This window comes from Colius striatus, unplaced genomic scaffold (assembly GCF_028858725.1).
Source record: "Colius striatus isolate bColStr4 unplaced genomic scaffold, bColStr4.1.hap1 scaffold_43, whole genome shotgun sequence".
In the NCBI taxonomy this organism is placed as follows: Eukaryota; Metazoa; Chordata; class Aves; order Coliiformes; family Coliidae; genus Colius; species Colius striatus.
The window spans coordinates 102,008-170,207 of NW_026908524.1; the positions used below are offsets into that span (position 1 = coordinate 102,008).

At 51.9% G+C, this 68,200-nt stretch overlaps 1 pseudogene; it reads left to right on the forward strand.

Moving 5' to 3' along the window:
* The first annotated feature begins 31,290 nt into the window (after positions 1–31,290).
* On the forward strand, positions 31,291–41,079 carry LOC133629399 (E3 ubiquitin-protein ligase RBBP6-like; annotated as a pseudogene).
* Positions 41,080–68,200: the final 27,121 nt, after the last annotated feature.

Here is a 68,200-nt window from a genome sequence, read left to right on the forward strand (position 1 = left end):
CAGTAATCTTCAGAAGGTGCTGACATTCACTAATTCAGGAGATGAGGCAGAAATGGTTCATCGGGTGAGCATCATTTTACACAGGTAAGTGGGGTTTTAATTATTAAGATATAACAAACTAAAATATCTTGACTTGTAAGAATAAAGGAGGTTTGTGAATTTGTAATTTAACTACTTCTGCTAAAAATAGCCCAAACCCTGCCCTTCTGCCAGCTAGAAGAAAGGCTGACAGGAATGTCTGACACAGAATGCATTCATGATGACATTTTTAACTATGTTCTGTCTCATTTTGATAAATCCCACTATGGTTCCTCCCCACAGTTACAGCTGTGGATGTTGGGTCCCTCCTTCGGGACACGGCCTGCTCTGGCCATAGTGATAAAGAAGGAAATCACTGCCCCTGGCTCGGGGCCATTAATGAAGTGAATCGCTGCCCCTGGACTGGGGCCAGCTTTAGCAAAATGAGTCTCTACTGCTGCTGTAGGGTCTTTAAAGAAATGCAAACAAACCTCAGCTTCCCCAGTTCTCTCCATAGAATGCAGGGAGGTCTCTGTTCCAGCACACCTCCTCCTCTCTTTCATCGCTGACCTTGAAGTCTGCATGGTTGTTTCTCTCACTGTTCCTACTCCTTGCACCGCCACCAGCCAGAAGAAGAAAGGGCAGAAGAAAGAAGAATGGAGGAAGAAACGTCCTCTTCAGGCTTCTTTTAAAAAGTGATGATGGAGGCTCATTGGCTCAGCCCAAGCAGTGGGTCTGGCTCAGAGCTGGGGAGAGCTGCGAGCAGCTTCTTCCAGGAGCCATCTTTACAGCCCCTTCCCCCTCACCAGAAAAGGCTGTCATGGCAAACCATGACAAAGTGGTTTGGGAAGGACCTTTTTTCTTAATGTTTAAATCAGTGGATGGAGAGATGGAAACAGCCACTGTTAAAGTGATGTCACACTTCACATGCTTCGAGTAGTACACTTACAAGTGTGTATAAACCGTGTGCTTAGCTTTAACAGATGAATGCATGCAGTCTTTGGAAGCTACAGATGCCACTTGTGTGACACATTTCAGTTTTCCTCTCCAAGAATCTTTGCTCATGGTGTACACAGCATGCCTGACAACTTCTGTAGTGCGATAAAGGTTTGACAAATCCTTACCAGGTTAATAGTGCATTTGATCACAAAGTAGTGGATACACAGAAGCTGTTAAAAATACGTGTGTATTTGTTTTAGGATTCTTCTGTAGACCAAGAGATCACAAAGGCACAGTCAGTCGTTCTGTTAACAGAAAACAACGAGTGTGATGCCCTTGGGATCCTCCGCTATTTGCAGCAGGCAGAAGCTGAAGTTCCCCCAGAACTGCCTGGTTTGACTGCCAAGGTGCTAAAAGATGAAGAATACCAGAAATTGTCAAGGCCACTGTGTACCCATCTTAAAACATTTGGGACTTGCAGGTAAGGAATTGCCAAGCTTTCTTACCACCCATACTGGTGTAGGAAGGTGGTATATGCCTCAATCAGGGCTGCTGCTGTTTTGTTGCTCAATTTTCCTGTTGGATACTTTCATGAAACCATTTTTTGCTCATGACTCTTTTTCTTGTGGTTACTTTTGCATCAGTTTCACTCTTCTTAGATACTGCTATGAAAATCAAAATACCAACATTTTCTGGAGACCAATCTCATGTAGCCTGACAGGATGTCATAATTCATTGTCATTCCTGCCCAAGTGTTCTTGAGGGAACTTCAGGCTCTTTTTTGATTAGTATTCTAGCCCATAATTGCCCAAGGCTTATGCTTTGCTCTCTCCTCTGTTGTCTTCTGTCCCTCCAGATTAGGTAAGTAGATGACTTCTCTGAGCTGTGTCTAACTGGATTCTAACAGGGCCTTGGATGAAGCCCTCAGATATTCCTTCTAGTGTGGATGACCCTTGTTGCAAGTAACACAAAATTCAGTGTTAGTCTTTGTTTTATTCTGAAACTAGTTTCCTGGTGGTTTTTGGTTTTGTTGTATAAACTTGTCCAACAAGAGCTTTTTGGCCACTTCTGTCTAATCTCCAGTCATTGGTGCTACTTGAAACAGAAATTGAATACTGAGGGCTGATGAAATGTTAGTGTGAAAAGATGTTGTAAGCCACATCAAAAATAGTTTACAAGTAAAAGGGCTTTGTTCTAAAACCAGTTTTTAAATATGTAGAAATAGAACAGTGTGTCTGGATCGTCATCAAGTTAATTTACAAATAGACGTGCCCCAGCATATCCCAGATACAGTGACACAAACACCTGGATATCTGATGGTAAGTTACAGTTATTGCTTTTTCCCTTGCTTTGGTGTACCAGGAACACATCTTAAATACCTCCTTAGCATATTACCTTCATGTTAATGTAGTACATATCCCACATCTCTTGGGTATTTGGGAGATTTTTAGCTTTTTTAGTTTCTCCGTTGCTTAGGTGTGTGTCAGATTTTCCCTTAATCTTTAGCTTGACCTAAAATTGTTTTGTAGGTGGTTCTGAGTTTACCTTAGGTTTTCTCCTGCATTGGAGCCTCATGTTCTATGGGAAGAGGGCATTTGTTGTGTTTATTCCTTTCCTCTATCAATTTAGAACATAAACCAAAATAGGCAAAGATTAAAGGTCCTGTAAATGTCATTATTTCTGTAGTAGAGCAAACACAATCCTCTGGAGTGAAGAAACGTTACAGTGGAAGATCATGCCTGTTTAACAAGAGTTGAAGGGAGGATTTTTCCTTCTCTGCCACGTTGATGCAGACTTCCTGAAAAATGAGTATATTCTGGCCTTGTCAATTGAACCAAATATTTTCTCTATTTGCACTGTCCATAGACATGGGATATAAATTCTCTCTTCTAGATGGAGCAGTTGCTTCCTGCTAAGGTGTCATTGTGGTTTTGAAAACAGTTTTGATAGAATCCTGTTACATTCAGACTGGCATTTTTAGTAGTTAAATAGTCATGAAACCTTCCTGGTTACTGGTTTGACTTTGCTATAGTGGCTCTTCACATCTCAGTAACAGTTTGTATGTCAAAACTCCCTTCACTTGGCTTTTCAGTCCCGACTTTACTAGAGAGTCTTCCTGTACAGCAGTACTGTAGAGTCTGTCTCGTCTCCACCTTGGATAATGATTGCTGAGGGCAGGTGTGTAGACACTGGTGCTTCCTTTCAAGGTTAGTACTTGGATCTGAGAACTGCTGGGTGCTTTCCTTTTTGGATGAGCTGCTTACACTTTCTTCCTGTCCTGTCTTTTGCTAGAATTCAGGTGCACTCAAGTCATGCAATCAATGGGTGTTCCCCATTCCCAAAAATCATAGGTTGTGAGAATAGACAATAAAAACTGGGTGGATTCCTTGGTGTCTCTCCATTTCTGCCTAATAAATAAGCTTTTGTTGGCAGCTGGTAGTTCAAACTCGTTGATAACCTATAGATACAGTCTGAGTGCTTGAAACCTGGACAGATTTCGTAATACTCCTGTTATAAACTTGTACTTCCCTTTTGTGCACTCAAGACAGCAGTTGTGGCCTCTTTCCTCATCTAGTTCTGCTTCTGCTGACTGCAGAGCCTGGATATATGTCTTACAAATCAGTTGTGAATTGGATAAGTGTTCACTGTCTCTTTTGTTTAGAACACGGTATCATGTTGCTTTCCTTTAAGAATCTCTAGTTGCACTGTGAGAGTTTTAGGGTTTTTAGTAAGTGGAAATTACCTTTCTGGTCTTCTTTTCTGTCTGGCCTCATACACTCAGCTGTATCTCAGTACTTGTGCCTAGCATGAGCCTTTGGATGAAGTGCATCCAGCATTTTGTGAATTGGTGTTCTTGATAGCTTATGTCAAGCATTTTCCGTGCAAAAAGAGGGAAGGCGTCACGCTTCCCCAGTCAGTTCTTGTAAATCTCATTGTAAGGTTGGAGACCACTTAAAATTAAGCTTGGATGATGTGAAATGCCTTAGTGGTTAGTAGCTTGACAGGTAATACTGTAATTCACTAGTGTTCATTTAAGTGGAATACCACCAAGACCTAATAGATCTTGCTCTATAAACTTGTGTCCAGTCTGGACTGGGCTATGGACAGTTACCATTCATAAGGATTCATTCATTCAGGATTATTCCTAATCTTTGGAGTAATAAGAGGTCATCATCTTCTGAAATGCATGTGTACAGCAGTATTTGTCATCTCTTTAGGCTGGAAAGAGGAAGGTCATCTTCAATATGAAAGCATCTCATTAGCTTAAGAAACCATCAGTTGTCTTTTTTATAACGTATTTTATGCTTTCAGATTCTGCCTCTCCACGTTGTAAGTGCAACAAACTACTTTGGTCAAATAGTAGATCAGCAGAAGAACCAATATACAATTCTTGCTGAAGGAATTAATGGGTATTTTAAGGAACCTGGTAAAAAGATTTCTGTTAAAAATGTGGAGAAGCTGGCATTTCATGGTTTATGTCAGAAAACAGTTGTTCACAGGTAAAAATGTGGATTTGTTTTGGTTTAAATTATTCATGTGCACTTTTTAATACAAAGTAGTTTAGAACTTTTACTGCTAAGTTAAAGTTAACCCACCATGAAAACTAGCAAAAAGATCTCTGCTGTACAAATTGTTCTTTAAAAAGCTCTCCCATGCTCCCTGTACTGAAGGGAAGCCAGAATGGCTGCACATACACACCACTGAACATTGTGCTGTGAAAGTTTAATCTTTTTTAGACACAAGTAGGTGAAGAAACTTTACAACTATAATAATTCTTTGTTTCCTCTCCAACTCTGAAGGGCTCAGGTGCTAGATATTTCCCCAAAAGAGAAGGGAAATATGTTCTGTAGTGTCAAAATTAACTATATAGATGAAGGCAGAACATGTCAAGTCCAAAGTTACCAGCTGCTTCACTCACCTGCCAAGTTTCAGTGCCTGCCACCTCAGGCTGGGGACTTTGTAGAGTGACACCCATTGGTAATGAACTTGAGTGGAACCCAAAGGTAATATTTATCAGATTTTCAATGGTATGTTCTTTTATTTCTCTTTGTGTGTTATTTTCTGTAAGAAAGCAGTAATGAACTGCAAACTTAGTTTTCAAATTTAACTCCTCATTAGTATTGACAAGAAATATCTACTATTGGCCAGATTCTGAGAAGTCAGCTTTCTTGGTTTGTTTTCCTGCAAAATCAAGTGAGATTTGTGCGATTTTTTTTCTTCAATTCTTCTGAATTCAGTATCTTCTTCCAGAAAACGTTACTGCTGCTTTTGCATCTGTGGGGATTCAACAGGGGAAGGGTAGCCTCTGTAAATGAAACTGTGTTTGAGTACTGTCCCATTCAGGAAGCTCCTTCCTTAATGAGTAACAAAATCTGGTTTTATTTGTTTAATACTCGTGTCATGTTTAAGCTTGGAAGATTTGTTTCATTGCAGTTATTGTAAAGTTATGTTGGAATTCATCTCAAGTGCAGTGACTTTTTTTCCTTAGGTAACTAATTCTATTCATCAAACAGTTAAAGGAGAACTACACAAAGCGAAAGTAGTACTGACCTTGGGAAACACAACTGGGATTGACCCAATGGGAGGTATAGAATTGCAGCATTACAAAATATTTGTATCTAAACTCCTTTACCAAGAGCACCTGTTCTTTTCTTTGCTTCTGTCCGTTCCAAGTTCAATTTGATTCCACACGGTATTCAGGTAACACTGTTGGATAATTTACTGTGGTGGCGTCTGACCCCTGGAACAGGTTTCTCAGAGACTGTAGAGTCTCTGTCCTTGGAAATAATCAGAAGCAACCAGGATGTGGTCCTGGGCACATGATTCTAGGTGTCCCTGCTTGAGCAGGGAGTTTGGATGAAATTATCTCCAGAGGGCCATTCCAGCCACAGCCATTCTGTGGTAAACAGAGATAACTTCTCATGGCAATAATCTCAGGCATGGGATGAAATTGTTTTAATTATTGGTTTTCTCAGAGTCAACTCTTCAGGTTTTCCTGAAATGAAAATATTACAGTCAGTGCCATGTTTGTATTGTTCTGTCAGTTCCCTGGCCTGTAATAAAGGCACTGGCAAATATTCTTCTGGGTAAGACTGACTAGAAGGTAACAGCCCTCCATGCAGTGAGTGTTTCCTCTCAGCATTCTCCTATTCTCCCAAAACTTTGTTGGTAGGAGATTCACTTAGAGGTGAGTTTTGCTTAAAGAGTTGGTTATTTTTTAATTGTCTGGACAAGTTCATCAGAAGGCCACCCCTCCATCTCAGGATCGTGACGTGCCTCTTGTGGCTGCTTGGTCCTGTCCAAGAGTGCAGTAAGTTAGTGTTTTGGAATGTGTGATGCTGTTTTCCATCTGACCATTCAGTCAATTTCAGATGAAAAATAAAGTGGAAATGGGGAATTACTGGAAGTAATTCTCTTTAGCAGCTTCCTCTTCTATATGGCACATCTCAGCCTTTTTCTGATTGCCATGCTTTTGTTTAGAGTTTTTCTAACTGTGTCCCCCCAGCAATTTTCTTCTATGTTTTGGTCTAGGAAGTTATTCTGTGTGGTGTGTATTTCAGATGTAACTTGTGTAATCAGGGCTCGGATTGTTTACTTGGTTGCTCTCTTGGTTGTGTTACATGGAGTTAACTACGAGTTCCTTACGACACTATTATGATGAAAGAGATGGCAATATCTGGAGAAGAATTAAACATGGGAACGTGCCTGTTGGGACATTGGGAGAAAACCAGTTACTTACAGGTATCAATAAATGGGTACATGTTTAAAGTTTCACTTAGAGTAGCTTAGAGTTAGAGAGAGACTACTGATGAGTTGTGGTTTCAACTTGGTGTGTTTTGTCATCCAAGGTCCGGGTTACCAGGCTTCCAGACTTGAAGATGTCAGTTAACGAATACGACGTTCAATCTGAGGTTTTGCCTACAGGTCTGGGAACTGACAATGCAGAACATAGAACACAACTTCAGAAGCTGTGCAGCCACATGAACATATTGGACATGCAGCAAACTTGGAGCCCTTGTAAGAGTTTACAAGGTTTTTTGAGCATACACTTTATGAAAAAAGAATGCTACAATTAAGGAGATGTTTTCATGATTGATATTACTGACTGTGTGTTTCGTTTGAACACGTTTGAACACGTTTGAAAATAGTGTTTGTAATCTGTCTGCATTCCTGTGACCGTCACAGAAAGAAAAATACCAACTCTAGAAGATGTTAAACTCGTATTAGATGCAGGTAGCAGAGTTTATGGTAAAAATATGGTAGCCCAAATTCAAACTGTGCTAACTTGTATTGTGATCTTTGTCTTTTTTCAATGCTTACCACTAGGTGCATCGCACCAGTCAGTACAGCAGAGCATACTCGTAGAATCGTAGAATGATGGAGGTTGGAAGGGACCTTTAGAGATCATCCAGTCCAACCCTTCTGCAGAAGCAGATCCACCTAGATCAGGTCACACAGGAACATGTCCAGGAGGGTCTTGAAGACCTCCAAGGAAGGAGCCTCCACAACCCCTCTGGGCAGCCTGTGCCAGGGCTCCCTCACCTGAACAGGGAAATAGCTTTTTCGTATGTTTAAGTGGAACTTTTCGTGTTCCAGCTTCATCCCATCACCCCTTGTCCTGCTGCTGGCTACTATAGAAAAAAGGGATGTCCCAGCCTCCTGACACCCACCCCTGAGATATTTGTAAATATTTATAAGATCGCCCTCAGTCTCCTCTTTTCTAGACTAATCTGTAACCAGACTAAATTCATATTGTAATGGAAAAGAATATAACAAAAGAATACAACAAAAAGAAAGGAAACTCAAGAAAGACGAGTGCAGGTGCTCAAAGCAGTTGCAATTGGGAGCCAAAAGCTTCTGTAAAGTTTCCCTTGTTTCCAGAGTTTGACTTGTCCGATGTTGGGCTTTAGTTTGCAGCACATGGACAGAGTTGTAGGATACGGCCAAGAGAAACTACAGTTGGGCTTGGCAAGACTTTCTCCTCTTGCTTTTCTCTGCAGAGAGTGATCGAGGCAGCTGGGACTTTGCAGCCCGAAGGACAGAAGGACGTGTCACTGGTGCAGGGGGAGGGACAGAGTAGATGTCCTGGTTTTGCTCAGCCAGGGACAAAGAGCCAGGAGGGTGCTGGCTCACTGCTGGAACCAGATACAAGGGCAAACACCCAAAAGCTCCCAGAGGTTGCAAACAGAACAGTTTAATGGAACAAAAGAAGTGAAGATGACAACAGGTATAACCATAAACGAGAGGATAGACAAAAGGAATAAACAACAACAAGAGACAAGTGAAGGAGAAACAGTTCTAGAACTCTGTTGGAAGTGAAGCCCGTCCCAGCCCAGAGCAGGTCAGTAGATGTTGTCCAGACACAGGTGCTGGAACCTGCTGCCAATCAGGCTCAGCGCTCTGTCAACTTGCTGTGGGAGGCCTGGAAGACAAAAACCACACTCAAAGTCAGCAGCACAGGGAGGCTGAGGACACCTCCAGCCCTGCCATGGGAAGCAACCCAGCTGCCAGAAGCCTCCTGAGCTGCATCAACAAGTTCATTTGGAACAGACTGGCCACAGAAGCCGATATGGAACCAATATGAGCAGCTCACACCCCCAGGCCCCAGCTTCAACAGCTTTGGCCTCCAGCGTGAACCCATCTCGCTGGCAGACACTTTTCAGCCACAATTCCTCCAACACCCTTCCCAGCCCAGACTGCTGGGCTTTTCTTCTTGGGTGAGACTTCCTGCCAGGCCCTGTCTTCCTCACGGGACGGGCAGATTCCTCTTCAAGAAGGCCTGCTCTCGGAACCGGAGCTTGGAAATCCGCTTTCCCGTTAACGGCCCAGGGCAACCTTGACGCCGACCAGGAGTCCACGCAACGACGGCTCCGGAGCTGTAAGAGGGTAAAAGGCATTTCCTTTTCATTTTCCTCTTTGGACTGCTTATCCTTGTTGACTATTCCATCCTTCCTTTAAACATATTGTAGTTAAAAGTTGAATTGTTACTGCTTTCATGTTAAATTATACAAAGTTTTGTAAACTGGAATGTTTGTGGGAGTGAACTTTTTTCTGTCCTTTTTCTCTCTTTTCCCTTCTATCCTTTCTCTCTCCTGATCTCTGCATCCACCATCAATTGCTGGCAGCACAGTTAAACACCAAAACCACATTGCTGCAGCCACCAAGGATTCGGCCTGTTGAAGGCGCTGTTGCCTTGCACTGCATGTCCCGCTGTCTCAGGACACAGCGCCTCTGTGCATGGGCCCAAGCCTAGGGTCAGGGGGCTGCTACCCTCACGGACTTTTAGAGACTTTCCAAGATCCTCCAGAACCCTCAAGAGCTTTTCAGGACGCTCCAGAGACGGTACTGGGCATGTGCCAGCAAGAGCAGTGTCTATAAGCACGGGACGAGGGGGGGCGCGCTCTCTTTCTTCATCTTCCCCGCACTGGACTGGGCGGAACCACAGAGCTCTCGGACAAGGGGACTGCTGGGGGCTCCACAGGGACTCGCCGTGAGGACTGTTGTGCCCTTCTCTCTCTCTTTCTCTCTCTCCTTTCTTTTTCCTTCTTCCCTTTCTCCTTTCATTGTGGATTGTTGTGGGTAAAATAAAATAGTTTAGCTCTTGACCCCGTTTGACTCTTAGTTCTGTTCCCGAGAATACATGAAACCTGACCGCGACACCGTTTGATTGGACATCCCTCAGGGGTGAAGCCCAGCCGCCCCCAGCCGCCCAGAATTGTCTGAGGTCAGTATTAAAGCACTGGGGTTTAATTCTGCCAAATTAAACCCAACAGGGGATCGTGACACAGCTGCGGGCGCATCCCCCGGCTTCCCTCTCGTTCCTGCGCTGCCAGGCACATTCCTTTGGGTGAGCTGGGGCCTCCTGAGCCCCTCCCAGAAGCACTTGGCCACCGACTGGGGCACAGCTGGGAGCAAGTGGCCCCTCATCACCTGACAAAGGGGTCTGGCTCTCAAACCCCGTTTTTATTTTGCCATTTCCCATTCTTCCTGTTGCATTTTTTGCTTCAATTTCTACTCATGAGACTCTCAGTAGCTCCTCCTCTAGTTTGGAATCACTGTGGTGTGGGTAGACCTGGCGGCTTTGCTCGTTTTTGCTGGTGTAGACCTGTCAGCCCTGCCATGTCCAAAGAGTGAGCTGTTTGCCCTGCCCCTGTCTCAGCTGGGAGAGACCCGTCTGCCCTTCAGTTTCTACTGGGTAGACCTGACGGCCCTGCTCTGGTTTCTGCTGGGTGACACCTGGCAGTTTGTTTCCTGGTGCTGTCAGGCAGGGGAGTGTGTGAGAGATCCTCATCAATGATCTCTTCATCACCCTCTGAACTCATATCAATTCTCATTCATACTCCAATGCTTAATCAGATCTGTTGTAATTGCTAACTCAAGAAAGATTCCCAAGACAAGGAATCAATAATTAAGAAATGCTTAGGAACTCCTGGTCATTTCATCATTCACATGTGACCCGTTATTAAATATTGGAAATAGCAAAGAACAAATGGAAGGCTGAGGGAGCCCTGGCACAGGCTGCCCCAGGAGGCTCTGGAGGCTCCTGCTCTGCAGGTTTTCAGGCCCGGCCTGGACACGTTCCTGTGTGACCTGATCTACTTGGGTGCTTTGGCAACTACTTTGGGTTGCCCAGATGATCTCTAGAGGTCCCTTCCAACCCCTACCACTCTGTGATTCTGTCATAGCTCCCACATCACAAGAGCTGGGAAGGTAGAACTTTGCTGGCTGACAGGCTCCCCTGGGACCTCTCTAAAGGGTAGGAAACTTGGAGCTGGGCCTTTCTTCTGTCCCTCAGTGCTCACTGTTCCCTGCATCTCTTGGGGCTGCAGCCTGTTGGCTGGGAAGGCTGCCTGCAAAAATGTCAAGGAACTCCCACACCAAAAGATGGAGGATGGCAGAACTTTGCTGGCTGGCAGGGTCCATGGGGCCCCACTCTCAAGTGGCAGGAAACCTGAGGCTGTGGGCTTTCTTGTTTTTCTCCGTGTCCAGCGTTGGCTGAATCTCTCTCTGCTACACCCTGGCTTTTTGCAGTCTGGGCTGAGCAGACTCACTGCACGTGACTGAGGAGAGCTCCCAGAGCAAAGGGGCCAGGAAGGGAGCACTTTGCTGGCTGACAGGCTCCCCCAGGACCTCTCTAGAGGAGTAGGAGAGCTGTGGCTGGGGGCTTTCTTCTGACCTGGGGCTGTTTAGTCTGGAGAAGACTGAGGGGGGATCTCATTAATAGTTACAAATATCTAAATGGTGCGTGTCAGGAGGCTGGGGTGCCCCTTTTTTCTGTTGTATGCGGTGACAGGACAAGAGGTCATGGAAAGAAGCTGGAGCAACAAAAGTGCCATTGAAACATAAGGAAAAGCTTTTTCCCTGTGAGCTGAGGGAGCCCTGGCCCAGGCTGCCCAGGGAGGATGTGGAGGCTCCTTCCTTGGAGCTCTTCAAGACCCACCTGGACACGTTCCTGTGTGACCTGATCTAGGTGGGAACTGTTTCTGCAGGGAGGTTGGACTGGATGATCTCTAAAGCTCCCTTCCAACCCCACCACTCTGTGATTCCGTGATTCCCTGACCATGGCCAGCTTTGAAGAATGACTTGTTCACGTCAAAGCTGGCATCACAAACCCAGTCACAAGGTGTCCATCCTACTCCTGTAGAGGGGTCCCAGGGCAGCCATTATTTGAGTCTGGGCTGAGCAGACTGACTGCACACGAATGAGGAGAGCTCCCACCTTCGTATTTCTTGTAGAATAAGCTTTCCTACTCTCCTCTCTCGGTCAAGCACTGGAGTCTGTTTTGCTCAGGACCGTCACTGGCAGCGAGCCCTCCCTGCCCTTGTCTCCATCCACAACGACCTTGGTGATCTTTTTACTGCCATTTCGCTGGGGCCTCTGCCATCCTAACGAGGGTGGGGGTGGATGTGGGCACCGAGCAAGAGACTGTCGTGCTGCTGCTGGGCTGCTTGGGCCAAACCACCACACACACACACACCAGTTACTTACTTACTTACACACCCCCACTGCTCTCACCAGTTGCCCCCAGCAGAGAACACTACACCTGACAACTTGTGGTTCCCACTCAGATGGGCTGGCATTCGGACCTCCATCTGTACCTAGAGCAGAGAGCTCCCTTGCCCTAGAAAGCACTTGGATGTGCAGGTATTGGGAAAGCAGGACAGGCTGTGGTGATCAGCTGCAAGGCAAGGCCACAGAAGTGGACTGACCAGCCCCCTGTTTACGTGTGACCTGCTCCTTTCAGCCCCTTTTCTGTTTTCCCACCTCTGTTCCTCCAGAAACCACCTGATCTCACCCTTTGCCTTGGTTTGGTCCTTTCCTACACATCCCATGGCAAGATCCGCGAGGCAGCAGCAGCCATCCTGAGTTGCCACGGCCATGCTGGGGAGCTCTCCCCTTGCCCTCCTCGGTGAATCTTTCACACAGACCTGTTGGAACTCTTTTTCATTCATCTTTTCAATGATTTCTCAGGAAACACAGCAATTCCCCTCCTACACCTGGCAATTCTGTCTTTGTTAAGAAAGCACTGAAAGCCATTCAGAGCTCCAGACCAGCCCCGGGACATTTCCCAGTGCACATATTCAAGCAGGAGCTATCTGAAAGGGAAGGATCCTGTTCTAACAGTCTTCACCTCTGGGGTGTCTGGCTGGGCAATGGGACATAGAAAGTCGTCTCTCATTTGAAGAGCAGACAAATCCCTCATTTGTACCACTTAGAGGAGGGTAAAGCAGGGAGTGTCAGGACTCAGCACACTTTGGCTTGCAGACAGAGTCAGGCCCCATTAGGATTGGTCTGATATTCTGATTGTTGTGATCCTGTTCCCTTTGCTTCTCTGGAGCAGGAGTTGTGTCCTGCTTTGTCCAGGACAGCTCCATCTCCAGGGTGGGACAGAGCAGAGTCTGCAGAAGTGCCCTTTGCAACAGGACTGTCCTGCTTGACTTACGGCCCAGATGCTTTTTGAGGAGTTACTTGTGTGTGAAGTCATCTTCAAGGCAGCACAAGGGAAAACACAGGGCAGAGAGGAAAAAGACTAATGGGCACTGCAGCTCTCCTGACTGCACTAAGGCACAGAGAGAGGAGCCCTTTCCACGTCGTGTGCCAAGATTCCTCCAATTTTCAGTGATAAAAGTGAGTTCTATCCCAAAAAAGAGCCCCCCTGACACAGAAAAGCTGACTCCTCAGCAGCACGGGAGCAGAGCTCCTGCCCCTCACAGCCAACACACAGCACAGCAGAGAAATGCATTTCATTGGGAGGGTAATTACCTGAAGAATGGAGTGGCTTTGCTCAGAGGAGTCTGTCTTCTATTTTCTCTGCACTTTGCTGTTTTTAAAAGGCTCTCCTTCAAAGGAACAGCAAATGCCCAACAGCAGCTGCAGCAGTCAGTTCCTGCTCCTGCCCTTTGCAGACACGGGGGAGCTGCAGCTGCTGCACTTTGGGCTGTGCCTGGGCATCTCCCTGGCTGCCCTCCTGGCCAACGGCCTCGGCATCAGCGCCGTAGCCTGTGACCACCCCCTCCACACCCCCATGGACTTCTTCCTCCTCAGCCTCTCCCTCTCGGACCTGGGCTCCATCTCCACCACGGTCCCCAAAACCATGGCCAACTCCTGCTGCGACCATTGGGACATCTCCTACTTGGGACATGCTGCCCACACATTGAGGAGTCTCCTTTTCATTTCAGGAGAGTGTTATCTTCTCACCATCATGTGCTACGGCCGCTCCCTGGCCATCTGCCCAGCCCTGCACTAGGGGCCGCCCTGGGCAGCAGAGCCTGTGTCCAGGTGGCAGCAGCTGCCTGGGGCTCTGGCTTTCCCTCAAGTTTCTGTACTTTACTTTCTGTCAAGTTTCCTTTGTTTCCCGTGATTTTCTTTGGCAATATTAGACTTTATTTTGTAAGGTATTTTCTACGATTACTACTATTTACTACCATTTCCTACTACTTCCTCTTCTTTTTCCCTCTGCAAGTGCTTGAGGTGTCTGGGACTTTGCAGTCCTAGGGACAGAAGGACGTGTCACCGGTGCAGGGGGATGCAGAGGGTAGATGTTGTCCAGACACAAGTGTTTGAACCTCCTGCCAATCAGGCTCAGCGCTCCTTCAACTTCATGGGAGAGGCCTGGAAGACAAGAATCCCACCCAAGGTCAGCAGCACAGGTAGGCTGAGGACACCTCCAGCCCTGCCATGGGAAGCAACTCAGCTGCCAGAAGCCTCCTGAGCTGCATTGACCCAACTCACTAACAGACACTTTTCAGCCCCAATTCATCCAACATCCTTCCCAGTCAAGATGCTGAGAAGCATCCCCTATCTGCTGCTTCAAGCCCAAAGGGATCCTGCAAAAGGGGCTGGTTCAGCTCCAGCAGCCAAAGCTGCTCAAATGCATTCCCAGCCCTACAACAGAGGCTGCACGTGCCTAGGCCCAGGCCACTTGCCACATCCCTCTGCTGGAACAGCCCTGAGCAGAACATTTTGGTAAAAGCCGTGGCCTAGCCAAGCCACTGAATCCATTTCTAGTCTAATTAAAGCCCCCAAGCTATGCTCTAGACTCTGAAGAAAAAGGCTCCTCTTACCTTTGATGTGACAGACTTCGTAGTCATCGACATCAGGGAGCGCTGAGAGAGAAATTTTGGCCCCAGACTCTCTCCTCAAGCTGTTAATAAATTGTCCTTGCTTGCCAATCAGATGTGTAACTATCACCTTGATGAAAGACAAGAAAGCAAGAGTCAAGGGGAGAAATGTAGATCAAACACCACTGTGCCCTGGGGCTTCTTTTGCCCATCTTCCTGGTTCCTGCAGTTGATTTGGAGGTTGGGTTTGGACAGGCAGCGGGAGCGTGACCCTCCTGCACAGGGGAAAGCACCACAACTCATTCCCTGCTCTTAGGAGCTGTGAGCCCTCAAAGCCTTCTGAGGGCTTTCAGAGCGTCACCCTGACAGATCAGGGTGGAAGGTGCTGGAGAAGGACTCCAGCAACCACCAGCCCTGGGTGTCTCCCTAACATGCCTCTTCTTTCCATCTCTGCACCTCTTCTTCCTTCCTATTGGGTCCCCACGGCAGCTGAAAGTGCCTCCGCAGGGCAGGGCAGGAGGCACGAGCAGGACAGCGGCTGCTTACCTTTGGCACCTCTATTGCCCAGACAACCACTTTGGATTTTCCTCTTTGGCCGCGCTTCTTTCGGGTCACTGTCTGCCACTCGGGACCGTCTGTGTCCTCCGAGTCCTCGTCAGACCCATTTACACCTGCAAGACAGGCACACAGGTCAGCATTCAGACAGCCCACACAGTGCAGCTGCCACACAGCAGGCCAGGCAATGAGATCCTTTCCTAGAGAGGTGACACTAAGCACTTGCTACGCATTCCATGGGGATGCTCCTCCATCAGGTTCCCCAGGATGTCACGAAGGGTCAAGTCCCATCACACACCCTTCATGCCTGGGGAGAAACCAGCCCAGCTCTGGGAATGCAACAGGAGCAGGCCCAAGTTCAGCAGCAGCCCCTCAAACACAGTGACCCTTTCCCCAGCGGCAGAGGCAAGACAGTCCTGTCCAAGTGCTGACCAAAACTGCCCCAAGTGGAGCAGCAGCCGTTTGTCGTGGCCCCAGCCCAGCCAGGTGCCCAGCAGCCCGGCACAGCCCTTACCTGCCGCGCCACGCGCATGGCTGCCCGCCGCCAGCAGCCCCGCAGCATCCCTGCTGGCAGCCGTGTGCTCAGCCGCTGCCGCCGCCTCCAACAGCCCCCGCTCAGGGGCAGCAGCGCCGGCCGCCTGCGGAGGGGCATCAGCTGGGGCGGCTGCAGCCGGGCAGAGCCCAGCGGGCACATCCCGCGCGGCACCCGGCAGCGCTGCCTCAGCCCGGGGCTCTGCCTGCGGGGATGGCGGCAGCGCAGCGGCGCTCTGGGCACTGCTGGGCTCCTGCCCGGCTCCTGGCGCTGCCGGCGCTGCTGACGGCCGCTGCTCTGCGTCGGCGCCTGAGCCTGAGCCCTGTGCGGGGCTGGCTGCAGCGCTGCCGGGACACTCTGTGCTCTGCACGGGGACAGAAACAGCAGCAGGGACGCTGCTTTCCCCTGCACATCCTGTTGTCTCTTGTCTGTCAGCGTCATCCTCCAAGGGGCTGGGCTGAAATGTCATCGCTGACACCTCTGGAAGGTCAGCCTCTGGGCATTCCTCTTCCAACGAGGAACACAGACTCTGAGGGACACAGGCTTCCGTCTGGGGCCACGAGTCCTTCTCTGGGCCTCCTTCCTCCAGCTCTTCCTCAGCAGCAGTGGCCGGTTCCTCACGGTCTGTGGCCTGCGCTTTTCGGGAGGAATAGAGCCACCAGCAGCCCAGCAGTGCCAGCGCTCCGGGCACGGCGTATGGGATCACGCTGCTGAAGCGCAGAGACATTGCACACAGCCTCAGCAGGATCTAGCAGGAGACACAGACAGCACGTTCAAATAGACACAGGGAACAAAACAGGAAGGCAAAAGTTTCAGAAAAGCCTTGAGGCTCCTGTTTGGGCCCAAACCCTCCTCTGTAGCTCCCAGTGCCTCCTTTTTGGGCCACAATCAGAACTAGCACAGAGCAACACTACTCATAGCCCTGGCCAGCCTAGGGATGTGCAAGAAGATGGATCACGAGGTACAGAGTTGGATCATCCTTACCTTTGGAAGAGGCTGGAGAAGTGGGCAGCAAATGAGAGATGGTTGGAAGCAAGCAGGAAGGCAAGTAGCCAAAGAAGGAGCTGAGTCCTCCCGAGGGCAGCTCAGCCCAACTGGCTCTGGCTGTCCCGCTCTGAGGCTCTACAGCCCCTGGCCAGGTGAGGTCACAACGCCGGGTGGGGTCTGGAACAGCCCCTGTGTGACATCAGCAGCGCCCTAAGGTCTCCCTCTCCCTTGGTGACGGCCACAGCGCTCCCCCTCCCCTGGGATGGCCTCTGGAATCACTACTAGCCATAGTTTAGAACTACTGCTAGAGGCACAGTATCGTTCACACTGACAGGAAAAGTCTAACACTGAGCAGGGCTGCAGGGAGGAGGCAGCTGGGGTGCAAGAAATCCGCTCCACAGTGGCTCCCTGGGACACCAGCACGGAGGCCGGGACAGAGCGGAGACTCTGTGGGCAGGTCCTGTCAGCTCTTGCAGAAGAAGGGAGCTGCATGGTACTACAGAACTCTCCTGACAACACAATATACAGCTTGTGAGTTCCAAGTGCCAATCAGGACTCAATAACCAGTGTGACTTTCAAGCAGGGATTCTTTTTGGCAGCGCTGGGCACACAGGGGATGGCTCCACCAAGTGTGTGCCCTGCTTAGAGCAAAACTTTCTACATGTGCCCAGACTAGATCTGCATGTTCATTGCACTTCTTCATGAGTTTCCCCCATTGTCCTGCCTCAGTCTGCCCAGGTCACTGACGACTTATTTCATAGAGACTGATGTCACTCACCCACGTCAATGACAGCAGGTGGTTCTCCTTCACTCAGCTCCAGAGGGTAACCTCCAGGGGCATCTCCACTCAGGGAATTACCAGACATACCGCAATTGCCCTGGGCCCATGGCTCCAGCCTGGCCAGGGCCCTCTGAAGAGCCTTCCTGCCCTCAAGCACATCTATACACCTGCCCAGCTTGGTGGGATCATCATACTCCCTGAGGGTGGTGGTTTAGCCCTGACTGAGTGCCAGGTGCCCACCAAGTTCTAACATCACTCTCCCTCCTAACCTGGACAGGGGAGAGAGAAATATAACGAGTGGGTTTGTGTATTGAGACAGGGACAGGGAGATGGCTCGGCAATCACCGTCATGGGCAAAACAGACTCAACCTGTGGAGAAAAAGGTTGGATTTATGAAGAAACGATAAGAACAAGGAAATGAGAAACAAAATAATCTTAAAACACCTCCCCCCACCCCTCCATCTTCCCCTGCACCCCCTGCCCCCCCCCCGCCTCAGCTACCTAAAACCTGGCCCAGGCAGAACCACTACAGGGGTGACCTTCACCTCGACCGGTGACAGCCAGGAGACCGAGACCTTGCACGACGATGGCCGTGTGGCCTTGATCTCGGCCGACTGTCACGGCTGCTGCCTTTGCCTCTCCATGGGGGTGGCGGCGAAGGGTTTTCTTAGCTTTTAAGGAACTTTCACATGATTCCACACACGTTCTTCAGCATCATTCCCCCTCTGAAGGTCTTTCATCAGTTTCAGATTTCCTTAAAAACAACCTTGATCTTGTAATTCCGGAGACAAAAACTGACCAATACTCACAAAAGCCACCAGTCTGCAGTCTGGGTGAAAGTCTCTCTGTGCTTTTACACGAGACAGACCAAAGAGGAGATGAAGACCATTTCTCTCACTGAAATGCTCCAAAGTGCTTTGGGGTAATGGTTACCCCAAATCAGAACAGGGAGATGCAGAAAACCCAGCACCTACACCTTTTCACTTTCTCTCCTCCTCACGCCTGCCAGGTGGTGAACGGGGTCTTCACAGAGCAGATTTAGTCAAGAGACACCTGCTCCTGAGCAACTGCTGCCCCATTACAACTCTCAGCCAGCTGTCACCTCTGCCACACTGGAGCTACTCACCTACACAAGATTCCCCTATCACTGCCAATCACCTTGGATCATCCCTCATGATCCAGGTGTGGAGTGGAACTCCTCCCGAGTTCCCCACACAACCTGCTTCTCCACCACAGACGTGTCAGGCAGTTGGATAGCTTCTTTTCAGCCCTTCTGTATTCTGTCAGTTCCTTTGCCAAATCCCTGCCAAAGCAGGCGACAGGTTCCCTGGCAGCCCGGCTGCCACAGATGCTGCACCAGGGCCCAACAATGGCAAAGCAGCAGCAGGCCAAGAAGCTGGAGAAGCTGGTGGGATGATGGGTGGATCCTGCTGGCTGGAAATGGTTGGCTGGAGAAGAGGTTGCAGGTTGTGTGTTCTCACTTGTCTGAGGAGTGTGGCTGGAGGTGGAGGCGGCGGCAGCTGCTGCTGAGGCTGCTGCTGGATCTGCTGACTGCAGCCAGTGTCATTCCTCAAGTTGTTCACAATCTGGAGGCAGAAACACCGTTAGAAAAAGGCACCATGAAACTTGAGGTGAGTCGGGAACAAAAGCCTCCACAGAGGCTATCCCTGTAAGGGCTGTCAATCCTAAAATCAACCCAGAGACAGATACATGAGCACATCCCACTAAAGGCTGATAAGAATGACTGGTCACCCAGAGCAGCTGCATTCAAAGCACTTGAGCATTAACAGCCCATCGGAAAGGAAGGCAGCTGTGTGGAACAAGCGTGACCTGAACTGGCCACATTGTCTGTAAGGAGCTGTCAGCTCCTCTAACCACAGATCATGGCCTGGAGAAGCCAGTTGGGCCTCAGCCCATTGAGCCTTGCCTAAGGAGACCTCAGTGAACATTTCCTTCCCTTCCAATTGGTTGCAAACAGACTTTCCTCACAAACCCTCTCCACCCAAGCCATGGGGCTACCTTGCGCAGGACTTGTTGGCCTCCTAAGAGTCAGGAGAAATGTCTGTCTGATGACACGTTGGGCACTGATGTTCCTCAGGTTCCAGCAGTGCTGTTCTAATACCTGTGATGAATTAGAACCATCAGAATAGCTCTGAGCCAAACTAAGGAAACGTTTAGGGTTCAAGTCAATGACAATCAATTACAAAAGCATGTGGGTTAAATGCCTGCCTGTCTGTCTGTGGCAGACCCCAGTAAGTCACCAGAGCTGGCTGTACAGTTTTGTGGGAGACAAAAGGGCTGTGGGCAGCCTAAATGCCTTCCATATCCAATCTGGAATTCACCTGCACCATTACGCTCTCTTCTCATACTTCACCTTCTGCCTGTAGAGATCATTGAAGCAGAGACGTTCCGAGGGAAAAAAAGAGCTGGCTGCCTTTTGTTTCTGTCTTTAGCACGAGAAGAGCCCTTTGCTGTTCTGAGGGTACTTCAGTTTTCAGTAGAACAGGTAACAGAGTCGCTGTGTCATCTATTTCGGCTTTCACAAGATCAGATGTGATGTTTGGAGTTAACAAACATGGCAGTAACACTTACAGTCGTCACAGTCACCATTTTGACAGCAGGGAATAACAGCTGCGTCCATCATTAACTCTTTACACAGGGGACATAACAGCTCCTCAGGAACAGGAACATCTGAAGAGGAGGAGGAGGATGGCTCCTGTGGCAAGAAGGGAGGCTTTTCCTTCTTCTTCCAAGCCTAAGCTGCCCTGGGGGGAGGGAGGGTGGGGAAAGAGAAACATTCAAGACTGGGAAAGGAAAAGTCATCCTCTCAGACTAGTCAAATCCCTTTCTGACAGCTGGAAATGCATGGAATGAATCCCACCTCTGCTCTGAAAGAGGGTCAGTGCAAAATGCAGGCTCACAAGGAGTTTAGTCTCCGAGTCATCACATTTCAGAGAAGGAGGAAGTCTTTGTAACAGCTTCTGCAAAAGGAGCCCTATGACAGAAAACCACAAGTGCTCCCAATCCCTTTCTCAAACAGCCACTCTTGTCAGCACACAGCAGCACCTGCTCAGTTCAGAGCAACAGCACAACTTCAGCCTGTTTCACACATGCCATCTGATCAAAGGCAGAGGAAATCTCCAGCCAGCAGCCAGTGGTGAAAGTTGACAAGAAGCCTTTGAAACTTAAACCAGAGGCAAAAGGAGCTTTCCAAGAGAAAGACTCCCCAGGAACAGCACTGAACTCTTGGTCAGAAATGCAGGTTCTTGCCACTCTACAAGATGAAACAACTTCCAGGGGCACCAACAGCAGCACTGCACTGTCTTCATATTGGAACACACGACAGATGGGAAGGTTGAGATACATTGACACTGCTGCCTCCCTCACAAGGACAGATGCTGGCCCGTCTCTCTCTCACACACACACATGGTTCCTCTCGCTCACTCTCTGGCCAGTCCAATTAGCTCCCCACTTACGCATTACTGGCTGGGATGGCGTATTTCCCGTCGCTCGTCAGCATCGCGCCCTTCGTGTCGGGATCATCCACCTCCACCATGAAACTCCTGGGAATTCCAGTGCTCCTTTTCATTCTGGGAACAGCATCACAAGGGATCAGAACTTCAAATGAAGCATTTGCAGCTAGACTCTAAAGCCTGAACATCAAAATGCTGTGTTCTCAGAGTCCAGTGACTGTGGAAATCTCCCTGTGCACAGACACTGCTCTCTCGTGGTACATCCAGTGCAGCTGAAAGGCTTTCAGCCCAAAGTCCTGTGACTCAGGAGCCCTGTAAAGAAAAACCAGAACAACTCATCAGGCTGCTGTCTTGAAAACCAGCAAGAACAAGCCCCACCGCGCCCACTGCCCCCAAAGCACTCACTAGAATAGAAAGAGAACAAAACTGCAACAGACCCAAAAGCCTCACACACCCACGTGTGGCAAGAGTAACTGACTGCAAGCCCACTTAGAGGGGTGCACCCTAAACCACACCTGCAATAGAACAGGTTGTTGTCATACAAACAGGTACTGAGGAGAATTGAACTGGACTAGAACTATGAGCTCATTTCACAGATACTAAAGCACTGCTGTTGCACAGGAAAGGTCCTTCAGAACAGGAGATTACTGTCTTGTGCATTACCAACTGAAGAAGGGAAACCAAGAGCAAGCAGGTGTCTTGCTGAGGACAGCAGACCACATTACAAGGATCACAAGTGCATCTTGAGGACAACGGCTGGTAATGCATCTGTGACACCTCTGTCTCTGAGAGGAAAATCATGTCTTTGAAATCCTTAGGAAAAGCTCTCCAGAAACTCATTTCCACCATGGGTCAAATCCCTGCTCCTGAAGCCCTGCATTTCATTCTAATGGTTTACACACACTGACTAAACACCCAGTAGCGGGAAAAGTAAAGAAAATAGCGTCCCTGTTTTAAATTCATCTTCATACAACAAGCTGACACAAGACATGCCAGGGGATTTAGATGCACTAGACAGAAAACAGCAAGGCTGCTGCTGACTTTGAGCTGAATGTCATGACGGCATTGAGCTAGATCTTTGCCAGGCCCGGAGTGCTTCACCACCGCGGCACTCTCAGCAGAAACACCCTCTTTGTAGAGAAATGGAGAGAAGAGGCAATCACAAAAGGACAGCTGGAGACTGCCAACACACAAACAGTAACCCAAAAGTACTTCAGACTGCCGCTCAGTCATGGGCTTTGGAAGGCATTTGCAGTAGTTCTCCACACAGTGCTCTGTATTACACCTTGGTAGTTTAGACTTGGCTCTGCAGATGAATTACCAGCCTGGCTAAGAGCTCCAGCTGCACTGTGCCTCACCACTACTACCTTGTCAAGTCTGGATGTTGGCTCACACACACAGGAACTGGACTGACCCAAAAACCACAACCTGGGCTCTGCAGCACCGATGATCCAAGTGAGTTCAGGTGGAAACACATTTCTGAGCCATGCTCCTTTCTCCAAGACTATACGTCCCAGTCAGAGACAAACTCAAACAGGCTGTGCAAACACCCCAGGAAGTCCATCCTATGAATACATCAAGCACTTCTGACTGTTTTAATTGTGGTAACTCACCTCTCCTTTCCTGAGCCATAGAAAAGAGCCAGAATGGCTGCTACAGTGAGTAGAAGCTACTAATTTGTTGTAGAAGTTGGAAATGTAATTATAGATGGTAATATGAAAAAAAAAATCACCTGAGATTTCCTGCACAAGGTCAATGGAAAACAAACAAAACACTCCCAACAGAGCTGGCTGAAATTCCCCAAGGTTAGGAAGGCACACAGGTCAGCATTCAGACAGAAAACACAGTGCAGCTGCCACACTGCAGGCCAGGCAATGAGATCCTTTCCTAGAGAGGTGACACTAAGCACTTGCTACGCATTCCATGGGGATGCTCCTCCATCAGGTTCCCCAGGATGTCACGAAGGGTCAAGTCCCATCACACACCAGGCTTCCGAGAGGCTGAACCACTCAACCTCTTCCAGCACCTGGTGGAGGATACGGCTGCCCATGCCAAGGCTCTGCGTGACTTTGATAAGCTGAAAGATAAGCTTGCAAGACTGCTGATCTACGGAAAGCGATAGAAGTCTCCAGGCAGAGCTCTGTTGGTGAGGCTCACAGCTGACGGCAGATGGACACCTCATGTAGGAGGAAAAATGGAGCCCATTGCCTCTGGGAGCTTGACCATGTACATAGTTAGTTGTTTGAAGACACAGTTGAATAAATGTCTGTTTGAACAAACACTGAGGCTGTGAGTGTCTGTGCATCCCTTTGTGGGGAAGGCAGACACAGGCTGCTGAATGCTGGGCTGCCCAGATGCAGGGAGCATTTGGCAGAACAGCTGAGGCAGTGGTCTCTGATTTCACTGATGTCCCTATGTTGGGGCAATTGGAATCATTTGTCATCCTCCACAGATTAATACTTTGTCAAGATAAGGACAGGGAGATAACTCAGCAATTGTCATCATAGACAAAACAGACCAAACTGCTGCAGAAATGGTTGGATTTGTTAACTGTCAAAATTGAGTAAGGAAATGAGAGATAAAACTGAATCTTAAAATGCTTCCCCCCACACCTCTTTTCTTCCTGAGTTTCTACCTCCTCCCCAAGAGCAGCAGAGTGGGATTGGGAATGAGGGCTACAGCCAGTTTATCACGGATGGTCTCTGTTGCTGTTTTCTCTCAGGGGAAGACTCCTCACACTGTCCTTAGTACAGTGTAGGGTCCCTCCCACATGAAATAGTCCTCCATGAACTTTTCCAACATACATCCTTCCCATGGGCCACAGTTTTCATGAACTGTCCCAGCGTGGGTTTCATCCAGAGGAAAACAACCCTTCAGGAACAGACCGCTCCAGCGTGGTTTCCCCATGGGGTCACAAGCCTTGACCGCAAACCCAGTCCAGCGTGGGCTCCACTCACCACAGGTTCCCATGTCCTGCCAGGAACTTCCTTCCCAGGCAGTCACAGCCTCTCTGGGACATCCACCTGCTCTGGTGTGGGATTCTCCATGGGCTACAGGTGAATCTCTGCTCCACTGTGGACTCCCAGGGGCTGCAGAGGCACAGCTGTTTCACCATGGTTTTCACCACAGGTTGCAGGGGAATCTCTCCTCTAGTGCCTGGGCACCTCCTTCCACTCCATCTCCCCTGACCTTGGTATCTGCAGAGGTGGTGTTCTGACATTCTCACCCCCTTTTTCTCCTGTGGCTTACCACCTACACAGCAACTGCTTCCCCTTCTCAAATATGTTAATCACGTATTTGAGGAGGAGTTACCTCCAGCACTCAGCCTTGGTTAGCAGCGGCTCCATCTGACAGTTGTCTGACACTGGCCCTGTCAGATGTGCAGGTATTGGGAAAGCAGGACAGGCTGTGGTGATCAGCTGCAAGGCAAGGCCACAGAAGTGGACTGATCAGCCCCCTGTTTACGTGTGACCTGCTCCTTTCAACCCCTTTTCTCTCTGTTTTCCCACCTCTGTTCCTCCAGAAACCACCTGATCTCACCCTTTGCCTTGGTTTGGTCCTTTCCTACACATCCCATGGCAAGATCCGCGAGGCAGCAGCAGCCATCCTGAGTTGCCACGGCCATGCTGGGGAGCTCTCCCCTTGCCCTCCTCGGTGAATCTTTTACACAGACCTGTTGGAACTGTTTTCCATTCCTCCTTTCAGTGATTTCTCAGGAAACACAGCAATTCCCCTCCTACACCTGGCAATTCTGTCTTTGTTAAGAAAGCACTGAAAGCCATTCAGAGCTCCAGACCAGCCCCGGGACATTTCCCAGTGCACATATTCAAGCAGGAGCTATCTGAAAGGGAAGGATCCTGTTCTAACAGTCTTCACCTCTGGGTGTCTGGCTGGGCAATGAGACATAGAAAGTCGTCTCTCATTTGAAGAGCAGACAAATCCCTCATTTGTACCACTTAGAGGAGGGTAAAGCAGGGAGTGTCAGGACTCAGCACACTTTGGCTTGCAGACAGAGTCAGGCCCCATTAGGATTGGTCTGATATTCTGATTGTGATCCTGTTCCCTTTGCTTCTCTGGAGCAGGAGTTGTGTCCTGCTTTGTCCAGGACAGCTCCATCTCCAGGGTGGGACAGAGCAGAGTCTGCAGAAGTGCCCTTTGCAACAGGACTGTCCTGCTTGACTTACGGCCCAGATGCTTGTTGAGGAGTTACTTGTGTGTGAAGTCATCTTCAAGGCAGCACAAGGGAAAACACAGGGCAGAGAGGAAAAAGACTAATGGGCACTGCAGCTCTCCTGACTGCACTAAGGCACAGAGAGAGGAGCCCTTTCCACGTCGTGTGCCAAGATTCCTCCAATTTTCAGTGATAAAAGTGAGTTCTATCCCAAAAAAGAGCCCCCCTGACACAGAAAAGCTGACTCCTCAGCAGCACGGGAGCAGAGCTCCTGCCCCTCACAGCCAACACACAGCACAGCAGAGAAATGCATTTCATTGGGAGGGTGATTACCTGAAGAATGGAGTGGCTTTGCTCAGAGGAGTCTGTCTTCTATTTTCTCTGCACTTTGCTGTTTTTAAAAGGCTCTCCTTCAAAGGAACAGCAAATGCCCAACAGCAGCTGCAGCAGCCAGTTCCTGCTCCTGTCCTTGGCAGACACGGGGCAGCTGCAGCCCCCAAGCTGCAACCCCCAAGCTACGCTCTAGACTCTGAACAAAAAGGCTCCTCTTACCTTTGATGTGACAGACTTCGTAGTCATTGACATCAGGGAGCGCTGAGAGAGAAATTTTGGCCCCAGACTCTCTCCTCAAGCGGTTAATAAATTGTCCTTGCTTGCCAATCAGATGTGTAACTATCACCTTGATGAAAGACAAGAAAGCAAGAGTCAAGGAGAGAAATGTAGATCAAACACCACTGTGCCCTGGGGCTTCTTTTGCCCATCTTCCTGGTTCCTGCAGCTGATTTGGAGGTTGGGTTTGGACAGGCAGCTGCAACGTGACCCTCCTGCACAGGGGAAAGCACCACAACTCATTCTCTACTCTCAGGGACTGTGAACCCTCAAAGCCTTCTGAAGGCTTTCAAAGCATCATCCTGACAGATCAGGGTGGGAAGCGATGGAGAAAAAGGACTCCAGCAACCATTCCAGGGTGTAGCCCTAATGCTGAAACCCTCGTTGGCTGATTCTGTATCTCCCTGGGGTGGCCCTGAGATGGAAGAAGCAGGAGATGGCTGTGTAGGGCAGGGCAGGAGGCACGAGCAGGACAGTGGCTGCTTACCTTGGGCACCTCTATTTCCCACACAAGGACATTAGACTGCCTGGATTTTTTCTTTCAGTGATGGTTCTGGCAACTCACTGTCTGGCCCTCGGCAGGATGGAGGACCGTCTGTGTCCTCCAAGTCCATGTTAGTTGCACTTAAACCTGACAGAAAGGCACCATGTCAGCATTCAGACAGCCCACGCAACGCAGCTCCCACACACCAGCCCAGGAGAAGAGATCCTTTTGTAGTGAGATGCCACTGAGCACTTGCTACGCATTCTGTTGGGATGCTCCTGCATCAGGTTCCCCAGGATGTCAGAAAGGGTCAAGTCCCATCACACAGAGCCCACTGAAAGCTTCCCTTGACGACTTGGGACCACCCAGCCCAGCTCTGGGAATGCCACCACAGGAGGCCCGAGTTCAGCAGCAGCCCTTCACACACAGTGAGCCCTTCCCCAGCACACACCATCTAGGATCTTGAAGCCAAAAGCCAGAGACCAATGGGGCCGAGCGGCCCACACCTGCCGTGTCATCCACTTGGCTGCCCGCCGGCACCCAGCCGCCAGCATCCCTCCTGGCAGCCGTGTGCTGAGCGGCGGGGAAGGGGCTGCGTGTGCCACAGCCGGCAACGGCCCCGCTCGCAGCCCGGGGCTCTGCCTGCGGGGATGGCGGCAGCGCAGCAGCGCTCTGGGCACGGCTCGGCTCCGACGGGGTCCCGCACACGCTGCTGGCGCTGCCGGCGCTGCTGCCGGCCGCGGGGCTGGGTTGGCACCTCAGCCTCAGCCCTGCCTGGGACACTGCGCTGTCAGGAAGCAGGAGGACAGAACAGCCAGCAGGGACGGCGGCTGCTGCTTTGGGGCAGGATTCCTCCTCTATCCCTCGTTCCTCCTGCGCTTCCTCAGCGCCTGTGGCCGCTTCCCCGGGAGCGCTCTGGGCACTGCTCAGCTCCTGCCTGGCTCCCCTCCTACCTATGAGAGCTCTTGTCTTGCCTGCAATTGCTTCAGAAAGCCAGCACCAGTTTGCCTTTACCTGGTAGCAAAAGCAATAGACTTCCCAGGTATTGGCTCAGGGCCACTCACACAGTTCCTCCCCTTTGCCACCAAAGGTCAACACCAAAGGATGCAGCTCTAGGCTTGGCCACCATCAGGGTGACTGTTACACTGATGATCTACTGATGATGGCAGACTCACAGCCAGAAGCTGCCATAGCTGCTGGATCACCAAAAACATACTCACAGGGCTGAGGTTGGGCACTGAATCCAAAGAGAACACAGGGCCCTGGTATTCCTGGGGAATTCTGGGGAACAGTCTGGCATGGCCAGACTAGACCAACACCAAATAAAGTGTAGCAAACAGTTCAGTGCTTTCTTGTGCCAAGGACAGTGAAGCCAGTACAGACCTTCTGGGGACTTTTAGGGCATTGGAAGGCTTTGACCCCACACCTGGCAGTGTTAACGTGCCCTTTGCAGAAACTGATTAGGAAGAAGGTTGTTGGGCAGGGGACCAAACAGCAACAAGAAGCCTTTGAGGCCTCCCAAAACGCTCTGATTGAAGATGCACAATTGCCCCCTGCTAGGTGAGGACATCCCCTGCAATGAGAAGGAACAGTTGTAGATGATACAGTTTCCTGAGACCCCTGGCATATGACCGGGCCACAGCATCAGACAGAAGCCAGAGTTTTTGGGTCCGAGGCATTACAAGGCTCCTGCTTCAGTGGCAGAAGTGCAACACACACAGCAGCTGGACAAAGGCAATGGAGAGCAGCTGCATGGACTCTGTTACTGGAGTTCTATGATGGCAAACGGGCATCTGGTCAGTGCGCTGAGCTGACTGTAACATCTCTGTCCTCACACAGGTCTCTCTCTCTCTCTCTCTTGTGAGGAGGAGGCCTTTGCTGTCACCTCAGCATCGGGGGGACTCCCTGGGGTCGTGCTGCTGAGAAAACCCTCTTGGGGGGGGTCAGCCTGTCCCTCTGGGTTCGGGGGATGGGATCCCAGGGATGCTGCAGGACCCACTGTAGCCCACAGCCAGGGCCAAATCTGGCAAACCCAGCAGCACCGGCAAACCCCAAACGGTGTCCTGGTTCCCCTCCATCTAAGGACTTTAACAGACACCAGTGAGGATGGCTGAGGAGGCTGAGAGCAGCCATGAGACCCACAGGCAGACCATTTGCTCTCACCCCTCTGTGCAAGTCCGGCATGGCCATGGAGGGGGCTGAGAGCCCCCGTGTCCTGGGGCTGGGTTTCCAGCCAGGGCTGGGCTGGTGAGATGGCCCTTAGCTGCAGGGCACAGGGAGGGGAGCCAGGCCGTGCTGCACAGACACCAGGAGGCAAAGGGGCCTTTGCTTTTGTTTTCTCTTTGGAATTGCTTGTAATTCTTTGTCACTAACTTCCCATGGCAGAGGTTCCATTGCACACGTAACACTGCAGTTGTGCAGCACCAGTACAGAGGCCCCAGAGCTGCAAAACATAACAGGAGCCTCTGGTCAATCTTACACAGTCCAACGGGGCAAAGAAACACTGCTATAACTGCAGCTGCTCCTCACTGCTGCCTGATGACTGCTGCTGAGACTCTGCAGTGAAGGAGAGGGGCAGAGCTCAGCTCTGCTGCAGAGTCCTGCTGCTCCAGGCACTTTTCCCATCAGAGCCTGCAGCAGCTGCTGGACACAACTAACGAAACCAGCAGCTTCTGGATGGGGAACTGGCAGGGCTCAAACCTGCCCACTGCTGCTGCTGCCGGGGTTGGTGCCACTGAAAGGGCCCTGAAGGTGGGATAAAAATGGCCCCATGTCAGGGCAGCGCAGCAGCGCTTGTTCCTGAGCCCATCTGTGTCAGGATGCAGTTGCAAAAGTGCTGAGACGAGGTGTAGATGCACGACAGGCCACAGCACTCAACCGTGGGCTGCCCCTGTCAGTAGCAAGTCATGAGTGTCCTGCTCGAGGAGGGGGGATTTTGGGGTCCCCTCCGTACCTTGGAGGCGGAAGGTGAAGACGTTGCTGCTGAGGAGGCGCCGGCACATTGTGTTGACACAGGCTGGCACCGCCTGAACGGCCAAACCAAACAGCCCATGGAAACGGGCGGCAGCAAAGGCGAAACCCTGCAGCTCCAGGGCCTCGGCCAACGACTGCTCCAGCACCAAGATGTTCAACTCCTGGGGGGAAATTGAGGGCAGGGGGCACCCTAAAACCCCCACAAGACACTCCAAAACACTCCCCAAGACTCATCAGGGTCTCAAAACAACTCAAAAGGCCCCAAACCCCCACTCAAAGCTGAGCGTTTGCTCTGGCACCGACATGTTTAACACCAGGGGAGGGGCTCAGGGTGAGAAGGGGACCCAAAACCCACCAAGACTCCTCAATATCCCCAAACACCCCAAAATGCCTCCTTCCCCCAGTCATTTTTTTCTGGCTTATGAAGCCCCAGAAGTCCCTCCCCACGCCACAAAATGCTTGTGGCAAAATCCTCCTCCATGTTCCTCCCCTGCTGTGCCCCCTCCCCACCATCAGCGTGTCCTGGCTGAGGAAGCCCCTCACGCTGCCGCTGCTGCAGCCGATGCTCAAGGTGCTGCCGTTGGGCTGCTGGGTGCGGGGCAGCCCCGGCCGATAGCAGGACAGCAACCCTGGGCTTGGGGGGTCCTACATTAAGGGGGGTCTTGGCCACCCAGCCGCCCCCTCCCCACGCCAGACCTGCCCCCTCCCATGCGCAAGGCGGCGTGTCCGAGTGGCAGCAGCGCTCTGAGAGCACTCAGAGCTCGGAAAGGCTGGGGAGTGCCCAGGGACATGGTCCCATAGTGCTGAGACTGGGGGGGCAGAGAGTGTGTGTGGGGGTCACACAGGGGACCCCTCCCCACAGAAACCAGCCCGGGAGCTCCCAGTGCCTCCCAGAAGATCCTAGTTGACCCCTCAGGAGTCGCTTGTGCCTCTCAGGAGTCCCCACAAGGCTCTAATAGTTCCCCAGTAGCTCCCAGTTTTCCCCCAGAAACTCCCAGTGCTCCCCAGTATTTACCAGCTCACTTCCAGTAGCCGCCAGTTTCCCCCAGTTCACCTCTCAGTAGCCCCTTGTCCCTCCCAGTAGCCTCCGGAAGCCCCAGATAGGCCCCAGTAACACCCAGGACTTCCCAGTGCCTCCCAGTAGCCTCCAGTTCATCCCTTAGTAGCCCCAAATAGCTCCCCAGTAAATCTGTTCACCTCCAGTAACACCCAGTACTTCCCAGTAGCCTCCAGCACAGCCCAGTGACTCCCAGTTCACCCATTAGTAGCCCCTTGTGCCTCCCAAAGAGCCCCCCCAGTAACTCCCAGTCACCCCCACCAACACCCAGTTCCTCCCAGTAGCCCACAGAGCCTCCCGATAGCCCCAAACCGCTCGAGGGAGGGTCTCTGGGGGTCTCTGGTGCTGGCTGAGGCGCAGTCCTTAGCTCAGTGTGCCCATCCACAGCTCAGGGCCTTGTGTCACAGTCACGAAGCTTCTCCTGCTGTTCCAGCGGCGCTTCCCCTGTGTCAGCGTGTGCCCGGCACCCCGTGTCCCGTCCCTGCCCACCACGCAGCACACGCCGGCCCCAGCCTCTCGCCCCCTGCCCTGCAGGGAGCCCTCTGCACTGAGAAGGGCGCCTGAGCTCAGCCTTCTCCTCTGCAGGGCCGCAGCCTTCGCTGCCCACAGCCATGTGCCGGCCCCTCAGCACTCACCCCTGGGGGCCTGTGTCCAGCAGCTCCCGTCTCTCTCGCTCTGCCTCTGCCTGTGGCTCAGGGGCTTTGCAGAGCCCGCCCTGAGGCTCCGCCGCCTCTGATTGGCTGCAGGCCTGTCACCGCCTTGCGCTGGGCCCGCCCTCCCTGAGGCGCCGCGGCCTCTGATTGGCTGCGCTCACACGTCCATCAGGGCTGTGCCCGCCTGCTGCGCTGCCATTGGCTGTGCGGGGCTCTGGCTCCCCTCTGGGCAGCCGTTGTCGGGCTCTGAGGGCTCCTGTGGCCGCAGCACGCGGGTGGGACCCTCAGCATGGGGCTGCTGGGCCTCAAGCGCAGGCTGTGTGCAGGGGCACGAGGGGCTGGGTGCTGCCCGTGACGCTTTGGGCCCTGAGAATGGCAGCAGGAAGGCCGCTCTCCCATCATCCCCGGCAGGTGCCCCGTGCCGGTCCTGCCATCCCTGACACGGCTCTGGAGCTGAGGCCAGGGGCTCCCAGTGTGACCTGGGCGCGGGTTTGCGATGCGGACCCTGAGGAAGCTGCTGTACTACCTGGGTTACGAGGCCGAGGTGCGTGAATTCGAGCGCAAGCACGGCTGGGAAGCACTGCTCCACCCTGAGACCCGGCACAGCGCCATGGGGCTGCTGGCCAGGTGAGAGCCCCCTTCTCTCTGCTCCCTCCAACATTTGTCCTCTGCAAACAGGACACCCCCGCAAATGCCCTTGGTGCTGGGTGAGAGGGGCTTGTCACCAAGGGCTCGCCCGGCAGATTGGAGAAGCCTGGCAGAGGTGGGTGCCCGGGAGCAGACACCCCCCAAAGCACCAGCGTCCCCTCCCGTGGGCCTGGGCTGAGGGCTCAGGATGGGGCGTCCGTCCCAGGGCCAGGCAGGATGCAGCGAGGGCCAGAGACAGAGCCGGGGAGACGACTGGCCCGTGGGCAGCAAAAGAGTGTCGTCAGGAGGCTTTGGGGCAGGAAGGGTGCTTTTTGCTGGTCTTGGGCACTACCTTTCTCCTGAGAAGTCCAGCCCTCAGCTAGTCAGTCCAGGGCCTGGCCCACCTTGCTTGGGGTTATCGGTGCCCTTTTTCCCCCCACCCCCTGCCAGAGAGATGTGTGGTGCCGCGAGGGGCTCATGTTAGAAACTGATTCACTGCCTGGTGAATCTGCTGAGCAGGGAGCAGCCTTGCTGGGAGGTCCCTGCCACGGCGTTCCAGGTCGAGGTGAGCCTGGTTGCTGGGAGGAGATAGGGGGGGAGAGCAGTCACTGGGGCAGAGGGTGAGTACTCGGTGTGTTTCAGCTCCTGGCCTGCCCTGACATGAGCCCTGTGGTGAACGCGCCCTGCAGCTGGAACCGAGGTACCTGGGGAGCGAGAGCAGCGTGATGCGGTGCCTGGTGCTCAGAGCCGTCATCGCCCTCTGCCACGAACCCGCGATGGTGAGCAGGGGGCAGCCGGCCGGAGCCGTGCTGGGGGCCTGGAGCTGGGTGAGGGGAGCTGGGGGACACACAGCTGGGGCTTGGCTGTGCCTTGGGAGCTCTGGCAGCTGCTCCAGGCCTGTTGTAACGGTGCAAGCAATATTCATCCCAAGATGTAGAGAAGCTAGGTAATGCACGTGCAGAGACATACACGGGCAATGTAATGCCACCAACAGTGTTGACTCAAACCCACCCTTCCTTTGCTAGCTACTTCCTTAGATGCTGCTTTCACCCCTGTGATCACCCAGGGCCCAATTGATTACCTTGCAGCAGCTGTTTCTGATAATTGGAAGTAGCTTGCCAGCTGCATTAACTTGTCCCTACCATCTTTATTCAAGCTGGCTGGTCCATGTCACATTTGTGCCTACAAACCCGCTGCTGAGCTGCTGTTCCCACCACGCTAAAGAAAGAGAACGTGATTTCTATTTGCTGGTGAAAGCAACACAGGGAATGGGTTTGTCTGTGTTGGGTTCCCTTGGTCAAATCCCTTCCTTCGGACGCCTTCGTTTCCCTCAGTCATGTGTGTGACTGATCCCAGCAGCCCAGTGACTCTCCTGTGTGGGGTGTGGAATCCAGCTGTGCATTTGCGGAAGGGAGATGGGGGACACATGCCCTTGTAAACACGGTCATAAGAGGCATCAGGAGTTGATTTTCAGAAGTGATCTTTACAACTTTCCTGTTGTTCCTTTTTGGATCTTTTTCTCATCATCACTGTTCACGTGTATTCGACATGGCATTTGCAGTGCTGCGTCTCTTCCTAACCTTGGGGAATTTCAGCCAGCTCTGTTGGGAGTGTTTTGTTTGTTTTCCATTGACCTTGTGCAGGAAATCTCAGGTGATTTTTTTTTTTCATATTACCATCTATAATTACATTTCCAACTTCTACAACAAATTAGTAGCTTCTACTCACTGTAGCAGCCATTCTAGCTCTTTTCTATGGCTCAGGAAAGGAGAGGTGAGTTACCACAATTAAAACAGTCAGAAGTGCTTGATGTATTCATAGGATGGACTTCCTGGGGTGTTTGCACAGCCTGTTTGAGTTTCTCTCTGACTGGGATGTATAGTCTTGGAGAAAGGAGCATGGCTCAGAAATGTGTTTCCACCTGAACTCACTTGGATCATCGGTGCTGCAGAGCCCAGGTTGTGGTTTTTGGGTCAGTCCAGTTCCTGTGTGTGTGAGCCAACATCCAGACTTGACAAGGTAGTAGTGGTGAGGCACAGTGCAGCTGGAGCTCTTAGCCAGGCTGGTAATCCATCTGCAGAGCCAAGTCTAAACTACCAAGGTGTAATACAGAGCACTGTGTGGAGAACTACTGCAAATGCCTTCCAAAGCCCATGACTGAGCGGCAGTCTGAAGTACTTTTGGGTTACTGTTTGTGTGTTGGCAGTCTCCAGCTGTCGTTTTGTGATTGCCTCTTCTCTCCATTTCTCTACAAAGAGGGTGTTTCTGCTGAGAGTGCCGCGGTGGTGAAGCACTCCGGGCCTGGCAAAGATCTAGCTCAATGCCGTCATGACATTCAGCTCAAAGTCAGCAGCAGCCTTGCTGTTTTCTGTCTAGTGCATCTAAATCCCCTGGCATGTCTTGTGTCAGCTTGTTGTATGAAGGTGAATTTAAAACAGGGACGCTATTTTCTTTACTTTTCCCGCTACTGGGTGTTTAGTCAGTGTGTGTAAACCATTAGAATGAAATGCAGGGCTTCAGGAGCAGGGATTTGACCCATGGTGGAAATGAGTTTCTGGAGAGCTTTTCCTAAGGATTTCAAAGACATGATTTTCCTCTCAGAGACAGAGGTGTCACAGATGCATTACCAGCCGTTGTCCTCAAGATGCACTTGTGATCCTTGTAATGTGGTCTGCTGTCCTCAGCAAGACACCTGCTTGCTCTTGGTTTCCCTTCTTCAGTTGGTAATGCACAAGACAGTAATCTCCTGTTCTGAGGGACCTTTCCTGTGCAACAGCAGTGCTTTAGTATCTGTGAAATGAGCTCATAGTTCTAGTCCAGTTCAATTCTCCTCAGTACCTGTTTGTATGACAACAACCTGTTCTATTGCAGGTGTGGTTTAGGGTGCACCCCTCTAAGTGGGCTTGCAGTCAGTTACTCTTGCCACACGTGGGTGTGTGAGGCTTTTGGGTCTGTTGCAGTTTTGTTCTCTTTCTATTCTAGTGAGTGCTTTGGGGGCGGCGGGCGCGGGGCCTCAGGGCCCTGCTCTTTGGGGCTCATCTCTTGGGACAAATGAAGGTTTTGCTGCTTGTGTTTGATTCCCAGACCTGAAGATGTCTTGCAGCCTGCAGCTCGTGTGTTGAGATGAGGAGTGCACGATGTTAGATGTAACATGGGGCTGTCCTGTCTGTAGCGGGGTTCTCTGAAGGGCTCTGACACTCCACATTCAGACACTTGCTCACAAACTGACTGATAGTTTTTTCTGTGCTGACTTTGCTTTCAGAATACACCAATGAGAATGCCTTGATCCCTAAGAACTCATCGGTTATAGACAGAAGAATCCCACCTGCAGGAGTTAAAGCCACCAGCCAAACGTCTGCTCTGTGAATATCCAAGAAACATCACGTTCTTTGGGAGGGGTTTCAGTATGTTCACCTTTCTTCCTGGCTGTTGGTTTGCAGAGGCATTCAGATTCTGTCTGTCTCCTTCCAGCTGCTGTTAGCTTTTCTTACCATGGAGTAGATGTGAATAGATCTCACCCACAGCAGAGTTACACTTTTAGGCCTGCCGGGACGTAGGGTGCAAACCACGGCAATGGGAAGATTTCAGATGATGCGCTTGGGCTTGTTCTTGCTGGTTTTCAAGACAGCAGCCTGATGAGTTCTTCTGGTTTTTCTTTACAGGGCTCCTGAGTCACAGGACTTTGGGCTGAAAGCCTTTCAGCTACACTCATTGTACCACGAGAGAGCAGTGTCTGTGCACAGAGAGATTTCCACAGTCACTGGACTCTGAGAACACAGCATTTTGATGTTCAGGCTTTAGAGTCTAGCTGCAAGTGCTTCATTTGAAGTTCTGATCCCTTGTGATGCTGTTCCCAGAATGAAAAGGAGCACTGGAATTCCCAGGAGTTTCATGGTGGAGGTGGATGATCCCAACACGAAGGGCGCGATGCTGACGAGCGACGGGAAATACGCCATCGCAGCCAGTAACGCGTAAGTGGGGAGCTAATTGGACTGGCCAGAGAGTGAGCGAGAGGAACCGTGTGTGTGTGTGAGAGAGAGACGGGCCAGCATCTGTCCTTGTGAGGGAGGCAGCAGTGTCAATGTATCTCAACCTTCCCATCTGTCGTCCGTTCCAATATGAAGACAGTGCAGTGCTGCTGTTGGTGCCCCTGGAAGTTGCTTCATCTTGTGGTGTGCCAAGAACCTGCATTTCTGACCAAGAGTTCAGTGCTGTTCCTGGGGAGTCTTTCTCTTGGAAAGCTCCTTTTGCCTCTGGTTGAAGTTTCAAAGGCTTCTTGTCAACTTTCACCACTGGCTGCTGGCTGGAGATTTCCTCTGCCTTTGATCAGATGGCACGTGTGAAACAGGCTGAAGTTGTGCTGTTGCTCTGAACTGAGCAGGTGCTGCTGTGTGCTGACAAGAGTGGCTGTTTGAGAAAGGGATTGGGAGCACTTGTGGTTTTCTGTCATAGGGCTCCTTTTGCAGAAGCTGTTACAAAGACTTCCTCCTTCTCTGAAATGTGATGACTCGGAGACTAAACTCCTTGTGAGCCTGCATTTTGCACTGACCCTCTTCCAGAGCAGAGGTGGGATTCATTCCATGCATTTCCAGCTGTCAGAAAGGGATTTGACTAGTCTGAGAGGATGACTTTTCCTTTCCCAGTCTTTAATGTTTCTCTTTCCCCACCCTCCCTCCCCCCAGGGCAGCTTAGGCTCGGAAGAAGAAGGAAAAGCCTCCCTTCTTGCCACAGGAGCCATCCTCCTCCTCCTCCTCCTCCTCTTCAGATGTTCCTGTTCTTGAGGAGCTGTTATGTCCCCTGTGTAAAGAGTTAATGATGGACGCAGCTGTTATTCCCTGCTGTCAAAACGGTGACTGTGACGACTGTAAGTGTTACTGCCACGTTTGTTAACTCCAAACATCACATCTGATCTTGTGAAAGCTGAAATAGATGACACAGCGACTCTGTTACCTGTTCTACTGAAAACTGAAGTACCCTCAGAACAGCAAAGGGCTCTTCTCGTGCTAAAGACAGAAACAAAAGGCAGCCAGCTCTTTTTTCCCTTGGAACGTCTCTGCTTCAATGATCTCTACAGGCAGAAGGTGGAGTATGAGAAGAGAGCATAATGGTGCAGGTGAATTCCAGATTGGATATGGAAGGCATTTAGGCTGCCCACAGCCCTTTTGTCTCCCACAAAACTGTACAGCCAGCTCTGGTGACTTACTGGGGTCTGCCACAGACAGACAGGCAGGCATTTAAGCCACATGCTTTTGTAATTGATTGTCATTGACTTGAACCCTAAACGTTTCCTTAGTTTGGCTCAGAGCTATTCTGATGGTTCTAATTCATCACAGGTATTAGAACAGCACTGCTGGAATCTGAGGAACATCAGTGCCCAACGTGTCATCAGACAGACATTTCTCCTGACTCTTAGGAGGCCAACAAGTCCTGTGCAAGGTAGCCCCATGGCTTGGGTGGAGAGGGTTTGTGAGGAATGTCTGTTTGCAACCAGTTGGAAGGGAAGGAAATGTTCACTGAGGTCTCCTTAGGCAAGGCTCAATGGGCTGAGGCCCAACTGGCTTCTCCAGGCCATGATCTGTTGTTAGAGAAGCTGACAGCTCCTTACAGACAATGTGGCCAGTTCAGGTCACGCTTGTTCCACACAACTGCCTCCCTTTCCGATGGGCTGTTAACACTCAAGTGCTTTGAATGCAGCTGCTCTGGGTGACCAGTCATTCTTATCAGCCTTTAGTGGGATGTGCTCATGTATCTGTCTCTGGGTTGATTTTAGGATTGACAGCCAGTACAGGGATAGCCTCTGTGGAGGCTTTTGTTCTCCTAAAGTTTCATGGTGCCTTTTTCTAACAGTGTTTCTGCCTCCAGATTGTGAACAACTTGAGGAATGACACTGGCTGCAGTCAGCAGATTCAGCAGCAGCCTCAGCAGCAGCTGCCGCCGCCTCCACCTCCAGCCACACTCCTCAGACAAGTGAGAACACACAACCTGCAACCTCTTCTCCAGCCAACCATTTCCAGCCAGCAGGATCCACCCATCATCCCACCAGCTTCTCCAGCTTCTTGGCCTGCTGCTGCTTTGCCATTGTTGGGCCCTGGTGCAGCATCTGTGGCAGCCGGGCTGCCAGGGAACCTGTCGCCTGCTTTGGCAGGGATTTGGCAAAGGAACTGACAGAATACAGAAGGGCTGAAAAGAAGCTATCCAACTGCCTGACACGTCTGTGGTGGAGAAGCAGGTTGTGTGGGGAACTCGGGAGGAGTTCCACTCCACACCTGGATCATGAGGGATGATCCAAGGTGATTGGCAGTGATAGGGGAATCTTGTGTAGGTGAGTAGCTCCAGTGTGGCAGAGGTGACAGCTGGCTGAGAGTTGTAATGGGGCAGCAGTTGCTCAGGAGCAGGTGTCTCTTGACTAAATCTGCTCTGTGAAGACCCCGTTCACCACCTGGCAGGCGTGAGGAGGAGAGAAAGTGAAAAGGTGTAGGTGCTGGGTTTTCTGCATCTCCCTGTTCTGATTTGGGGTAACCATTACCCCAAAGCACTTTGGAGCATTTCAGTGAGAGAAATGGTCTTCATCTCCTCTTTGGTCTGTCTCGTGTAAAAGCACAGAGAGACTTTCACCCAGACTGCAGACTGGTGGCTTTTGTGAGTATTGGTCAGTTTTTGTCTCCGGAATTACAAGATCAAGGTCGTTTTTAAGGAAATCTGAAACTGATGAAAGACCTTCAGAGGGGGAATGATGCTGAAGAACGTGTGTGGAATCATGTCAAAGTTCCTTAAAAGCTAAGAAAACCCTTCGCCGCCACCCCCATGGAGAGGCAAAGGCAGCAGCCGTGACAGTCGGCCAAGATCGAGGCCACACGGCCATCGTCGTGCAAGGTCTCGGTCTCCTGGCTGTCACCGGTCGAGGTGAAGGTCACCCCTGTAGTGGTTCTGCCTGGGCCAGGTTTTAGGTAGCTGAGGCGGGGGGGGGCAGGGGGTGCAGGGGAAGATGGAGGGGTGGGGGGAGGTGTTTTAAGATTATTTTGTTTCTCATTTCCTTGTTCTTATCGTTTCTTCATAAATCCAACCTTTTTCTCCACAGGTTGAGTCTGTTTTGCCCATGACGGTGATTGCCGAGCCATCTCCCTGTCCCTGTCTCAATACACAAACCCACTCGTTATATTTCTCTCTCCCCTGTCCAGGTTAGGAGGGAGAGTGATGTTATAACTTGGTGGGCACCTGGCACTCAGTCAGGGCTAAACCACCACCCTCAGGGAGTATGATGATCCCACCAAGCTGGGCAGGTGTGTAGATGTGCTTGAGGGCAGGACGGCTCTTCAGAGGGCCCTGGCCAGGCTGGAGCCATGGGCCCAGGGCAATTGCGGTATGTCTGGTAATTCCCTGAGTGGAGATGCCCCTGGAGGTTACCCTCTGGAGCTGAGTGAAGGAGAACCACCTGCTGTCATTGACGTGGGTGAGTGACATCAGTCTCTATGAAATAAGTCGTCAGTGGCCTGGGCAGACTGAGGCAGGACAATGGGGGAAACTCATGAAGAAGTGCAATGAACATGCAGATCTAGTCTGGGCACATGTAGAAAGTTTTGCTCTAAGCAGGGCACACACCTGGTGGAGCCATCCCCTGTGTGCCCAGCGCTGCCAAAAAGAATCCCTGCTTGAAAGTCACACTGGTTATTGAGTCCTGATTGGCACTTGGAACTCACAAGCTGTATGTTGTGTTGTCAGGAGAGTTCTGTAGTACCATGCAGCTCCCTTCTTCTGCAAGAGCTGACAGGACCTGCCCACAGAGTCTCCGCTCTGTCCCGGCCTCCGTGCTGGTGTCCCAGGGAGCCACTGTGGAGCGGATTTCTTGCACCCCAGCTGCCTCCTCCCTGCAGCCCTGCTCAGTGTTAGACTTTTCCTGTCAGTGTGAACAATGCTGTGCCTCTAGCAGTAGTTCTAAACTATGGCTAGTAGTGATGCCAGAGGCCATCCCAGGGGAGGGGGAGCGCTGTGGGCGTCACCAAGGGAGAGGGAGACCTTAGGGCGCTGCTGATGTCACACAGGGGCTGTTCCAGACCCCACCCGGCGTTGTGACCTCACCTGGCCAGGGGCTGTAGAGCCTCAGAGCGGGACAGCCAGAGCCAGTTGGGCTGAGCTGCCCTCAGGAGGACTCAGCTCCTTCTTTGGCTACTTGCCTTCCTGCTTGCTTCCAACCATCTCTCATTTGCTGCCCACTTCTCCAGCCTCTTCCAAAGGTAAGGATGATCCAACTCTGTACCTCGTGATCCATCTCTAGGCTGAACTCTTGCACATCCCTAGGCTGGCCAGGGCTATGAGTAGTGTTGCTCTGTGCTAGTTCTGATTGTGGCCCAAAAAGGAGGCACTGGGAGCTACAGAGGAGGGTTTGGGCCCAAACAGGAGCCTCAAGGCTTTTCTGAAACTTTTGCCTTCCTGTTTCTTTCCCTGTGTCTATTTGAACGTGCTGTCTGTGTCTCCTGCTAGATCCTGCTGAGGCTGTGTGCAATGTCTCTGCGCTTCTGCAGCGTGATCCCATACGCCGTGCCCGGAGCGCTGGCACTGCTGGGCTGCTGGTGGCTCTATTCCTCCCGAAAAGCGCAGGCCAGAGACCGTGAGGAACCGGCCACTGCTGCTGAGGAAGCGCTGGAGGAAGGAGACACAGAGAAGGAATCGTGGCCCCAGACGGAAGCCTGTGTCCCTCAGAGTCTGTGTTCCTCGTTGGAAGAGGAATGCCCAGAGGCTGACCTTCCAGAGGTGTCAGCGATGACATTTCAGCCCAGCCCCTTGGAGGATGACGCTGACAGACAAGAGACAACAGGATGTGCAGGGGAAAGCAGCGTCCCTGCTGCTGTTTCTGTCCCCGTGCAGAGCACAGAGTGTCCCGGCAGCGCTGCAGCCAGCCCCGCACAGGGCTCAGGCTCAGGCGCCGACGCAGAGCAGCGGCCGGCAGCAGCGCCGGCAGCGCCAGGAGCCGGGCAGAAGCCGAGCTATGCCCAGAGCGCCGCTGCGCTGCCGCCATCCCCGCAGGCAGAGCCCCGGGCTGAGGCAGCGCTGCCGGGTGCCGCGCGGGATGTGCCCGCTGGGCTCTGCCCGGCTGCAGCCGCCCCAGCTGATGCCCCTCCGCAGGCGGCCGGCGCTGCTGCCCCTGAGCGGGGGCTGTTGGAGGCGGCGGCAGCGGCTGAGCACACGGCTGCCAGCAGGGATGCTGCGGGGCTGCTGGCGGCGGGCAGCCATGCGCGTGGCGCGGCAGGTAAGGGCTGTGCCGGGCTGCTGGGCACCTGGCTGGGCTGGGGCCACGACAAACGGCTGCTGCTCCACTTGGGGCAGTTTTGGTCAGCACTTGGACAGGACTGTCTTGCCTCTGCTGCTGGGGAAAGGATCACTGTGTTTGAGGGGCTGCTGCTGAACTTGGGCCTGCTCCTGTTGCATTCCCAGAGGTGGGCTGGTTTCTCCCCAGGCATGAAGGGTGTGTGACGGGACTTGACCCTTCGTGACATCCTGGGGAACCTGATGGAGGAGCATCCCCATGGAATGCGTAGCAAGTGCTTAGTGTCACCTCTCTAGGAAAGGATCTCATTGCCTGGCCTGCTGTGTGGCAGCTGCACTGTGTGGGCTGTCTGAATGCTGACCTGTGTGCCTGTCTTGCAGGTGTAAATGGGTCTGACGAGGACTCGGAGGACACAGACGGTCCCGAGTGGCAGACAGTGACCCGAAAGAAGCGCGGCCAAAGGGGAAAATCCAAAGTGGTTGTCTGGGCAATAGAGGTGCCAAAGGTAAGCAGCCGCTGTCCTGCTCGTGCCTCCTGCCCTGCCCTGCAGAGACACTTTCAGCTGCCGTGGGGACCCAATAGGAAGGAAGAAGAGGTGCAGAGATGGAAAGAAGAGGCATGTTAGGGAGACACCCAGGGCTGGTGGTTGGAGTCCTTCTCCAGCACCTTCCACCCTGATCTGTCAAGGTGATGCTCTGAAAGCCCTCAGAAGGCTTTGAGGGCTCACAGCTCCTAAGAGTAGGGAATGAGTTGTGGTGCTTTCCCCTGTGCAGGAGGGTCACGTTGCAGCTGCCTGTCCAAACCCAACCTCCAAATCAGCTGCAGGAACCAGGAAGATGGGCAAAAGAAGCCCCAGGGCACAGTGGTGTTTGATCTACATTTCTCCCCTTGACTCTTACTTTCTTGTCTTTCATCAAGGTGATAGTTACACATCTGATTGGCAAGCAAGGACAATTTATTAACAGCTTGAGGAGAGAGTCTGGGGCCAAAATTTCTCTCTCAGCGCTCCCTGATGTCGATGACTACGAAGTCTGTCACATCAAAGGTAAGAGGAGCCTTTTTGTACAGAGTCTAGAGCATAGCTTGGGGGCTTTAATTAGACTAGAAATGGATTCAGTGGCTTGGCTAGGCCACGGCTTTTACCAAAATGTTCTGCTCAGGGCTGTTCCAGCAGAGGGATGTGGCAAGTGGCCTGGGCCTGGGCACATGCAGCCTCTGTTGTAGGGCTGGGAATGCATTTGAGCAGCTTTGGCTGCTGGAGCTGAACCAGCCCCTTTTGCAGGATCCCTTTGGGCTTGAAGCAGCAGATAGGGGATGCTTCTCAGCATCTTGACTGGGAAGGATGTTGGAGCAATTGGGGCTGAAAAGTGTCTGTGAGTGAGTTGGGTCAATGCAGCTCAGGAGGCTTCTGGCAGCTGAGTTGCTTCCCATGGCAGGGCTGGAGGTGTCCTCAGCCTACCTGTGCTGCTGACCTTGGGTGGGATTCTTGTCTTCCAGGCCTCTCCCATGAAGTTGAAGGAGCGTTGAGCCTGATTGGCAGGAGGTTCAAACACTTGTGTCTGGACAACATCTACCCTCTGCATCCCCCTGCACTGGTGACACGTCCTTCTGTCCCTAGGACTGCAAAGTCCCAGACACCTCAAGCACTTGCAGCAGGGAAAAAGAAGAGGAAGTAGTAGGAAATGGTAGTAAATAGTAGTAATCATAGAAAATACCTTACAAAATAAAGTCTAATATTGCCAAAGAAAAACACGGGAAACAAAGGAAACTTGACAGAAAGTAAAGTACAGAAACTTGAGGGAAAGCCAGAGCCCCAGGCAGCTGCTGCCACCTGGACACAGGCTCTGCTGCCCAGGGCGGCCCCTAGTGCAGGGCTGGGCAGATGGCCAGGGAGCGACCGTAGCACATGATGGTGAGAAGATAACGCTGTCCTGAAATGAAAAGGAGACTCCTCAATGTGTGGGCAGCATGTCCCAAGTAGGAGATGTCCCAATGGTCCCAGCAGGAGTTGGCCATGGTTTTGGGGACCGTGGTGGAGATGGAGCCCAGGTCCGAGAGGGAGAGGCTGAGGAGGAAGAAGTCCATGGGGGTGTGGAGGGGGTGGTCACAGGCTACGGCGCTGATGCCGAGGCCGTTGGCCAGGAGGGCAGCCAGGGAGATGCCCAGGCACAGCCCAAAGGGCAGCAGCTGCAGCTCCCCTGTGTCTGCAAAGGGCAGGAGCAGGAACTGGCTGCTGCAGCTGCTGTTGGGCATTTGCTGTTCCTTTGAAGGAGAGCCTTTTAAAAACAGCAAAGTGCAGAGAAAATACAAGACAGACTCCTCTGAGCAAAGCCACTCCATTCTTCAGGTAATCACCCTCCCAATGAAATGCATTTCTCTGCTGTGCTGTGTGTTGGCTGTGAGGGGCAGGAGCTCTGCTCCCGTGCTGCTGAGGAGTCAGCTTTTCTGTGTCAGGGGGGCTCTTTTTTGGGATAGAACTCACTTTTATCACTGAAAATTGGAGGAATCTTGGCACACGACGTGGAAAGGGCTCCTCTCTCTGTGCCTTAGTGCAGTCAGGAGAGCTGCAGTGCCCATTAGTCTTTTTCCTCTCTGCCCTGTGTTTTCCCTTGTGCTGCCTTGAAGATGACTTCACACACAAGTAACTCCTCAAAAAGCATCTGGGCCGTAAGTCAAGCAGGACAGTCCTGTTGCAAAGGGCACTTCTGCAGGCTTTGCTCTGTCCCACCCTGGAGATGGAGCTGTCCTGGACAAAGCAGGACACAACTCCTGCTCCAGAGAAGCAAAGGGAACAGGATCACAACAATCAGAATATCAGACCAATCCTAATGGGGCCTGACTCTGTCTGCAAGCCAAAGTGTGCTGAGTCCTGACACTCCCTGCTTTACCCTCCTCTAAGTGGTACAAATGAGGGATTTGTCTGCTCTTCAAATGAGAGACGACTTTCTATGTCCCATTGCCCAGCCAGACACCCCAGAGGTGAAGACTGTTAGAACAGGATCCTTCCCTTTCAGATAGCTCCTGCTTGAATATGTGCACTGGGAAATGTCCCAGGGCTGGTCTGGAGCTCTGAATGGCTTTCAGTGCTTTCTTAAAAAAGACAGAATTGCCAGGTGTAGGAGGGGAATTGCTGTGTTTCCTGAGAAATCATTGAAAAGATGAATGAAAAAGAGTTCCAACAGGTCTGTGTGAAAGATTCACCGAGGAGGGCAAGGGGAGAGCTTCCCAGCATGGCCGTGGCAACTCAGGATGGCTGCTGCTGCCTCGCGGATCTTGCCATGGGATGTGTAGGAAAGGACCAAACCAAGGCAAAGGGTGAGATCAGGTGGTTTCTGGAGGAACAGAGGTGGGAAAACAGAGAGAAAAGGGGTTGAAAGGAGCAGGTCACACGTAAACAGGGGACTGATCAGTCCACTTCTGTGGCCTTGCCTTGCAGCTGATCACCACAGCCTGTCCTGCTTTCCCAATACCTGCACATCCAAGTGCTTTCTAGGGCAAGGGAGCTCTCTGCTCTAGGTACAGATGGAGGTCCGAATGCCAGCCCATCTGAGTGGGAACCACAAGTCATCAGGTGTAGTGTTCTCTGCTGGGGGGAACTGGTGAGAGCAGTGGGTGTGTGTAAGTAAGTAAGTAAGTAAGTAAGTAACTGGTGTGTGTGTGTGTGGTGGTTTGGCCCAAGCAGCCCAGCAGCAGCACGACAGTCTCTCACTCGGTGCCCCCATCCATCCCCACCCTCGTTAGGATGGCAGAGGCCCCAGCGAAATGGCAGTAAAAAGATCACCAAGGTCGTTGTGGATGGAGACAAGGGCAGGGAGGGCTCGCTGCCAGTGACGGTCCTGAGCAAAACAGACTCCAGTGCTTGACCGAGAGAGGAGAGTAGGAACGCTTATTCTACAAGAAATACGAAGGTGGGAGCGCTCCTCATTCGTGTGCAGTCAGTCTGCTCAGCCCAGACTCAAATAAAGGCTGCCCTGGGACCCCTCTACAGGAGTAGGATGGACACCTTGTGACTGGGTTTGTGATGCCAGCTTTGACGTGAACAAGCCATTCTTCAAAGCCGGCCATGGTCAGGGAATCACGGAATCACAGAGTGGTGGGGTTGGAAGGGACCTGCAGAGATCATCTAGTCCAACCCCTCCTGCTAAAGCAGTTCCATCTCTGTCAGGTCCCACAGGAACGTGTCCATGTAGGTTCAGAGAGCTCCAAGGAAGGAGCCTCCACACCCTCCCTGGGCAGCCTGGGCCAGGGCTCCCTCACCTCACAGGGAAACATTGTTTTCCTTACATTTCAATGGAACTTTTGTTGTTCCAGCTTCTTTCCATGACCTCTTGTCCTGTCACTGCCTACAACAGGAAAAAAAGGGAAACCCCAGCCTCCTGACACCCACCATGTAGACGTTTGTAACTGTCAGTGAGATCCCCCCTCAGTCTCCTCCAGACTAAACAGCCCCAGATCAGAAGAAAGCCCCCAGCCACAGCTCTCCTGCTCCTCTAGAGAGGTCCCAGGGGAGCCTGTCAGCCAGCAAAGTGCTCCCTTGCCAGCTCCTGTGATGTGGGAGCTATGACAGAATCACAGAGTGGTAGGAGCTGGAAGGGACCTCTAGAGATCATCTAGGCAAGCCCTCTGCTAAAGCTCCCAACTAGATCAGGTCACACGGGAAGGTGTCCAGGCCGGGCCTGAGAACCTGCAGAGCAGGAGCCTCCAGAGCCTCCTGGGGCAGCCTGTGCCAGGGCTCCCTCAGCCTTCCTCTAAAGAGGCTTTTCCTTCGGTGAGACTACTTGTGTTCAGCTCTTGTCCATCAGCCCTGGTGCTCTCCCTGGGCACTCCCATCCCGCCCCATCCCCTTGCCATGACACTGCCAAGGTGCCAAAGTGCCGAGCTGCCGGCTTCAATCTTCTTCCCTAGGGCGTGTCCCCCCCGGCCCAGCCCCAGCGCCAAGGACACCCAGCCCAGGGCTGCGTCATGGGCTCGTCTTTATTGCAGGAGCCGTGGCGGCGCTGCGGCGGCACAGCAGCGGTGCTGGCGGCGGCCGGGAGGCTCAGGCCCAGCGGCCGCGCGGCGGATCAGAGCCGGCCGGGCTCAGCCACGGCGGCGGCCGCGCGTCCCACGGCGGCGGCGGCTCCTCACGGGCCGCGGGCGCCTGGGCTGCCCGGCCCTGCGGGCTCTCTTGGCTCGGCGTGGGCCCCGGGAGCGGCGGCTCCTGCTGCGGCTCCTGCTGCGGCTCCTGCTGCGCGCTCTGCGGCTCCGGGCCCGGGCCATGCTGCCGCTGCCCGAGCGTGCTGCTCAGCCGCTGCCCGCGCTGCCGGCTCCCTGCCCCCGGCCCGCTTTTATAGGGCTGCTGGGGCCGGGCCCTTTGTGACAGCGGCACCTTCTCTGGCCCATCCACGCTCTCGGGCACCTTCTCTCAGCACTGACGTCACCAGGGCTGCACCCGCCGGGCTGCGCGTGGGCTCCAGCGCAACGATGGTGCTGACCACAGGGCATCCTACAGGGACCACAGGGAAAAGACACCGCGACACAGCCTGTTTGCTGTCAGGACTTGTGACCCTGTGATGGATCCAGGCTGGAGCAGTCTGTCCCTGAAGGACTGTTCTCCCGGTGGGTGACCCCCGCTGGGGCAGGGTGTGAGGAGCTGCCCCTGTGGCAGGCCCCAGGCTGGAGCAGTTGGTGAGGAGCTGCAGCCCACGGCGAGGAGCCACGCTGGAGCAGTTGGGGAGGGACTGTCTCCCGTGGGAGGGAGCCCACAGTGCAGCAGTGGCAAGTGTGAGGAGGCCTCCCCCTGAGAAGCAGCAGCATCAAATGCATCTGTAATGAAGTGACCCCCACTCCCCATCCCCTGCGCTGCTGGGGGGGGAAGGAAGGAGAGTCCTGGGAAGAGGAGGGGTGGGAGGAGGTTTTTTTAAGATGGTTTCATTTCTCACCTCCCTGCTCTTATTGTTCCTTTAATAAATCACACCTTTTTCTCCCCAAGTTGTTTCTGTTCTGCCTGTGATGCTCATTGCTGAGTGATCTCTCCATCCTTATCTGAACTCACAAGCCATTTGTTGTCGAGGAGTGGTTAAGGGAGAATGGACACGGATCCCAGGGTATAATGTTAGGCCTGATGGGGCAAGGCAATCTGAGTTCTAGTTATATGAATTTAATGCACAATCAAGACCAGAGTCAGAGCCATGGTTAAAGCAGTTGCTATCACGCAGACAGCAGGCCGCTTTCTCTTCCTTCAAGGTCGGGCTGTTTTCAGCTAACGAGGTAACAGCCCAAGGTGGAAAACAACTATGGGGGAAAAACAAGATGGGAAAATGTGAGGGAGCTTGCTTATGGCAGGAACCGCAAGTAGGATTAGCATAAGAATGTAATCTATTAGCTGCTGTTGCTGAGCCAGCTTTGAAGCTGCTGGATATAAGTTAGAGCCTGCTCTCAATAAAGAAGATGATTTCTGCTATCACTCACATTGAGTAGGACTGATTTCTTCCCACCCAGCTGAGAATCGGACCCTGGGTTGATCGCCACATGAAGTAGGCTTCGAGCCTGGGTTTTTCAGGCTTTGAGCCTGGGTTTTTCAGACTTAGAGTCTGATTTCAGGCTTCAGGCCTGGTTTCAGGCTTTGAGCCTGGGTTTTTCAGGCCAAGAGCCAAAAACTTCCCGGCAAATGGAGCCCGAACAGGGGCCATCACTGGGTGTTAGCAGGTAAGGAGCCTGCCTGCGGGGAGCTGAGACTTGAAAACACGGAGGCAGAGGCAGTCGTCGGAGGAAGCCTGCCGGATCCCAAGCAGAGGTTGCTGTACCCGGGGGAGTGACTACAGGTTGCGGTGAGACGAGGATCCGACAACATGGAAAAGGAGGCAGCACTCTCACTTTTACATCGCTTTTTAGAAAAGCAGGGGGTGGACTTTAAACTGACCGATTTGTCTGGTCTACTTGTACATGGTAATTGTAAAGGCTTTTTTAAGGACTCTGAGAAATATTTTGATGAGAAGGAGTGGAGAGCATGTGGGACTTGTCTTTGGGACTTGGTTATAGACGAAGATAAGACTGCTCGGAAACTGATAAAACCATGGAGAGAAGTAATTAACTGTTTGAAAAAGTATAAGTTGGAAAAGGATTTGACCGCTGCTGTAACTCAGTGGCTTGATGTGCCTGAGACTGTAGCCGAGCCAACAGCTGGACTGTTTGGTATCAGGACTAATTATATCTCACCTCCCTTTTCTGGTGAGTGGCGAGAAATTGGAAACCTTCTCTGGGAAGCCACTATTAGTGGTGATAAGGACAGTAGTAAGATCAGTAAAGATTTAGGTCTCATTTGGAGAGACGTGATAAATACTTTAAAAGAAATGCTTGCTGCCCAGGCGTTGACTGTTGCGCCGAGGCTGAAGGAGACAGACAAGGGAGCGGACAGGTTCCTGCAGGGAGTATTAAAGAAACTGGAGCGACAAGAGACCATGGAAACACAGCCTGTGGCCACTGAAAGCCAGCCCGGTGCCGCCCGGCGCTGAGCGGGGCGTGCGGAGAGAAAAAAAAAAAAAAGAGTTCTTCTTTACACAAGAGTATTTACAAAGTCAGAGAGGCGAAGGGGCTTCGGAGCAGAGCCCCCGCGGGAGAGCTGCTTCCCATTCGAGCCCAGCCCGCCGAGTTACCCCTGGGACGACTCGCAGGGCAATGCCGAGCGGGCGGAGTCGGGCCGGGGTGCAGCGCAGGATGATCAGAGGAGAGTGGGGGAGCGCGACCCCGTGTTACACTCGACACCATCGGGCATGTGAGGGGAGACAAAGAAAACACGGGAGAGAGTAACAGCGGCTGCGCCGCCGGCGCCGGGGCCGGCACGGAGTGAGCCAGACCCCCCCCGCCCCTTCCATCCGCAGCCGCCGCCGCGCAGCCGCTTCCCGCGCCCGGTCGGTGTCTCCGGAGCCCCCCCACACACACCGCGCCGACACCGCCGGCCCCGGCCCTCACGGACCGCTGGGCTCGTCCTTTCCATCCTCAGTCCCTTGCCTCAACGAGTGTAAAAACTGTTGGTCGTGATGTTATGCCTTTTGCTGTAAATGTGATGATGAATAGTGGTTTTCTTACAGTGGAAACTCTCTAAGTCGTTTTAGGTGTCAGGAACAGAACATTTTGGCATTGAGAAGCTAAAAGGTGGTTTATGTTGATGCTTGAAATGATTGTAGTAAATGGTTTTAGGCAATTTCAACAACCCAAGCAAAACATGTGGCTTACACTGGCCAAAGCAATCAATCAGTCTACAATATGTTTATCAATGGCCACTCCAGATAGTCCTTTTTCTACCTGTTTGGTGGGAGTTCCATCAGATGTGGCACAATGGCCTGTACCAAATGCATTAAAACCAAATCCCTTAGTTAAGGGTAATGGCAAAGTTGACAGCTGGGATTTGATCATTTCATGGTTGCCAATAATGACCACAGAGCCACAGGAGTCAGAATTATTGGGATCTATAAAGATGGATTTTTGTGTTATGTTTAATTTTACCAGCAATACCAAAACATTTGGGACAGAATGTGGATCCCATCCTGGGCGTGTATAAGAACGCAACATCTCAGTGCAATTATACTTCACCAAAAAGACCCAGGTCTAGTCTTGTGCCTGTACAGTTACCAAAGGGAATTCTTCTGGTCTGTGGGGACCAGGCATGGCCTGGGATACCCTCGAGATTACAAAGGGAACCACGCAGTTTGGGACAACTGACACTCTTGATGCCTAATCACACAGTGATTTAGAAACATCATTGTCCAAAACAATTTGTGCATGCATTTACTGGTGAGTGTGATGACCATGTTACCTTTGGTCTTCCTCAGCAATAATAGCAACTAGTATATTTGCTCCAGGTGTAAGAGTATCTGCTTTATTAACTCAGCTATGCAAATTAGGATGCTGGCTTAGCAAACAAAGTAACCAAACCTCAATGACATTAGAAGGCTTGATTAGTGATGTCAGTAGTATTAGACATGCACTTGTGTATCATTTTATGGATGATATCCTCATTGCTCAGGAGGAGGCATTTACTGTAGATCAAGAGAGAGATCTAGAAACCATGTTATTTAGGGAAACTAACTTTGTTTGCTCCTCGACAGCAGGACTGGTTAAAAATTACCAAGTTACAGAAAACAAGAAACACCCACAACTTAAAAGGAGATTGTGATGGTAAAGTACAATTGTGGTCCATTACGGCGAATGTATTTGCTTCAGCATTTGTACCTGGGTTGGCTGCAGCCCAGGCCTTACAACAGTTAGAAAAATTAGTGTGTTGGTCGGAGCAGCAAGCTAATGTTACTACTGATGTTATTGGAAAATTGTTAGCAGACCAGAAAAGCCTTAGACATGCCTTATTGCAAGATCGTGCAGCTATTGATTTTTTGCTATTGGCACAAGGGCACGGATGCCAAGACTTTGAAGGCATGTGTTGTTTTAATCTTTCTGATCATAGTGAATCTATTCACAAAGCTTTGGCATATTTAAAGGTTCATGCTAAGAATATTATGGTGGGTTATAACCCTTTTGATAATTGGCTTCAATCAGCTTTTGGGGGGTTGTCACCTTGGTTGACTATGTTAATCAAAGAAGGGTTAAGATGGATTTTGGTTATTTTGCTTTTGCTTGTAATGTTTAGAATAGTATATAGTTGTATTATGAAGGCAGTGCCTACATTGACTGACTGAGTCTTGATTGTGCAAAAACAAAACGGGGGATTTGTCGAGGAGTGGTTAAGGGAGAATGGACATGGATCCCAGGGTATAATGTTAGGCCTGATGGGGCAAGGCAATCTGAGTTCTAGTTATATGAATTTAATGCACAATCAAGACCAGAGTCAGAGCCATGGTTAAAGCAGTTGCTGTCACGCAGACAGCAGGCCGCTTTCTGCTCCTTCAAGGTCGGGCTGTTTTCAGCTAACGAGCTAACAGCTCAAGGTGGAAAACAACTTTGGAGAGAAACAAGATGGGAAAATGTGAGGGAGCTTGCTTATGGCAGGAACCGCAAGTAGGATGAACATAAGAATGTAATCTATTAGCTGCTGTTGCTGAGCCAGCTTTGAAGCTGCTGGATATAAGTTAGAGCCTGCTCTCAATAAAGAGAAGATTTCTGCTATCACTCACATTGAGTAGGACTGATTTCTTCCCACCCTGCTGAGAATCGGACCCTGGGTTGATCGCGGCATGAAGTAGGCTTGGAGCTGGTTTCAGACTTAGAGTTTGGTTTCAGGCTTCGGTCCTGGTTTCAGGCTTTGAGTCTGTTTTTTTCAGGCCAAGAGCTGAAAACTTCGCGGCACCCCCCCGCTAACACAGGGACCCCTCAACATCCCCCACTCACCCTGTGGCGATGGGAGGGATCCAGCTGACCCCTCCATGCACCCCCATGATGGGACCCCAAGTGCCTCACTAAGAAAGTCGCGCGTAGCCACCCACCCCCCCATCTCAGGACCCCTTTGGGGGGCGTTTTTATCCCCCCAGCACCAATCCCCCTCCCCCTCAGCACCCTGACTCCCCTCCCAGCACCCAAACCCACTCCCCAAACCCCTCCCCAGCACCCTGAGCCCACCCCCAGCACCCAAACCCCCTCCCCAACCCCCTCCATAGCACCCAGAGCCCACCCCCAGCACCCAAACCCCCTCCCCAACCCCCTCCATAGCACCCAGAGCCCTCCCCCAGTACCCAAACCCCCTCCCCAGCACCCTGTCCCCCCCCAACCCCCTCCCAGCACCCAGACCCCCTGAGCCCACTCCCAGCACCCAAACCCCCTTCCCAACCCCCTCCCCAGCACCCTGAGCCCACCCCCAACACCTAAACTCCCTCCCCAGCATCCCAAGCCCTCCTAACCCCCTCCCCAGCACCCTGATCTCTCCCAACCCCTTCCCCAGCACACAAACCCCCTCCCCAACCCCCTCCCCAGCACCCTGAGCCCACCTCCAGCACCCAAACCCCCTCCCCATCACCCAAACCCCCACCCCAACCACCTCTCCAGCATCCTAGAGCCCACCTCCAACACCTAAACCCCCTCCCCAGCACCCAAACTCCCTCCTCAACCCCCTCCACAGCACCCAGAGCCCTCCCCCAGCACCCAAACCCCCTCCCCAGCACCCAACCCCACTCCACAACCCCCTCCCCAGCACCCAAACCCCCACCCCAGCACACTGAGCCCACCCCAGCATCCCTACCCAGCACCCTGACCCCCCACAACCCCCTCCCCAGCACCGAAACGTCTTCCCAACCCCCTCCCCAGCACCGAAACTCCCTCCTCTACCCCCTCCCCAGCACCCTGACCCCCCTACAACCCCCTCCCGAGCACTCAGCCCCTCTCCCCAACCCTCTCCCCAGCACCCAAACCCCCACCCCAACCCCCTCCCCAGCCCAACCCCCTCCCATTCCCGTTTACTGTGTGTGGGGGTCCCCCATAACCCCCCTCTCTCCTCTCTCTCTCCTCCCCCCTCCCCAGACGACTTCGAGTTCCTGTGCAACGTTCTGCGCCCCCCGGGCTACGCCGCCCCCCACTTCGAGCACCCCCCCCCTTATGCCCCCCCTACAGCCCCAACTATTTCGGGGGGGCCCCACCTCGCCCCCCCCACTCTGCCCCCCCCGTTCCGAATACGACCCTTACTCCTTCGGGGCGGGGCTTGGCGGCATCGGCGCTCACAATCCTCTTTACACCCCCCCCCCGGTACGAGGGGGATGATTTTGAGGCCCCCCCTTTACCTTTCATCCCTCACCGACCTCGGGGACCCCGTTATGAACCCCCCGACCCCCACCCTGACCCCACCCCGACCCCCACGCCTGGTCCTACCAAGCCCACGGAGACTTGGTGGAGGAGGAAGAGGAGAAGGAAGAGGAGGAGGGTGAGTTTGTGGAGTGGGTGGGGTGGAGGGGGGGTGGATTTTGGGGTGCTGACCCCCAGCCTGACCCCCCCAGCCCCAGGGGAGGAGTGTGGGGTGCTCACTGGGTGCCACCACGGGCGCTGCGTCCGGCTCCCCGACGGCTTCACCTGCAGCTGTGACCCCGGCTACCGGCTGGACCCGGCGCAGCTCGACTGTGTCGGTGAGACACCCCCACACCAACCTGAGCGCCCCAAAACACAGACACCCCCACACCAGCCTGAGCCCCCCAAAACACAGACACCCTCACACCAGCCTGAGCCCCCCAAAACACACTGTCCCCCAAAACCAGCCTGAGCCCCCCAAAACACAGACACCCCCACACCAGCCTGAGCCTCCCAAAACACAGACACTCCCACACCACTCTGAGCCCCCCAAAACACACTGTCCCCCAAACCAGCCTGAGCCCCCCAAAACCAGCCTGAGCCCTCCAAAACACAGACACCCCCAAACCAGCCTGAGACCCCCAAACAAGCCTGAGCCCTCCAAAACACAGACACTGCCACACCAGCCTGAGCCCCCCAAAACACACTATCCCCCAAAACCAGTCTGAGTCCCCCAAAACACAGACACCCCCACACAGCCTGAGCCCCTCAAAACACACTGTCCCCCAAAACCAGCCTGAGCCCCCCAAAACACAGACACCCCCACACCAGCCTGAGCCCCCCAAACAAGCCTGAGCCCCCCAAAACAAAGATACCCCCACACCAGCCTGAGGCCCCCAAAACCAGTCTGAGCCCCCCAAACCAGCCTGAGCCCCCCCAAACCACAAACACCCCCACACCAGCCTGAGTCCCCCAAAACACACTGAGCCCCCCAGACCAGACTGAGCCCCCCAAAACCAACCTGAGCCCCCAAACCAGACTGAGCCCCCCAAAACACACTGACACCCCCAAATCAGACTGAGCCCTCAAACCAGCCTGAGTCTCCAAACTAGCCTGAGCCCCCCAAAACACACTGAGCCCTCAAACCAGACTGAGCCCCTCAAAACACACTGAGCCCCCAAACCAGCCTGAGCCCCCCAAAACACAGACACCCCCACACCAGATTGAGCCCCCAAAACATAGACACCCCCACACCAGCCTGAGCCCCCCAAAACTAGCCTGAGCCCTCCAAAACACAGACACCCCCAAACCAGCCTGAACCCCCCAAACCAGCCTGAGCCCCCCAAAACACAGACACCCCCACACCAGATTGAGCCCCCTAAAACAGACACCTCCACACCAGCCTGAGCCCCCAAACCAGCCTGACTCCCTCAGATCAGCCTGAGCCCCCTTTCAGTCTGACCCCCCCCAACCAGACTGACCCCTCCCCCAGCACCCTGACCACCCCCCAACACCAGGAGCCCCCTTTCAAGACTGAGCCCGCCCCAGCACCCAACCCCCTCCCAAATTTCCTCCTCCGCACCCAAATTCCCTCCCTATCCCCCTCCCCAGCACCCTGAGCCCGCCCCCAGCACCCAAATCCCTTCCCCAAGCACCCAAACCCCCTCCCTCAGCACCCAGAGCCCTCCCCAGCACCCAGCCCCTCTCCAAAACTCCTTCCCCAGTACCCAAACCCCCTCCCCAGCACCCTGAGCCCTTCCCCCAGTACCCAAAACCCCTCCCCAGCACCCAAACCCCCTCCCGAACTCCTTCCCCAGCACACAAAGCCCCTCCCTATCCCCCTCCCCAGCACCCTGAGCCCAACCCAGCACCCAAACCCCCTCATTCAGCACCCAAACCCCCTCCCCAGCACCCTGATCCCCTCCCCAGCACTCGGGTCCCCTTCCCCAGCACCCAGAGTCCTCCCCAGCACTCAAACCCCCTCCCTCAGCACCCAGGCCCCCTCCCAAATCCCCTCCCTCAGCACCCAAACCCCCTCCCTATCCCCCTCCCCAGCACCCAAATCCCCTCCCGAGCACCCAAATCCCCTCCCCAGCACCCAAATCCCCTCCCTAGCTCCCAGGGCCCTCCTCAGCACCCAAACCCCCTCCAAAACTCCTTCCCCAGCACCCAAACTCCTTCCCCAGCACCTAAACCCCCTCCCCAGCACCCAGCCCACCCCAGCACCCAGCCCCCCTCCAAAACTCCTTCCTCAGCACCCAAACCCCCTCCCCAGCACCCTGAGCCCTCCCCATCCCCCATCCCATCCCCCCCCAATACCCCATTAACCCCTTCTGTGCCGCCGCCCTCCCCAGACGTGGACGAGTGTTCGGGCTCCCCCCGCTGCCAGCCCGGCCGCTGCCTCAACACCGCGGGCTCGTTCCGCTGCCTGTGCCCCCCGGCCTGGCCCCGCCGCTGCCTCCCCCGCGCCTGAGCCGCCCCCCGCCGTATTTATTGTGTAGATCAAGAGATTTAAGGCGGGGGGGGGCGGCATTGTGGCCCTCGGGATGATGGCGGGGGGGGGGGCACCTATGTGTGTGTGTCCCCCCCCCTTGGCACCCGCTGTGCTCCCCCCTCTCAGTGTTGGGGGGTCGCGGGGGAAGGTTTGGGGGACCCCCCACCCCAACACACACTGTTACAGAATAAAGGTTTTGTATAAAATGAGGGGGGTTTGTTTCGCACCCCCCCCGTGAGAAATGGACGGGCCGAGGGGAGGGGCGGGGCGGGGCCTGGCGCTGAGGGGAAAAGGGGCGGCTTTGGGTCTAAAGGCGGGAAAAAGGGGGTTTTGAGGGGAAAAAGGGGTTTTGGGGTCTTAAGGGATAAAAGAGAGGTTTTGAAGGGAAAAAGGGGGCATTGAGGGGAAAAACGGAGATTTTGAGGGTATAAGGGGGGTTTGGGGGTCTTAAGGAATAAAAGGGGGGTTTAGAGGGGAAAAGGGGGAAGTTTTGGGGTCTTAAGGGTTAAAAGAGGAGTTTTTGAGAGGAAAAAGGGGGTTTTAGGAGGAAAAAGGGAGGTTTTGAGGAGAAAAAGGAGAGATTTGGGGATCTTAAGGGATGAAAGGGGTCCTTCGAGGGCAAAAAGGGGGTTTTGAGGAGAAAATGGGGAGTTTTTGGGGTCTTAAGGGATAAAAGAGGGGTTTTGAGGAGAAAATGGGGAGTTTGATGGGAAAAATTGCGGTTTTGAGGGGAAAATGGGAGGTTTTGGGGTCTTAAGGGTTAAAAGAGGGGTTTTTGAGGGGAAAGGGGGGGTTTGAGGGGAAAAACGGAGGTTTTGAGGGGAAAGAGGGGAGGTTTTGGGGTCTTAAGGGATAAAAGGGGGGTTTTGAGGGGAGAAGGTGGAGTTCAGTGGACCTTTGAGGGGAAAAGGTGTGTTTTGGTGGGAAAAAGTTGGGTTTTGAAGGGGTTTTGAGGGAAAAGGTGGTAGTAGAGATTTGAGGGGAAAAGGGAGTTTTTGATGGAGTTGTGGTGCAATTTTGAAGGCAAATTGAGATTCTGTCAGAGTTTGGAGGGAAAAATTGGGGGTTTGGGGGGCTTTCAGAGTAAAAAAGTGGGATTTTGATGGAGTTTTTAGGAAAAAAGGGGTTTCAGTGGAGTTTTGAGGAAAAAGTGGGGTTTTTGTGGTGTTTTGGAGGGAAAAAGTCATGTCTTGAAGGAGTTTTGAGGGAAAAAGTAGGATTTTGGTGGAGTATTGTGGGAAAAAAAAGGATTTCTTGGAATTTAGAGGAAAAAGTGTTTGTTAGAGTTTTGAGGGGAAAAGTGGGGCTTTGGGGGTTTTGTGGGGAAAAAGTGGGGTTTTTAAGAAGTTTTGAGGAGAAAGTGGGAGTTTAGTGGAGATTTGAGGGGAAAGTGGGGTTTTGAGGGGAAAAGGGGAAGTTTCAAGGACCTTAAAGGATAAAAGGGGGGTTTTGAGGGGAAAAAGGGGGTTTTGGGGGAGTTTTGAGTCCAAAAGTGAGGGTTGGCGGAGTTTTGAGGGGATAAATGGGGAATTTGGGGTTTTGATGGGAAAAAGGGGGGTTTTGGGGCAGTTTTCAGGGGAAAAGGGGTAGTCTTGGGGTCTTGAGGGGCAAAAGTGGGGTTTTGAGGGAAAAAAGGGGGGGTTTGGGGGGTGAGTCAAAAAGTGCGGGTTGGGGGAGTTTTGAGGGGATAAATGGGGAGTTTGGGGGTCTTGAAGGGGGAAAAGGGGGGGTTTGGGGGCGGGGGGTTGAGTCCAAAAGTGAGGTTTGGTGTAGTTTTGAGGCAAAAGTGGGAGCTTGGAGGAGATTTGAGGGGAAAAGTTGGGTTTTGGGGGAGTTCTGAGGGGAAAAGGGGGAGGTTTGGTGTCTTAAAGGATAAAAGGGGGGTTTTGAGAGGAAAAATGAGGTTTAGGGGGGTTTTGAGCCAAAAAGTGAGTGTTGGGGGAGTTTACCAAAAAAGAAAAAGATGGGAGTTTAGAGGACTTTTGAGGGGAAAAGGAGGAGTTTTGAGGTCTTAAGGGATAAAAGGGGGGTTTGGGGGGACTTTTGAGGGCAAAAAGTGAGGTTTGGTGAAGCTTTGAGGCAAAAGTGGGAGTTTAGAGGAGATTTGAGGGGCAAAGGGGAGTTTTGGTGGAGTTTTGAGTGAAAAAGTTGCGTTTTGGTGGAGTTGCGAGGGACAAAAGGGGGAGTTTTGGGGTGTTTTTGGGGGAGCCTTTGGAGTCCCCAAGCGCATTCTGCGGGGCCAGCGCGGATCTGGGGGTGTGTGGCGCTGTGCGGGGGGTGGTCGCGGCGCGTGACGGCAGCCCCCCGCGCAGCGGCGGCGCGGGCCGTGTGCTGGCAGGAGCTGCGGCCGGACCTGGTGTGCGGGGGGCGCGGCGGGACGGGCAGGTGCCGTACAGCGAGTGCTGCTGCCTGTACGGACACGCCTGGGGCGTGGACTGCGCCCTGTGCCCCGAGCGCCGCTCAGGTGGGAGCCTCGGGGCACCCCCCGCTAACACAGGGACCCCTCAACATCCCCCACTCACCCCGTGGCGATGGGAGGGATCCAGCTGACCCCTCCATGCGCCCCCATGATGGGACCCCAAGTGCCTCACTAAGAAAGTCGCGCGTAGCCCCCCACCCCCCCATCTCACGACCCCTGTGGGGGGCGTTTTTATCCCCCCAGCACCAATCCCCCTCCCCCTCAGCACCTTGACTCCCCTCCCAGCACCCAGAGCCCACCCCAGTGCCCAAACCCCCTCCCAGCACCCTGAGCTCACCTCCAGCACCCAAACTCCCTCCCCAGCACCCAACCCCACCCCACAACCCCCTCCCCAGGACACTGAGCCCACCCCCAGCATCCCTATCCAGCACCCTGACCCCCCACAACCCCCTCCCCAGCACCGAAACGTCTTCCCAACCCCCTCCCCAGCACCGAAACTCCCTCCTCTACCCCCTCCCCAGCACCCTGACCCCCCCACAACCCCCTCCCCAGCACTCAGCCCCTCTCCCCAACCCTCTCCCCAGCACCCAAACCCCCACCCCAACCCCCTCCCCAGCCCCCCAACCCCCTCCCATTCCCGTTTACTGTGTGTGGGGGTCCCCCATAACCCCCCTCTCTCCTCTCTCTATCCTCCCCCCTCCCCCCTTAAGCCCCCCCTACCCCCCCCTTACAGCCCCGACTATTTCGGGGGGGTCCCACCTCGCCCCCCCCACTCTGCCCCCCCCGTTCCGAATACGACCCTTACTCCTTCGGGGCGGGGCTTGGCGGCATCGGCGCTCACGATCCTCTTTACGCCCCCCCCCCCCCCCCGGTACGAGGGGGATGATTTTGAGGCCCCCCCTTTACCTTTCATCCCTCACCGACCTCGGGGACCCCGTTATGAACCCCCCGACCCCCACCCTGACCCCCACCCCGACCCCCACGCCTGGTCCTACCAAGCCCACGGAGTCTTGGTGGAGGAGGAAGAGGAGAAGGAAGAGGAGGAGGGTGAGTTTGGGAAGGGGGTGGGGTGGAGGGGGGTGGATTTTGGGGTGCTGACCCCCAGCCTGACCCCCCCAGCCCCAGGGGAGGAGTGTGGGGTGCTCAGTGGGTGCCGCCACGGGCGCTGCGTCCGGCTCCCCGACGGCTTCACCTGCAGCTGCGACCCCGGCTACCGGCTGGACCCGGCGCAGCTCGACTGTGTCGGTGAGACACCCCCACACCATCCTGAGCGCCCCAAAACACAGACACCCTCACACCAGCCTGAGCCCCCCAAAACACAGACACCCCCAGACCAGACTGAGCCCCCCAAAACACACTGTCCCCCAAAACCAGCCTGAGCCCCCCAAAACACAGACACCCCCACACCAGCCTGAGCCCCCCAAACCAGACTGAGCCCCCAAAACACAGACACCCCCAAACCAGCCTGAGCCCCCCAAAACACAGAGCCCCCAAACTTGCCTGAGCCCCCCACACCAGCCTGAGCCCCCCAAAACTAGCCTGAGCCCTCCAAAACACAGACACCCCCACACCAGCCTGAGCCCCCCAAACCAGCCTGAGCCCCCCAAAACACAGACACCCCCACACCAGATTGAGCCCCCCAAAACAGCCTGAGCCCCTCAAAACACAGACACCCCCACACCTGATTGAGCCCCCCAAAACAGACACCCCCACACCAGCCTGAGCCCCCAAACCAGCCTGACTCCCTCAAATCAGCCTGAGCCCCCTTTCAGTCTGACCCCCCCCAAACAGAGTGACCCCTCCCCCAGCACCCTGACCACCCCCCAACACCAGGAGCCCCCTTTCAAGACTGAGCCTGTTAGCATTACTGTATATGGAAAGTTAGAAGTAGTTAGGCTAAGGTCTGTATCGAGGTCTAGTGAGCAGTGTGGGATGTTGATGTAACCTAGCAGTCTAGGGAACTAGTGGGGCATGCTGAGCTTGTGCATTCTTGCTTAAACAAAGCAAAGAGATTAGTGAAGAATGCTGAACCTGAACCTTGTTTTTCTCAAAGAAATCGTTATCTCGAATGTTTACTTGTTTGTTATCTATGGAAATTTCTGGCTGTGGATTCAGATAAGCATAGTCTCAAGTAACTACATGAAAGAGCACAACATAATCCTAAAGTCTAAGAAAACTGGTAAACATCACGGGGACCTGATGAAGTAATCATTTGTGGAAAGTATATAAACTCTGTGAAATTTTCTGTTAGTGGGGGCTCTGACTTTGGACACTAGTCCTCAGGTCCCTAGGGCCCTCAATAAAGCACCGCATGAAACGACCTCGGTTGTTTTGTGTTTTCCTTCGGGAACGGGCAGCAGTTTTCTGGCGACCGCGGCAGGACTCCGAGGGTGGCTGGGGCGGTTCGCGTGCTGATTTACTCCACGCCGGCACTGAGAGTTTCTCGGGGAGTCATCGGTTCGTGCCCGACCGCCGCACCTGGCGGACGACTGCTATAAGGTAAGCCCATAGGGGCTTTATTTTCTGGTATGGGTGCCTGCTCATAAGACGAAGCACCTGCCTTAAGGTTGCCGGACTTAAATAAGGATTTTCAGCTTTATGTAAATGAAAGGCAGAATCTGGCTCTGGGAGTGTTGACCCAGAAAATAGGGTCATGGAAACGCCCAGTGGGATATTTTTCAAAACAACTGGACAATGTTAGTGCTGGTTGGCCGTCATGCTTGAGGGCAGTTATGGGCCACAGTGATCCTCATACAGGAAGCCCGAAAACTGACTTTGGGAAGGAAGATGGAGGTCTTTGTGCCCCATATGGTCTTGGCTGTCCTGGAACAAAAGGGGGGTCACTGGTTATCATCCAGCAGAATGTTACAATATCAAGCTATATTAAGAGAACAAGATGATGTGGAACTTAAGATAACTAACCATATCAACCCAGCAGAATTTCTTCGCAGCAAACAGGAAGAAGGGGAGCTGGTTCATGACTGTGTAGAAACAACTGAACAGGTGTATGCGAGCCGAGCAGACCTAAAGGACACACCGTTAGAAGATTCAGATTGGGATCTCTTTACCGATGGATCCAGCTTTGTGGAAAATGGAACCAGGTATGCGGGATATGCGGTGGTCACAGCTGCACAAGTGATTGAAGCAAAGGCTTTAGCCCCTGGGACATCTGCTCAAAAGGCAGAGATAATTGGACTTACCAGGGCATTAATTTTGAGTACTGGAAAGAAGGTAAATGTATGGACTGACTCGAAATATGCCTTTGGAGTTGTACATGTTCATGGTGCCTTATGGAAAGAACGGGGACTGTTAAACTCACAAGGGACTATGATAAAACATAGATTGGAAGTTCTCGCCCTGTTGGATGTGGTACATAAACCAGAAAAGGTAGCAGTAATGCACATCAGGGGACATTGTAAAGAAGAAGGAAAGATATATCGAGGGAATGAACTAGCAGACATCACTGCTAAAGAAGCTGCTCGACAGGTTTGGACTCAGATGGCTTTAATACCAACCAAGGTGAGCCCTGTTTCTTGTTATATGATTCGGAAACCGAGCTATTCTGCCGATGATGAGAAATTGGCGACATATCTAAAGGCCCAGAAGAATGCAATTGGATGGTATGTAACGACAATGGGACAAGTGGTGGTGCCCAAAAATGTTATGAAGTCCATATTAGAGACTGGACACAATAAATGCCATTGGGGAGCAGAGGTGTTGGTAAAATTTTTGAAAAAGGAAATAATTTCCAACCAAATGTTAACGCTGGCGAAAAGGGTGAATGCCATGTGCCCAGTTTGTTTAAAGAATAATCCTATTGTAAGGAAACAGGTGCAGTTGGGAAAATTACAAATAGGACCAGAGCCTGGAGATTGTTGGCAAGTCGACTTTTCAGAACTTCCAAGGGCTCAGGGACTTAAATACCTGTTGGTGTATGTGTGCACCTTTTCGGGGTGGCCAGAAGCTTTCCCTTGTAGAACAAACCAAGCAAAGGAAGTGGTGAAAACTTTGTTGAAAGAAATAATACCTAGATTTGGAGTACCACTGGGATTATCATCAGATAGAGGCCCACATTTTGTGGCAGGGATAGTTCAGGAGGTGGCTAGGACGTTAGACATTACCTGGAATTTACACACTCCATGGAGACCCCAGTCTAGTGGTCAAGTAGAAAGGATGAACCAAACATTGAAAAATCAGATCAAAAGGATATGTCAGGAAGCCAAACTTCAGTGGCCCCAAGCTTTGCCGTTAGCGTTACTTAGGATTAGGATAAAGCCTAGGGAAAGGATAGGAGTAAGTCCGTACGAGATACTGTACGGCAAGCCTTATCATGCCACCGTGTTAAAAGGAGACCCGCATGTATTGGGAGACCAGGTGATTTTTAACTATGTTATGTCGCTCAATAGAGTTCTCAACGCCTTACGGGGTGCCCTTCAATGGAATCGGCCGCTCCCGCTGGAAAATCCAGTGCATGATATTCAACCGGGAGATCAGGTCTATGTGACGAATTGGTTCACAGACTCACTGAGAGAGACATGGGACGGTCCCCATCAAGTGATCTTGACAACTTTCACAGCCATAAAGGTAGCGGGAATCGACGCTTGGATCCACTACACTCGAGTCAAGAAGGTTCCAACCGAATGGGAAACCCAAGTGGTATCCCCCACTCGAATGATATTTCGAGCCAAACCGCATTCTTAACTGTTGTACTGTTGATATTATTGAAAATGGTATCGGTCAATGGATTTGTATTTGTCACTGTTACAGAACCTGTGGTTACTGTCATGGAAGGGATGGATGTCAATTTAACCTGTGACAATTTAACCTGTGACATTGCTGATGACCAAGGAGCTGGAGCCGAGGAAATAATTGCGATTTGGAAACAAGGACAAACCAGATTGACTGCAAGTATTGTTACTGTTTGGAATAAGGATACCCAAAAAGGAAGTGTTACCTTGCAATTGACTAATTTAACGTTAGGAGAAGCAGGAGTATACATGTGTTTGGTGTTAATTCGGGAAAATTTTGATTATAAGCGAATAGATTTAAGAGTAGTACCTTGGTCCCCGATTTAGGAGGGAGTAGAAGTAAAGTAATACCAAAAATAGCTTTAGTGGATATGTGGGATGGCCCACCCTTGAGGATAAAACTGCACTTTTACTTCACAAAGAGAATGTGAAGCCCCGGTTCAAGTTAAATGGTGGAAAATGGGACCTCAAGGATTGTGGGATAGGATCGAGGAAGGAATCAGTTGGTGGAATGTGGGGAACAGAGGGATAGGATGGCTGAATTAGACTCAACCTCTGTTGGGTAAGGTGGATGGACAATATCTATGTGTAGTTGTATGTGGACCCTACTCTAATTATGGAAAAAGAAATGTGCAGGGCCGACCTCATTTGAATCAAGGAATTAGGGCCACACAAGGGGTGTATCAGGCCAACGAAGGGAAAATAGTTATTTTAACATGTAAAGTGAATCCCAGAATGAGTTTTTCAGATTTTGGGTGGTGGTTTGGAGATAGCAGTATACAGCCTGGAAGGAAATATCGGATAGAGAAGAGGTTAGGCGGCACCATAGTATTAATAATAAATGATGTACAGTCAGATGATGAAGGGATGTATTGGTGTTGGATAGCCAAAGATGCGTGGTAGGCCCACTCTAGGATGTTAGTATCATTAATTAGAGGCAAATATAGCCGAAGGAGAATACGGGATCTAGGAAATGGGACAATAAACTTCCATCGAGATGAAGGACGGGAAAACTTAGTGGTCGGGTTGATTAGAGATTTTGGAATGATTCAGAATGTATCTAAGATTACAGCATGTTTGCCACTACCTCAGGCTGCAGGTGAACCTATACCCTGGGGAATTATTCCATTAACAACCATGCCAGAAACCTCTGTTAATTTTACTTGGAACTGCAGGCAAGTATCAATAAAGTATGAAGAGTGGACAAATGGGTGTTTAATAAAGGGGGATTTAACGGAAAAGGAGTGTAGATCATTGCCGGGGTATTATAGATGGGTTAGAACAGGTCCTTATGGGAGAGGTGGCAATATTAAAGGTCGCTGTACAGTAGATGGTACTATTCCAATAATTGGATATTGGTTTAGTAGCACAAGTATAAAAGTTGAAAAGATCAGGAATGAAGAGATCTTCCAGAATGTTACACAACAACAAACTTGGAAGATGAATGGGACACAGTATGGGGACCTGGTTTGTTGGAATCATATAGTTACCTAGGTCCAGTACAATGGTGTATACAATGGACAGGGGAGAAAGATCAGACTCACGATAGTGTGATGGCTACATACACCTCCGTGAGACCATCCAGAGATCAGAAAGAAATATGGAACTGTACGAAAGTTTTTATTTATGACTCCCCAGAGAGTCAGATAGGTTTAGTCCCTGTTAGAGTTCTGCTGAAATGGGGGTGTGAATGTCGGGGATACAATCATACGATTAAAGACAAAATAAAGGGAGATGTACATGAGAAAGGGATGTATGGAAAAAGGGTCATTAATTGTAAATCCACCACAATCAGAAGTCCAGGAAACTTAGTTTGGGTTATGGGTCATGGGCAATGGACCACCCATTTACCATTTGATGGTCCAGTAACTCAAATAACCTTGGGAGTTCCCACATGATGCCCATTTTGGAGACAATCTAAATTAGAAACAAGGATAGCTCGGAAGAAAAGGGAAATAGGTGATGATATCAAGGTAGAAGATGAGTGGCATGAACCAAGTGATGGAGTAAACTTTGGCTGGGCTTTAGAGTCTTTGTTTGCACAGGTTGCATCCTACCGTAATAGGGAAATGTTGTATAAGCTACTGGGCCAAACTAAAAGATTAGCAGCAGCCACCAAGAAAGGGTTTAAGGATATGAATTTGCAGCTACAGGCAACTAGCAGAATGACTTTGCAGAATAGAATGGCCTTAGACATGTTGCTGCTGCGGGAACATGGGGTCTGTGGTTACCTGAGCAAAAGAATTGATCACTGCTGTATCCATATTCCAAACATGACAATCGAAGTAGAAAAAGATATTTTACAATTGGAGAAGGTTGAAATTGAAGCCAAAGAAATTGAAGAAGAAGCTCAACATAATTGGATAGGAGCAATATTTGATTCATTGGGGCTCCAGGTCTCTGGGTGGATTTCCTCAGTCATCCAATATGTAATTATGTTTGTTATACTATTGATGATAATTTATCTAGTTTACAAGTGTATTTTAGGAACCATTACCAGAGAAAAGCTCAACACCTGCAGATTAATGAATGCGATGACCAGAAATGGAACTGGAAATGGGTCTCCTCCTCCATCATATAAGGAAACCACTACTTGAGACACGGACAATAGAAACAGATGATGTTGAGCATCCTTGCAAGATAGAAGAATGCTCAAAAGGGGGGACTTGTTAGCATTACTGTATATGGAAAGTTAGAAGTAGTTAGGCTAAGGTCTGTATGGAGGCCTAGTGAGCAGTGTGGGATGTTGATGTAACCTAGCAGTCTAGGGAACTAGTGGGGCATGCTGAGCTTGTGCATTCTTGCTTAAACAAAGCAAAGAGATTAGTGAAGAATGCTGAACCTGAACCTTGTTTTTCTCAAAGAAATCGTTATCTCGAATGTTTACTTGTTTGTTATCTATGGAAATTTCTGGCTGTGGATTCAGATAAGCATAGTCTCAAGTAACTACATGAAAGAGCACAACATAATCCTAAAGTCTAAGAAAACTGGTAAACATCACGGGCACCTGATGAAGTAATCATTTGTGGAAAGTATATAAACTCTGTGAAATTTTCTGTTAGTGGGGGCTCTGACTTTGGACACTAGTCCTCAGGTCCCTAGGGCCCTCAATAAAGCACCGCATGAAACGACCTCGGTTGTTTTGTGTTTTCCTTTGGGAACGGGCAGCACAGTTCTGGGCTCCTTAGTTCCAGAAGGACAGGGAGCTCCTGGAGACAGTTCAGCACAGGGCCACAGAGATGATGGAGTGGAGCATCTCCCTTGTGATGAAAGGCTGAGGGAGCTGGGGCTCTTGAGCTTGGAGGAGACTGAGCAGTGACCTCATTCATGTTGACAAAGCCATAAAGGCTGCGTGTGAGGAGGATAGAGCCAGGCTGTGCTCTAGGACAAGGGGCAATGGGTACAAGCTGGAACGTAAGAGCTTCCAAAGAAACACACCTCTTCAGTGTTCAGGTGAGGCCGCACTGGCAGGGGCTGCCCAGATGGGCTGTGGACTCTCCTCTGGAAACATTCCAAACCCATCTGGATCAGTTCCTGTGTGACCTACTCTAGGTGGTCCTGCTCTGGCAGGGGGGTTGCACTGGATGAGCTTTCCAGGTCCCTTCCAACCCTTAAAATGACGTGACTTACCTAGATCTTGTGAAATGTATTAATAGCCTTGTAAAAACTTGAAGCAAGGTACGTACAAAGAGTGTGATGGGGTAGCCAATGAACTGAGAGTGCTTCTTCACAATCTCCTTGATTCGCCGCTCTTCCAGGTATTCAGTCTGATCTTCCTTCAGATGCAGGATGACTTTTGTTCCAGGGCCCAAAGGTTCACCTAGAACGGTGTTGACGGCTTTAATTTGTGCAGCAGAAGCCTACACTTTGACTTTGGAATGAATACTAAAGCAGATTTTCTTTGACTAAGTCCTGCAGTATCTTTACTGGGAGAAGGGAAACTTCTGGGCACAGGAACAGCCTCACAGACACTTCCTCGGGCTGACCGTACCTAGAAGGTACTTCAGGCAAGTCTAAGAGATTTGAAACTCATTCATCTACTCACATGGTCTCTTTCAAGTTTCTGTAGATAAACTGTAGGAACCTACAGAAATATTGATATCTACAAGCTTTGAAAGCTTACTGTTCATTATGAAGCATTCCCTTTGGTACCAACAGCTACTCAAACAGGAATGGTATGAGAACAACTGGGCCTGGGCTTCACCTGACACATGACTAGTCCCAATTCCTTTCATTTTCAATGAATACATTAGGTATCCCAGTACCAAAAACCTTCTAGAAAGCATACTTGAGCAGAGACATTTCATACTCACCATTATCAAGTCTGACAGTGAAAGATCCTCCAGCTGACCACTTCCAAGCGTCCTGCTCATCATCATTGTGCTTGGTGATCACTGGCACTTTTTCTGCAACCAAGTAGGCCGAGTAGAAAGCAACACCAAACCGCCCAATCATGGACATATCAGCTCCTGCCTGCAGTGCTTCCATGAAAGCCTTAGTACCACATTTGGCAATAGTACCAAGGTTGTTGACCAGGTCAGCTTTGCTCATCCCTATGCCTGTATCCACAGTGGGCGATCGTGCTTGTTTGGAACCAAGTCAATTTTCAGGTCTTTTCCAGAATCCCGCTTGCTTGGGTCTGTCAAGCTCTCGTACCTTATCTTGTCCAGAGCCTTTAAAAGAAGACGCAGGCTTTAGCATTGCCTGGTTTTTAACATTATAGCAGCTTTATTGACATGAATGAGGGCAGACCTTAAAGGACTTACCTCTGATCAGTTGGAAATCAGCTCCCTCAGAAAGATTTCCTTATTGGAATAGAAAGTGTTGATCATCAGAGACATCAACTGAGCAATCTCTGCCTGGAAGGCAAAGGTCTCCACCTCCTCCTCCATTGGCTGATCTTGAGTCTGCACAGCTTCCGCCATCTGCAACAAGAGAAGGAGTTCAAATCCCACCTCCAGCAGCTCTGGGCACATTATCTTCTTGCAGGCAGCAACAATGGCCTTACCAGATAAAGGTATTTAACTATGTGCTTGACTACACACAGGATCCTCTTTCTCCAGATGAGAGGACACAAGGATATCTTTGCTTTAGAATTAAAGCAAAACGAGGATTGATTTTTAGATACCAACCCACTCCTCTCCACCCTTCAGATGCTTCATGCAGAGCAACGTTGGAGACGTCAAGCGAGATCAGGAAGCAACAGGTTTTGCTGCCTTCCAAAGACACCTTGCAACTGTTTGCGCATGACGGGCACCTTATGCCTTGGCAATAAACGTGAAAGCCTTTGCTGGACAGAAAGACGTAGCCTTCCTTGGCAGCAGCAGCTTGCCTGTTCTTCCCAGTCACTCTCTGCGGGGGACTCTTTTCAGTCTTGCTACAGCACAAACACTGATGCTTTCTGATAGTGCCAGAGGATCAGAACTACCTTGCTCCTGCCTGAAAAATGCCAGCCTGCTCCCAGTCTGCAGAGCCAACAGGATGCAGCCAATGGAAGGCAGGAGCCTTGAACTCACAACATCCTGATGCTGACAGACAAGCAGCCAAAGCTCCCTGCACTAAGTGCCAAAGGAGAGAAGGCAACCAACGGCACGGCTTCACATCCATGAGATCCAGTGCAGCTTAGAAGGCACTTCTGGGGCTTGACAAGCCCACTCGGAAGGGCTCTGGCCCAAAGTCAGGAAAGTAGGGCTGCAAAGCACCACTTGGACAAGAAGCATCAGCCCACTGGCACTTCTCAGCAGCCAAGAAAGGCATATTTTGGAGCACTGTGGAGGCCACCCACTCGGCAATCCCATCCAAGCCCTCTCTACAAGATCAAGGTGCCTACGTCACAAATCGAGTTCAAGGGTAGCTTTGAAAGCCGCAGCAGCCTTGCCTTGTGACGTGCTGTGTTTCTCCTACTTAACACCCAGAAACCACAGGTCAGACCCAATCCCTGCTACGGCCCTCCTTTAGCAATGGACACAGAGGGGACACTCCCAGGAAGGGGCCCTCTGCCCCTCCACAGCCCTCCTCTTCCTCCCACACCACGCTACCTTTCATCAAATCATAGCATTAGTTTGCTTGGAAAAGGCCTTGACCATCATCTAGTCCTAAGCTCACGCTGCCAAGCCAACACACACACGAGCCAATCACAGTCGGCCGCGTGGACAT